This window comes from Phoca vitulina, unplaced genomic scaffold, assembly GCF_004348235.1.
Source record: "Phoca vitulina isolate PV1807 unplaced genomic scaffold, GSC_HSeal_1.0 scaffold59, whole genome shotgun sequence".
NCBI lineage: Eukaryota > Metazoa > Chordata > Mammalia > Carnivora > Phocidae > Phoca > Phoca vitulina.
The window spans coordinates 7,978,525-8,050,613 of record NW_022589762.1 but is presented as its reverse complement, the minus strand read 5'-3'; the positions used below and the strand labels follow the sequence as shown (position 1 = coordinate 8,050,613).

The 72,089-nt window shown below is 42.3% G+C and overlaps 1 protein-coding gene across 5 annotated transcripts; it reads right to left on the bottom strand.

Annotated features, from left to right (window-relative positions):
• Nucleotides 1-39,503: 39,503 nt before the first annotated feature.
• Nucleotides 39,504-56,547, bottom strand: PEX5 (peroxisomal biogenesis factor 5). 5 transcript variants are annotated; one of them, XM_032390917.1, is made up of 16 exons: nucleotides 56,473-56,547; nucleotides 55,669-55,831; nucleotides 55,306-55,341; nucleotides 54,908-55,040; nucleotides 54,559-54,690; nucleotides 49,016-49,121; nucleotides 48,415-48,505; nucleotides 47,906-48,016; nucleotides 47,567-47,659; nucleotides 47,085-47,204; nucleotides 42,970-43,113; nucleotides 42,693-42,763; nucleotides 42,112-42,324; nucleotides 41,610-41,775; nucleotides 41,115-41,272; nucleotides 39,504-40,938 (listed from the first exon to the last, which is right to left on the bottom strand). In XM_032390917.1, exons 2-16 carry the CDS (start codon nucleotides 55,813-55,815, stop codon nucleotides 40,737-40,739), a joined length of 1,923 nt encoding a protein of 640 aa, XP_032246808.1. In that variant the 5' UTR covers nucleotides 55,816-55,831; nucleotides 56,473-56,547; the 3' UTR covers nucleotides 39,504-40,736. The 5 variants fall into 5 exon arrangements, with proteins under 5 accessions (XP_032246808.1, XP_032246810.1, XP_032246809.1 ...); XM_032390919.1 differs by having other exon boundaries at nucleotides 47,085-47,180; XM_032390918.1 differs by having other exon boundaries at nucleotides 55,669-55,904; nucleotides 56,473-56,539.
• Between the last annotated feature and the right edge of the window lie 15,542 nt (nucleotides 56,548-72,089).

Genomic DNA, 72,089 nt, shown 5'->3' with positions numbered 1-72,089 from the left:
AGCAACACACACATAGAAAGAAATAAAATTGAGCAGAAGCAATATTTGAAAAATATTGGTTAAGAAATTTCCAGAACTCATGAAAGACACTAATCCTTAAAGTGAATAAACCCAACAAAACTCAAGCAAGCCATATAAAAAGGAATTTATTTATAGACACATCATGGATGTGATAGATATAACTAGTGTTCAGCAATATTTCAAGTTTTCTCTGGGGCACATGGAAATATCAATACTTCCTTGCTTGTTTGAAATTAAGCATGAGTTTGTGATCTGTTTTACTGAACAAAGTATGAGAACAAACGAGTGTAGCACTTTCAGAAAGAAATATATAAAAGCCACTATATGCATCTACCACAGTAAATCTTACAGCCTCATGTTAAAGTAGTGGCATAAGAGAGGGAGGCATTCAACAACTTAAGAAGTTGAATAATCATAAGCAGAGGCCCTGCCAAACTGAAGAGAATGTGTAGTGTAAGAATAATAAATGTTGTTTATTTAATCTTCTGAAATGTGGGTTATTTGTTACTACAATATAACCTAACTTTTCTTGTTAAAATGATGAGAAACAGCAGAAAACTGACAAAGAAAAAAATTTTAAGACAGAATTGGTACACATTACCTCCAACTGAGCAACATCTATACTAACATTTAAGTCCCTAAAACAACAAGAGATGCCAGTACAGAGTAGAGAAGCCTTAGATGATCCAAAAGAGAAACAAATTATCAATCTAAATTTCTATACTCAAGAACACTCTATTTAAGTGACATCACCAAAATGGCAAAGTAGGAGACACCAGACTCCATCCCCCCACCCCACAAAATGATCAATAATTAGATAGCTTTCCATGAACAAAGGCACTCTGGGAAAGCTTGGGAGTCCATTTGAGAAATTTTGACAACACAAAGACTGCACATTTTGCCAGCATCATCCTATCCCTCAAGCCAATATTGCTCAGTACAAAGAAGAAACTTCCTAGCTAGAAAGAATTTCCTTCCAGTCTTACCTCTGCCTACCCTGGTCCCCAGCCCCCAGCCCCAGAATCACTCCTGAGGACTCCAACAGCTCTTGCAGCCACCACAGATGCCCTACAGTTCTTGCCAAGGTCCACATAGTTGTCAAAGCTGTGGACCTCAGCAACCTGACCTGAAGAGACATCATGCTCCCCAGACGCAGTACTGCCACACACCCCTGCACTTGGCACCCTCCATCACTACACCCAAGTCACAGCATGCTACAGTGTGCCCTCACTCACAGGTGAAGATCTTCTACTTAAAAATCAGTCTATAAAATCTAGAAGAGGTCACTGCTCCTACAAATGCACAGACACCTATGCAGGGCTACAGGGATCAAGAAGAATCAAGGTGAAATGACTCCACCAAAGGAATACAGTAAACCTCCAGTACATGGTCCAAAAGAAATGGAGACATAGGAATTACCCTACAAAAAATTCAAAATAAGTGTTCTAAAGATGCTCAGAGAACTACAAGAAAACATATATAAACAATATAATAATATTAGGAAAACAATACACAAACAAAATGAGAATTTCAACAAAGAGATAGAAAACATAAAAAGGAATCAAATGGAGCTGAAGAATACAATTACTGATATGAAGAATTCAATAAAGAGCTTCAATAGCAGAAGCTATTGAAGAATCAGTGAGTGAAAAGACAAATCAATGGAAATTATCCAATCAGATGAGCAACAGAAAAAGAATAAAAGGAATGAAGAAAGCCTATCAGATTTATAGGACAGCATCAAAAGAAACTATGTACTAATCACCAGAACCACAGAAGAAGAGAGAAGAGAATGGGGTAGAAAGCTTATTTAAAGAAATAATGCCTGAGAAGTTTCCAAAGTAAGGAAGAGATTTAGACATCCAAGTTCATAAAGCTAATAGGTCACCGCAAAATTTCAACCCAAAATCATCTCATCCAAGACAAACTATAATAAAACTTCCTAAAATCAAATATAAGGAGAGAATTTTAAAAGCATCAACATAAAAAAAATTCAATACAAGGAAATCCACATAAGACAATCAGTAGATTTCTTAGCAGAGACCTTGCAAGCCAGGAGAGAATGATATGATATATTCAAAGTGCTAAAAATAAAAAACTTCCAATCAAGAATACTTTACCCAGCATGTTGTCCTTCAGAAATGATGGAAAAATAAAGACTTTTGCTAACAAATAGAAGCTAAGAAAATTCATCACCACTAGACCTGCATTACAAAAAATACACTGAAATTAGTTCTTCAAACTGATATATTTAATTAGTAACATGAGAACATATGAAAATACATAACACACTGGTAAAGTATATAGTCAGATTCAGAATACTCTAACACTATAATATGGCAATGTATTAACTACTTAACTCTAGCATAAAGGTTAAAGGATACAACTATTAAAAATAACTATAGCTAAGGGATGCCTGGGTGGCTCAGTCGGTTAAGTGTCTGACTCCTGATTTCAGCTCAAGTCATGATCTGAGGGTTGTGAGATCGAGCCCTACATCAGGCTCTGTGCTGGGTGTGCAGCCTGCTTAAGATTCTCTCTCTCTCTCTCTCTCCCTCACCCCCTTCCCAACTCATGATTGCGTGCACTCTGTGTGTGTGTGTGTATGTGAGTGTGTCTCTAAAAAAAAAAAAGAAAAAAGCAACAAAAAAAATTTTAGCTAAAACAATTTGCTAATGGGTACACAATATAAAATGATGTAAGTTGTAACATCAAAAACATAAAGGAGAAACTTAAAAGGGTAGAGTTTTTATATGAGATAGAAGTTAAATTGCTATTAGTGTAAAGTAGACTGCTTTACATGAAGGTGTTTTATGTAAGCCTCATGGTAACCACAAAGAGAAAACCTATAGTAGATTCACAAAAGATAAAGATAAGAGTCAAAGCATACCACCATGAAAAATCATCAAATTACAAAGGAGGGCAGCAAGAGGAAGAAAGGAACAAGAGAACTATACAACAGCCAGAAAGCAATTAATAAGATGGCATTAATTAAGCCCTACAGATCAATAATTTCTCTAAATGTAAATGGACTGCACTCTCCAATCAAAAGACATAGAGTAGCTGAAAAGATAAAAACAAAAAGACCAGATATATGCTGCCTGCAAGATACTCACCTCAGCTTTAAGTATGCACACAGAATGAAAGTGAAAGGATTTAAAAAGATAGTCCATGGAAATGGAAACCAAAAGAAAGCAGGGGTAGCCATACTTGTACAGACAAAATAGACTTTAGTCAAGAGCTGTAAAAGAGACAAATAAGGCCATTATATAATGACAAAGTGGTCAATTCATCAACAATTGTAAATATATGCTTCCAACATTGGAGTACTAAATATATGAAGCAAATACTAACAGATCCAGAGGGAGAAATAGACAACAATAAAATAATAAGTAGAGTTCTTCAATATACCATTCCAAAAACGGGTGGACTATCCATGCAGAAAATCTACAAGGAAACATGGGACTTGAATCATACTTTAAACCAAATGAACCAGAGACCGATACAGAAAATTCCATCCAACAGAAGCAGAACATATTCTTCCCAAGCACACATGGAAAATTCTCCAGAATAAATCACATGTTAGGCAACAAAACAGCTCAACAAATTTAAGAAGACTAAAATCATAACAATTATCTCTTTCAATCACAATTGTATGTAACTAAAAATCAACAAAAGAAAGCAAGCTGGAAAATTTACAATAATGTGGACATTAAACAACACAGTTTAAAATAACTAATGAGTCAAAGAAGAACTCAAAAGGAATTCAAAAAAATATCTTGAAACAAATAAAAATGGAAACACAACATATTAAAACCTATGGAATACTAAAGCAGTTCTAGGAAAGACGTTTATAGCAATAAATGCTTATGTTACAAAAAATAAAGATCTCAAATTGAAAACCTAACCTTATACCTCAAGTAACTAAGCCAAAGTTAGCAGCAGAAGGAAGGAAATAACAAAGATCAGAGCAAAAACAAATGAAATACAGATCAGATAAACAAGAGAAAAAATTAAGTAAAGTAAGACCTTTATCTTTACCTGAAAAGATAAAATTGACAAAACTTTAACTAAGAAAACAGAAGACATGAATAAATAAAATTATAAATGAAAGAGGAGACATTACAACTGAAACCACAGAAAACCCAAGGATCAAAAGAGATTCCTGTGAATAATCATACACCAGTAAATTCAATGACCTATAAAATGGATAAATGCCTAGGGACATACAACCTACCAAGAAGAAATCATGAAAAAACAGAAATTCTCAAAAGACTAATAATGAGCAAGGACACAGTAATCAATACCTCCCCAAAAGGAAAATACCAGAACCAGATGGTTTCACTTACTAATTCCACCAAAAATTAAAGAATTAAAGGCAATCCTCTGAAACTGTTCTAGAAAAAAATTAAAGAGGAAGGAACACCCCAAATTCATTTTATGATGCCTGCAATACTCTCATATGAAAGCCATGTAAGAAAAGAAAAACATCTGATATAGATGGAAAAATTCTCAACAAAATATGAGCAAGTCAAATTCAAAAGCATTTTATTTTTTTTAATTTTTATTTATTTTTTTAATTATGTTAATCACATTATGTTATGTTATGTTAATTATGTTATGTTAATTAATACATTACATCATTAGTTTTTGATGTAGTGTTCCATGATTCATTGTTTGCGTATAACACCCAGTACTCCATTCAGTATGTGCCCTCTTTAATACCCATCACCAGGCTAACCCATCACCCCAGCCCCCACCCCTCTAGAACCCTCAGTTTGTTTCTCAGAGTCCATAGTCTCTCATGGTTCATCTCCCCCTCCGATTTCCCCTCCTTCATTTTTCCCTTCCTACTATCTTCTTCTTTTTTTTTTTTTAACATATAATGTATTATTTGTTTCAGAGCTACAGGTCTGTGATTCAACAGTCTTACACAATTCACAGCGCTCACCGTAGCACATACCCTCCCCAATGTCTATCACCCAGCCACCCCATCCCTCCCGCCCCCCACCACTCCAGCAACCCTCAGTTTGTTTCCTGAGATTAAGAATTCCTCATATCAGTGAGGTCATATGATACATGTCTTTCTCTGATTGACTTATTTCGCTCAGCATAATACCCTCCAGTTCCAACCACGAGGAATTCTTAATCTCAGGAAACAAACTGAGGGTTGCTGGAGTGGTGGGGGGCGGGAGGGATGGGGTGGCTGGGTGATAGACATTGGGGAGGGTATGTGCTACGGTGAGCGCTGTGAATTGTGTAAGACTGTTGAATCACAGACCTGTAGCTCTGAAACAAATAATACATTATATGTTAAAAAAAAAAAAAGAGGACAGTAGGAAGGGAAAAATGAAGGGGGGGAAATCGGAGGGGGAGATGAACCATGAGAGACTATGGACTCTGAGAAACAAACTGAGGGTTCTAGAGGGGAGAGGGGTGGGGGGATGGGTTAGCCTGGTGATGGGTATTGAAGAGGGCACGTACTGCATGGAGCACTGGGTATTATACGCAAACAATGAATCATGGAACACTACATCAAAAACTAATGATGTAATATATGGTGATTAATATAATAAAATTTAAAAAAAAAGAAAAACAATCATGAAGTGATTTACATTTAAATGCAAGGAATTTCAGAACAACATGTCTCATGAAAGCCAAAACATTGAAAACAACTAAATAACCAAAGCGGGTGATTAGGTGACTATATTGCATTTTGGTCATATAATGAAATAATTGGAAGCAACTAAAATTTTCCATAATACCCCTATAATAGTCCATATTTTTGTCATACTACCATAAAACATTTTAGTGTGTAAAATAAGAATAACAAGATGTCCAAAATATATTGTTAATTTTTAAAAAGAGTTTACAAAATAATAAATACTGAATTGTCCAGTCTCTGAGGGTCTATGTTTCTGTGTATAATGGCATAAACTGTGTTTCAAAGGATAATCTTTTGCCAATGGCCATCATGCATTTCACAGTGGAGACTCCTGAAATGTGTGCCCAATTCAGAAATCATGAAATGCTTTGAAAGGCCAGGACTATTGTTTTACAAAGAGCAAGGCCAATATTGTATGAAATAGAATAAATTTTTAGTAGGATAACACTGAATGGTGTTGGTTCTGGGAACATAAAAAGAATGCTTGCTTTGGTGAAATGTTCTTGCAACCTAAGTTACTACTGAAGAAATTCCCTATAGTTTTCCTAGTGAGCAGAGGGGGCCTTATATGAGAACACTCATTGTCTCTCACCTTCATGGGACCAAAACCTCTATCTGCACCTCAGTCATCAAGACTCTTCACTAGCATCTGGCCAACACTCATGGAGCAGAAACTTGGAGGGATGGGGTTTCCTGAGGAGAATCATGGAAGGACAGAGACTGAGCTCTAGGCGGAAGACAATGAGCGCTGACAGCACTCAAAGCTGTAAGCAACCTCAGCCTGGACTGGCACCCAAATCTGAAAGAGCTGCCTCCTCTAGGCTTAAGGCAAGGGTTTTTGCAGCCTATCCCGGATGCCTGCAGTCCTCTGAGTCCAAGGCTCAGTGGAAACCAACTTTCAGAGAGGGATAGAAGAATGCAGGAGAGAGAAAATGTACCCTCCAGAATTCAGAACGGACCAGTCCAGGATCCCGGTAAGTCAGGAAATGATTCACAAGGACTTAATATAACTATGCTGGGCATCAGTTAATCTCTATTAACAAAGGGCCTTCCTGTCATGGCTGCAGGTGCCTCTGCTCTACAACAGACACTTGGTAGGAATAGGCGAGGCCCGGAGGCAAAGCCTCTCCCAGAACCCAGTGCGGGGCAAACACCACAGTCAAGCAGAGAGAAGGCCGTGGGACTGAAGGAGAGGAGCCAGAGAGGAGAGGCAGGTGTGACATTATCTACGATCTGGTAACATACGGGACATGGCACTCCCAACACTGTGGGCACCGTGTGCTTCACAGAGCAACCGACTCAGTCACTTCTCAGCAGCCCTGTTCCTCCCGCACAGACAGCCCTCACACGCTCCTCATACCCCCCTCATACTCACTCTACACGCACACACACAAGCACATAGCCTACGGTCACATAAACATACAAAACATGGAAACCCTGAGGGGTGGTCCTCTGCAAAGTGGACAGTTGCAGTGTGCAAGGAGCAGCCCAGGGACATAGCTGAGGTCTATCGCTGGTCCTTCCCACACACAGGGAGCCACCGGGACTAACCAAACACTCCCTGAAAACAAGGAAGACTTTGAATCGGACTGTCACTGACCCATCTCAGTCTGGGTTCAATATCATTGCTCTGCAAAATCTGCCACTATGACCAGTTGACACCCCAGAGGAGAAGACCCAGTATTCACAGTCAGTGTGGTTCCTTTTTGGTCAAAAACACATGGTTTACACTGAGGCTTTGGCTCCCTGTCTCCAGAAAACTTTCCCTTCACCCCTTACTGTTGATCCCAGGAAACTCACTTTGAGCAGCCACCATGGTGCTGAGGAGGAAACAGAGTCCCTGAAGAGAGAGATTCAAAGTCATCCTGACTCCCATGTCTTCAAGGTCACAGTCCCAGCTGCAAAATAACCCTGCAAGGAGGTATCAGGACATCAGCAAAGGTCTACAGTAATGGGAGGGGAGAATATAAACACATCCTCTGACATCCTCCCTACTGAGAGCCAATAGAGACACATTTTACCATCTAAGATGCGATCGGAGACTTCATCTGCCACTTTCTGAAGCTCAAACACCAATTAGATTCTGAATCTCAAAAATCTCCTTATATGAACAACATGGCCTTTTGACATCATGTTTCCTTAGGTCTCTGAGAACCAGGACCCCATCATGGGGGCTAAAGTAGAAAAGTTACATCAAAAAGCATGAGTGGCTTTCTCTCCCCTAAGGGTCCTGGCAGCTGGTGGCAGACTGAGAACTTTGAGGGTCAGGGTGCTGCGATCAGTCACCATTTGGCCCGGGAGAGGAAATTTTTGGTGCAATCGAGCATTGTTCTTCCCTGTGACTTAGCTCATGGCTGCAACAGAGAACCACAAGGAGGTTTGAAGTACAAGAATAATTATCAGATAAGCCAGCAGAAAATGAGGACCAGCAGCATAGGAATTCACAGATGAATGTGGAGGGGTGAGGTAGGAATCAAGTGGAGCAGGTGTGATTATTGGTCTTTCTTCCCTTCTCAGAACGATCTGGAGACTGGGGACCTGGAGCACAGAGGGGTTCAAAATAACAAGGAGCTTTGATAGAATCTAACTTTTCCCCTTCAGGGATCTTTGTTAGCCTTTAAAACCACTCTATCCTGCCCACACATGTCAGCTGGGGCTAAATTCTCCTTTACCGGGATGAGAAGGGGCTATAATCTACAGTTTATTTACAGACCTAAATTTCTAGAGAGCCGGGCTGGTGCCCAGGGCTCAGAGCCCATGGCCTCTCTGTCCCCTGCAACCCCTTCCTCATTCCAAACCAGTCCTTGAGCATCCCTCACTTCCCATCTGCTCTAGCTAAATGACTGATTCACTTGCACCAGTTTTCTTCCTGCATTCCCAGCCCCAACCCCCACCCCCACCCCACCACCACCACCACAACTCTTTTAGAATCTCTCTAAATTCCTAGTTTGGTGTAGCGTGAAGTTGAACCCTGAATCCATCTTATCCTTGCTATCCCTAATACACAGATTCACTCTTTTCGTTTTTAATGGTTTTACTGTTAGTCACACCAGAAAAAGAAACAAGGGGAGACAGAACCAACAAGCACTCAGAAGGTATGAGTGCTCACTGAGGTAAAATTTGTGAGTTACTGGGCATCATGCATAACACACCATCAGCATTTATTAACATCCTCTCTACATCATCACATATAAACACTGTGCCACAGGCTCGAAATAAAATAATGAGCAGGTCAGGCACCATCCTGCGCTCATGGGGTTCACAGTCTAGCTGGTGGTCGAAGATGTTAAACAGACTAAGCACGTATGAAACTGTTTCACAATAGATATGAAAAATCTATAATGAAAAAATCCTGTGAGTAATGAGAGGTTACAACATGGAGGCTGTGGGGGAAGCCGACTCTCGCCAGGGGAAGTTTCTCTTTGGAAGCGATATTTCAGCTGATACAAATGAAGGAGCTGGAGTTTGCCGGGAAAGTAAAGTCCCTCAACTCAAGCCTCATGACCCCTCCCTAGACCCTGCCATTGCTGGTAACCACTCCCTTCCAGATTCAAAATGTTTGCATACCGAAATTCTGTTCTTCTAGTTCTTGGTCTTAGTTCAACCACACGTCCTTCACCTCAACCCCTCTCCTCCTTTGAATCTCTTGCTCTACTTGAGATAAAATGAACTAAGAGTTGGAGAAAGAATTAAAAATTAGATCACCAAGAGGTGTATTTGAATTGACTGGGGCATAAAGATGTAGAGCCAGGCCCCAGGGGGCTCAGAGTTTGAAAGAACTAACCTGATATTGTTGAATTTGTGGGGAACGGTGAACCAGAGCAAGAGGGACAGTGACACTACCATTTTCTTCAAATGTGTAAAATGCCACAAGTAGAGAGGCTACTTAACTGGCCCTGCTATGTTCACGTTTTTATTGTGAAACATGACTTCCCATAGAGCAATGCTTCGGTGCAGTCACAGGCGTGAAGAATCAGGAAGCTCCAGCCAGTAGGAGCCTAAAGTTTGGGAGAAAAACATGAAACTCTCAGGTTGAGGCAGAAACTACTAGAGAGGACAAAGACAGCTGTAAAATCTATACAGTCTCTCTAGAATAAAAAAACAGATAACCAATGGGAATCTGTCTGATGGAAGAAGAATTGCAAACTAGTCTCTACAACGTGCAGGTTCACAGCAGAATGAACTCAGTCAAGCTGACCTACTGATATTACTTATTGTCAATAGATACCACTATTAAGAGAATCCATGCCTTCATCCACCTGGCAGGCATCAAAGCAAAAGAAAAGGAAGCTTCCGATCAAGCAGGGTTTCAAATTCACTGCTTCTCTTCCCTTCGGCATTATTTGATGTTAGTTCAAAATCACACAGAATCCTTGCACCCCAGCCAACATGTTGACAACTCCACCCTCTTGCTCCAGCTCACACTCCATTGATAATTTTGTCCTCCCTGTCACCCACAGAATATGAGTGGCACCCTAATACTGTACCGACTCTGTTCAAAGAGTCCTCTTAACATCAGACCCAAGGTTCATCAGCTCAGTACCCCCGACACAAGTAGCTCCGAACCTCGGGCCCATTGCTCGTTCTCTCATGTGTCAGTATCTGGCGGTGAACGCAGGGGTCAGCCTACATCCTCTGGGATTGAACAGTTACTTCCTGTGCCACCAGTTCTAGCTGGATCCCTCCTCAACACTCCACTGCTCCCCACAGCTGCCTCCCAATCCTTACTAATTGGCGTTAACTGCTATTAATCCAGAAGCCTCTGAAGCCACTGAGCCAGGCCTGCAGGGGCTCGTGGTCAAGCCTGGATCAAAGGCAGAAAGACCCATGGGCAGTCAGGCAGCAGTCCTAGCCTTTCCTCTCCTGCTGGCCCACTGAGTTAGGGTGAGCCCTAACACCTTCACTGCCACTGAGCATAGAAACTCCCAATTACTCACTTCCATGTTCAACCATTTTTCCTTGGCAGCCATTTTCTCTACACTCAATCAGGAGAGGAATATAGTAAGGCTACGACATCAGGTTTAGTGGTAAATGTGAAACTTCTCAGGACTTTGTAAATATTCCTGTTCAGGGTCAGTTCACATCTTAGATGGGATATGGATGGTCCACATGGCCCTCAGAACATTCTGCTCCTTACCTACTTCTGTCGAGTAGATGGCACTGGGTTAGGCACATTTCCCATTTGGTTCTTGAAGGGACTGAGTTCTAGAACAGGAGCAGAGAGGCCTTGAGCTGAGAGGAAACGATTCAGGTCTTGGGGACAAGAGGGATGAATAAGCACTGGTGCTGCTAACACTTGTAGCGAAGGGAGAAGATAATGTATTAAATCATTGTCTGATTACTTCTCTCAGTGAAATAGAAGACAAAACTACTAGAAGGAAGGAAGTGGTTTGTAAAAGGTTTAGAGAGAGAAGCAAGTTTTCAATTGCACCTGATGAGAACTGCATTATTATTATTATTCAAATTGCATTATTTCATTTATCTGTTAGAACACTGAGCTTCCAGAGTTCGAAACCCAGAAACCCACCTGTTGACAAAACAAATACAAAATTTATTGAAAAAGGCCTGAAGCAGTTCACTGAGCTATTGAACCAAAGGAAGAACCTCTGGGTATGGAAGCTGGGACCAGCCACTGCCCGGAGTCTCGGCATTGACCTCTCAGCTGTCCTGTTCTTGCCTGGTTCCATTCTTTTCTACTGCAGACCAACTCTATCCCGTTCTTACCCCAAGAGGCAAAGGGGTCTCTCCTTCTAGCTGCAGTTTGACAAACCCAAAAGAGGACACTGGATGGCCTGGCTTAGTCTTATGCCCATCCTGGACCAGGAGCTATGTTCAGAAGGATGAGCTACTCTCTCTGGCTCAGCGTGCATCAGGTGCTCAGGGTTTGGTGTGTTTCCAAAAGTTAAGAGGAGTAAGAAAAGACAAAGGGATGGATGGGGGCATGCTGTGCACGATAAAATGCCAAAGTTCCTCTTTTGGGTTCTTGGACTCAATTCTAACAGGGGGTTGTGGAGGGGAGGGCTTCCCACATAACACCAAGCAATTCTCCAACACAAGCAGGGTGTCTAAGAATTCAACTCAATTCTGACACTATCTACCCAGAGAGAGCATCAGATTCCACAGGTTAAGTAAGGGTTCAGTCCTACAAGACTGTCCCCGCCACACACACACACACACACACACACACACACACCACTCAGGTGCCGGTCCCAAGCCTAGGATGTTACCTGTGCTCCTGACAGACCAGCTACAGATGGGAGGTTTACAGGACCTCCTCCCCAGGTTTGTTTAATTAGCTAGAGCACCTCACAGAACTCAGAGAAACATTTTACTTACTAGACCAGTTTATTACAAAAGGATACAACTCAGGAACAGCCAGTGGAAGAGAGGCATGGGGCAAGCTATGGGGGAGGGAGGCAGAGCTTCCAGGCCTTCTCCAGATAGGCCAGTCTCCATGTGTTCACCAGCCCAGAAGCTCTCTGAACCCCCAGTCCTTTTGAGTTTGTAAAACTAATAAAGGGAAAACTTACTAAAATGCACTTGGGAGATTCAGCAGGGGGAGCTTTCATGCCCTACCACTAGTAGTCAACTGTAGACCCAACAGGAAGAACAGACCTTACACTTGGATATTACTTTACTATCCCAACAGGAAGAAGGAAAGTTTCCTCCTCCCCCAGCAACAGCCCAGCCAATGAGAGACAGTCACATTCAGCCAATGAAAAGCCACTATACTTAGAACCCCCAGTTTACTTCAGTGGACCTTTTGTTAATAACACCCTCCCAACGTCCCACTTTCCTCTGTAAAAGAGCATTCCTCTTCTTTGTTTGGCAAACTTGCCTATGGTTTTGCCTTAGATTCCTTGTCCCAGATTACAATTCACTGTTATTCCTGAATAAACCATCTTTTGCTAGTAAGATAACTGGAAGTTTTGTTTCTTTAAGGTTAACAGGTTCTATAGAGACTTCATTACATAGTCATGATTGATTATATCATTGGCCATTGGTGATTGATTCAGCCTCCAGCTCCTCTCCTCCCCAGATGTCAGGGGATGGAACTGAAAGTTCCAACCTTCTAAACATAATGGTTGTCTCCACTGGAAACCAGCTCCCATCCTTAGGTGCTCTTCCAAACTCACCTCCTTAACATAACAAAAGATGCCTTTATCACTTTATATCACTTATCCCAAGGGTTGTGGGAGCTGTGAGCCTGAAACTGTAGATGAAAAACAAATATAGATGAAAACTATATATTTGGTCATCTGAATGATGAAATATGTATTTCTTATAAATCAGAAACCTAATGGAATAAATCAGTTACCTAATGGAAATGTTGAATGAATCCTGGTAAAGACCATGTCGTTAAGAAAGATTAGTCAGCCATGGAACATAAATGGAACATTGAGCAAATACAACTGATGAAGAAATGAAAATTTTTTTACTTGACTCATTTCTTAAAATCAATTCAGAAGGAAAGTTTTCCCAGCCCCCATGGCCGATCCCAGGACTTCTCACTACTAAATAATGGACAGTTCAAGGTCACTTTAAGTCACAAAACACAGGCTCAGAGCAGTAATTAGACCGTATCCAGGCATAACTCCCCTTAGACTCAATCCAGAGGATCTTGCACTTTATAGGACACTGCTCTGGCTGTACCCTAGCCAGCCCCTTTCTGCAGGGAGGAGTGTCCAGGGGCTAAGTGAATATCCCCACCAAGACAGAGTCCATGCCATCCCCTACTAGACCACCTCTGGGTTCTCAGAACCAGGAATACCCTGCATCAACCTCTTCCCAACACATCCTCCCAAGAGTGGACAAAGAGTAAGCAACCCTGGCCCTGAGAAGGCCTGGTGTTTGCAGTGGAAGTAGGGGAGCAATTTAGACCAGGGCTCCTCAAAATATGGTCCATCCATAGGCTTTATCAGTATCACCTGGGAGTTGGTTAGAAATGAAAATTCACAGGCCACACCCAGAACTACTAAATCAGAATCTGGTTGTCACAAACTTTCCAGGTTATTCTTATGCACATCAAGATTTGAGAAGCCCCAGGTTATATGGAGCAAGACATACAGGCTGGACTGAACATACCTGCTCACAAGCCAGGCCCCTTGCTGTGTGGACAGGTGGGAATTAGAAGAGCAGGAGGACAGGCCTCAGGCTGGCTCTCCGCACAAGGCCATGTTCTAAACCTAGCTTTCCAGCCTCAGATTTCTCTGAGGGTTTAGGAAACCCCAGTACGTTTTGGGCAAAAGATGCCTGCCCTGGACTGAGGAAAAATATCTAGCTTCAGCACTGAGGCACAAATGGTGTCCAAATCCTCCTTCAAAAAATCCTCCTCTCTTGACACTATGATCTCTTTCATATCCATAATCTGCTTAATGGGGCCAAATGCCATGGAACCATGTCTAATATATTACCTTTGCAAAGTCTGTATTACCTGTCTGACTTCAGAATTTCAGATCTATTATATTTTGATGTCTTGGTGGCAATTTCAGTTTTAACATTCTACTCCAGAAGCATAAGAGAGCTGTCAAAAACAAAGAGTGGCTATGCCTATGCAGGGTTTATTGAAGCCAGAGGATGCCCTTACTGGCCAATATGATGGTCTGGTCTCCTGAATGCATCTGACACTGTCTTGTTGGAATGGAAGTGCCACCCATCTTTGTTGAAAAGATGGGTTTGTCAGCTTGCAGAGCTTGAGGCCATTAAAACTTCCAACTAAATATCTACCTTCCCCTGTTCATTAACCAGGTTTTTCAATTTTCTCATACCAACCCCTCTCCCACCCCAGGGTTACAGTCAGAAGATGCTTTGGTCATATTCAGGTAACATCTGACTGTCAGGCCAATCTGACAGTTGCATTTCCCAGTGTAAATTAATAAAAATGGTATTCTGACTTAAATTTAAATTTTTTTCTGAAAACTCACAGTCAGTAGACATATAACAGTTAGCTCTCTTAATGGTAATAATGTATCAATAATTATCAGCAAGGAAAAGGAAGAAAAGAACAAGGATAAGGAGGAAGGTGGAAAAGAAAATTCCACATATTCATTTTCGTCTAATTAATGTTATCATAAAAATCTTTTCACATAAATTTGTCCACATCCCAGGTTATTTACCTGTAATAATACCCAGAAAGGGAATTATTATTATTATTATTATATTTGTAGAAAAGCAATTTATTATTAGTTAAATGACAAAAATATTGTTTCTTACCATATTGCCATTGAAGTACCTGGAAATCCTTCCATTCTCCTCTAAATCACCCAACCTTCTTGAAGGAGGAGAAAGAAAAAGATAAATTTATCTCCTTCATCCCACTCCACGTCTAAGTCACTATCTCTTCTAAGAGTGGCTGGAATGGGGAGTATTTCAGGCACAGGAAATGTATTGATGACTCCCCCCCCCCCCCAAGCCCCAAGGCTCACTGCCCGCCCTCCCTACACCTAGACATGAAATCTTTACATAGCCTTCGTTGGGTTCTAGGCTTCTGAGTTGCAAATACTTAAATGATTAATTTTTACAAAGAAATGTTCAAATCAAACTGTAATCCACCCCCTGTATCAGTGTACTTGTCCAACATGTGAGACCAGCTTCTGCGCAGGTGCCCAGATTCCTGGTTGCAAGTGTTCTGGTTACAGGATCGCCACAAGATGGCAGAGCTGGGAATGACAAGTTCCTGGAAGCAGACGGAGCCAAGTCAAATGTCATCACTTGCTTTTCAAAAAGATCACAATATCTATTTCATATTCAAATGTCCTAGAATGGTCTACCGACTGAGATTTCAAAGTTCCATTGTTTGAACTCTGAAAGAAATTAACGAAGATAGAAACATAGACACTAAAGAAATGCATTAGTTATTTGGTATGATTGATGATGGTGGTAATGGTGATAGATGATGATAGATAGATGATTGATAGATAAATAGATACATACCTACATACATACATACATACATAGACAGTTGATAGATAGCCAGATGGATACAATATCTAGACATAAGGGACTTTTTAATTATGCTACCCTTTTCTTTTATTGCATCTCATTTTATGTGAACTATCCCTTTCAGCTAGTCACCAAATGATCTTCAGGTGAGAAAGAGACAGTTATTACAGCCAATAGAGAAAGAAGGAGTGAATGTTCAACTCTAGCCCTCCAAAATAAGATTTTTAGGTCCCAAAAAGAAAATAAATAGTTTTGAAAGACTATGGTTTTCTAAACTTCAAATGTTTCCCCTTTGTATATTAAGATTTTGTTTGGTAGGACTCAGAACACAGTTATTATAAACCACAGCTAAAGAAGACATAAAATATAATTTAAGAGAACTGCCCCAGACAGAAAGGGAAAAGAGAAAGTCCTTTGCTAGGGGGTGGCTGCAAAGGGGAAGGGTCAAAGGAGAGGCATGTGAAACAGAAAAGAGAAGGGGGCAGATGTTGTCTGAAAGCACCAGTGACCCCCTCACCTCCTTAGACCTAAGATCAAGAGGAAAGGTGGGGGCAAGAATGAAAGCCCAAATAGGTTGAGGGGAAAGCCAAAATCAGATGGGGCTTGTACCCAATTTAGCCATTGCTGCCTTCTCTGGTTCCCATTGATCAGAGATGTTCCCAGATGTTCCCCCAGAGAGTAGCCCTAGGGTAGGTAGAGAGTGAGAAGGGCAGTAAGTAAATGTAAGAGACAGCCTCCCACTTCAAAATTCAACCTTAGTAGCACACACTACCACCCCATTCTTCACGCCCCCTCAAGCTCAGGGTTCCCATAATGCACCCCTGCAGTCCACACAAACCCACTGGAAGGAAGCATTCTGTGACATCCCCATCATCCCCATCCCTGGAGTAACCCCCCCCCCCCCACAGCTCAGAGACAGCTTCGCGCCCTGCCCCATCCTACACAGGAAGTTCTCAGTGGGACAAACACTGTTAATCAGTCCACAGCCTTGTCACATTCTCCGCTTGAAGGACCCATCTCATCCAGGTCAGCCAATATAGGTTCTTTGTCCCTGCCGTGCCCCTTCTTTGTCCTTGAGGCTTAGGTAAATTAAAAGGAAGAAAATACAATTGAACACATGCACTTCTTCTCCTAAATATTCTGTTACTTATTAATTTCCCAAGCATCACTTACTTATCATCTGTTTCTGCCACTCCTAGTCCCATGGCTACACGTGAGCCCTGTCTCCTCCCATGTCTGTCATCTTAACATTGTAATGATAATAACTGATTATAAATCTCAGAAACGGGATTTGATCTCAGGTGCCACAGCTAGGATGAGGATCTGGTCACTCACAGTCGATGCTATCCTCCGTCTGGGGCCCAGATTTACCATTCCTTCCCCAGTTTGAGACTCTACATCCTCACCAGAAACCATTCACCCAGACACCAGGAACACAGGATATGCTTGCTGGAGTCCAGCCATCCCTTCCCACAGGATGACATAGGCATGCATTTAGTGTAACCAGTTTCACAGGGTCTCACTTCCCTCAGCACTGAGATCTCATAGAAAAGGCACTGTTCTAGGCTCCAGACCGTGTTCTAGGGAATGATGGGCTGGAAAGGAGGAGCTCAACTCAGGGCTGGCATGCCATCTCCACATAGCACCCTGTACTCCAGAGCTTAAGGTACAGGGTCAACAGGAGCCTACTTGCCGTCCGATAAAGATAAGATCTTTGACACATGAGGCAATATCATTGTCCAATCTCATCAAAGATGAAAAGGAGGAAAATTTGAGAGGCTACTGATCCAGCTGGGTCCCACAATGAACTTGGCAGAGTACAACGCAGTTGTCAAGGGAACAGACTCCAGAGCCAGACTGGCAGATCTTGACTCACTGCTCTGCCACATATTCTATGTGTGACCTGTGTTAAAAAGAAAACCACAGGGGGGGTGCCTGGGTGCGTCAGTCAGTTAAGCCTCTGCCTTCTGCTCAAGTCAAGATCCCAGAGTCCTGGGATCAAGCCCTGCATCAGGCTCCCTGCTTAGCCAGGAGTCTGCTTCACCCTCTCCCTCTGCCCCTCCCCCCATCTCTTGCTCTCTCTATCGCTCTCACTCTGCTCTCTCTCTCAAATAAATAAAATCTTAAAAAACAAAACAAAACAAAAAAACAAAACAAAAAACAAACCACAGGCCCAAAATGGCATCCCTTAGGCCAAGTCCCCAAACTGGGGCTTAATAGCTAATCTAATTGCAGTCTCAACCTCCCTCAGAAATGTAGTCTTAACCGGTCAGTCAGGAATTTTCTGATCAGGCCAATGAGTCTGCCACAGGGGCCCTCTCCAGGCCAGAAAGGAAGATGAGGAAATCGCATAAAGCCCCCTGCTCCTCCCCGTAAGGGAAAGCTACCTTGCCTGGAACAACTCTTTTCTTTTGCTAGTAACTTTCTTACCCCAACCCTCCTTCCCAAAAAAAACCTTCCATTTTTACAACTCCTCCGAGCTCCTCTCTGCTTGCTAAGTGGGATGCTGCCCGATTCATGAATCATCTAACAAAGCCAATTCAATATTCAAATTTGCTAGGTTTCTTAACACCTTGAATGGATTTCTTAAACTCTCTGCCTCGGTTGCCCAATTTATGAAATGAGGGTGACCACTGTGCCTGGAGAATAGAGTTTTGGTGAGGATGAAATGAGTCAGCATTAGTAAATGATATTTTAAGTGCTAGCTTGTAGTACATGGGAGTAGTGGAGAAGTAGTATTAGGGCATCTTTCTCCCCCCATCCCAGGAATCACAGGACTTTAGAATGTGCAATTAAATTCTTTTGCCCCTAGCCTGTCAAAAATCCATCATGGAACCACACTGGTGGCTCGATGATGTACTGAGAATTGGTGCCATTCAGATTCGTGCACTTTCTGCAGTTGACCCCCCCTCTCTTTTGTGCTCCCGTCCTACTGATCATGAAATTACCTTAGCATCTACAACTCTTTCTTCTTTTTTTAAGATTTTATTTATTTATTTGAGAGAAAGAGAGAGAGCAAGCACGAGTTGGGGGGGCAGAGGGAGAGGGAGAAGCAGACTCCGCACTGAGCAAGGAGCCCAATGCAGGACTCAAACCCAGGATCACAAGATCATGACCTGAGCCAAAAGCAGACTGACTGAGCCACCAAGGCGCCCAGCATCTACAATCCCTTTATTAACTCATTTATTTACCTGCCCACTTTACCTCATAAGTTCCAATGTTCTGGGTAAAATTTCTGGTGTCTAATGTACCTCTATATCCTCAATGCCTGGCTATTAAAAAATCCAAATTATATCTATCAAATGAATGAATAAATAAAATGGCACTCAGGCAGATGTTTTACACAAACCATCTCAACTAAAAAGAACTGTTTTGAGACTATCATTCAACTCGATGTCATGAGAGCTTCACATCACAATGCAAATTATATCACTTGAGAGAATGATAATCCAGTAGCACTGAGTGTTAGTCTATTAATATAGTTCATACAATACCATTAAATGATATAAGTGAGTGGTCAAAACAACGCAATGTTTCTGCAATGAATACAGTCAATTCCAAATTCCAGAAACCAATGCAGCCCCATTCCCAGAGCAGTGATGAGACCACCAGTTTCAAAATATAGATGCTACAGGTTTCTCTGTGTACCCCAAGATGCAGAAGACAAACCACAACATATCGACAGGTGAAGGCCATGAAGCCTCTTACTCTAGTCTTAATCAGATAGGGCTAAGTTGGCAGGATGTTACATATTTATCATTTGACACATTTCCAATTAAAACCACACATGACTGTAACAGGAAGAAAATTTTGTTATAAAAAATATTAATTCAGCATCTTCTATATTGAATACAAAATATAGAGGTAAAGAGCAGAAAGAATTTTGTTTTTTTACTTAGGATACCTGTTTGATTGGCCTTATAGATTGTAAAATAATGCAGTATGTTACAACAGTATTGTACCATACTGTTATTATTCCCAATTTGCCCGTGAGAAAGTGGCTTAAGAGGTTAAGTAATCTCTTTTCTGGAAAGTTAATAATTTTTTTTTTTAAAGATTTTATTTATTTGACAGAGAGAGACACAGCGAGAGAGGGATCACAAGCAGGGGGAGTGGGAGAGGGAGAAGCAGGCTCCCCGCGGAGCAGGGAGCCCGATGTGGGGCTCGATCCCAGGACCCTGGGATCATGACCTGAGCCGAAGGCAGACGCTTAATGACTGAGCCACCCAGGCGCCCCTGGAAAGTTAATAATTAAACATTCTTGCATAAGGGACAGTTTGTCAAGAGCTATCAGAAATAGAGTGACCAAGATGCAAAGTAGTCCCACTAAGATATAAAATATTCCTTATGAAAAAAATAAAATATTCCTTATGAATTAAAAAAAGATTTATGCAACTTTAAAAAGAAATTATTAATTGACTTCTTTTACTCAAGCATTGGAGATCCGCCTCACCAACCTGTGTTCTCTATATGGATGGTGCCAGGGATAGGAAAGGCTCCTTTAGCAAAGCCCATTTGGTTTCAAGGGACCAGAGGCATGAGTGGGCTCAGGTTCAGCCCATGCTTATTCAGCCTGTTGCAGTCTATGGGTGGCAACATCTAGCATAGAGCTTAGCACTGAGTAGGCCTCATTCATTTCTCCACAAATCCAGTGCGTGATGCCCAGGAACCAGATCAGATCAAACCTATTAAATCGAAGACAAGGAGACACTAAGTGGAGAACAAGGACCTTTTCTCCACTGCCATTAGGGTAATAAAAAATCCCCTGGTCCAGACACCACCTTTGGAAGGAGAAACAGAGGAAATTCTTCCCTGAAAAAAAGAAACTCCAATCAAGAGTTTCGATCTAGAATTGCACTGAATCTGAGCGAACTTAAAGAACACATTTTAAATGGGAGAGTATGAATTAACTTTATGGAAATTTTTAATCCACACAAACACCCCTTGCCAGTGAGCAAGATGAAATCAGTTATAAAAATAGAAAACACTATGTTTGTGCATATTTGAGTTCTAGAGGACATTCTCAAGTGCACTAAAAATAGATAATTCCCAAATCTTCCCAAATTTTTTTGCATTTCTTTTTTTTTCATCATGATAAGTGTACTCTTTAATCCCCATCTCCTAATTCCCCTGTTCCCCCCCACACACATCTCCTCTCTGGTAACCAGCAGTGTGTTCTCTGTAGTTAAGAGTCTGTTTCTTGGTTTCTCTCTCTCTCTCTCTCTCTCTCTCTTCTTTTTCCCTTTGCTCACTTGTTTTGTTCCTGAAAATCCACATTTCCAGTGAGATCATATGGTATTTACCTGGAGTTCTCTGACTGACACATTACACTTAGCAATACACTCTCCAGTTCTATCTATATTGTTGCAAATAGCAAGATTTCATTGTTTTTATGGCTGAGTAATATTCCATTGTGTATATATACCACACCTTCTTTATCCATTCATCTATCCATGGACACTTGAGCCGCTTCCATAATTTGACTGTTGTAAATAATGCTATCAACATAGGGATGCATGTATCCCTTTCAATTAGTATTTTTGTATTTTTTGGGTAAATACCCAGTACTGTGATACCTGGATCATAGGCTAGCTCTATTTTTAATTTTTTGAGGAACCTCCATCCTGTTTTCCACAGTGGCTGCACCAGTCTGCATTCCCACCAACAGTGCACCAGGGTTCCTTTTTCTCCACATCCTCACCAACACTTGTTGTTTCTTGTGTTTTTTATTTTAGCCATTCTGATAGGTAGGAGGTGATATCTCATTGTAGTTTTTGTTTTGTTCAGTTTTTTTTTTAAGTAAGTTCTATACCCAACTTGGGGCTTGAACTCACAACCCCAACACCAAGAGTCACATGATATACCCACCCACTGAGCCAGCCAGGTGCCCCTCTCACTGTAGTTTTGATTCGCATTTCCCTGAGGATGAGTGATGTTGAGCATCTTTTCACATGTCTGCTGGCCATCTGTACGTCTTCTTTGGAGAAATTTCTCTTCATGTCTTCTGCCCCTTTTTAATTGGATTATTTGTTTTTGGGTTATTGAGTTGTATCAGTTCTTTATATATTTTGGATACTAATCCTTTATGTGATATATCATTTACAAATATCCTCCCATTCAGTGGTTGTCTTTCAGTTTTGTTGATTGTTTCCTTTGCTGTGCAGAAACTTTTTATTTTGATGTAATCCCAACAGTTTGTTTTTGCTTTTATTTCCCTTGACTCAGAAAACATATGTTGCTATGGTATGGCTGATGTCAGAGAGATTATTGCCTGTGCTCTCTTCAAGGATTTTTATGGTTTCTGGACTCACATTTAGGTCTTTCCTGAATTTATAAATGCTCTGAGCTATCATCTTGTGAAGCATTTTCTTCCAGTCAGAATTCACTGTTGTGTCTACTTAATCTGTACAAATGTGCCTACTGTCTCCAAATTGGAAACTTTTTGAGAGCAGGGACTGTGTCTTATTCTTCAAAGTCCCTTTAGGGCCAAGTAGAGGCCCATAGTAAGAGCTTAATAAATATTGGGAAATGGGGTGGCACCTGGGTACTCAGTTAAGCATCTGTCTTCGGCTCAGGTCATGATCCCAGGGTCCTGGGATGGAGCCCCACATCCAGCTCCCTGCTCAGAGGGAAGTCTCCTTCTCCATCTCCCTCTGTCGCTCCCCATGCTTGTGAGCTGTCTCTCTCTTCCTAACTCAAATAAATAAATAATAAAATCTTAAAAAAAAAAAAAAGAAATGGATGCATGAACAAAGGATGAAAAAAAAACCCTACAGTTCATAACTACCGGGGTTCATGGGAGCTAGGAAACAGAGAAGATACAAATCTGACTAATCACATTCATCACAGACTAAAGTGGAGGTAAGGAGTCAGAGATCCCACCAATCAGAGGAATCAGATATAAAATATCTTCAACACCCGCTCTGGGGAAGTTCAAATGGTATTCAGTTTCTACACAAAGCTGTACCTCACAAGCTTCTCCAAGAAAAAAACTGGCAGCATTGCTATCAAAAGTTTGATTGAAGGGTGTGCCCTAGGCAGTAACATACCCATCAAATATTCCCTTTCCTAGGTGCTAATGACTAATTCTGGCCAATGAAATGCAGGTAGGTATCACATGTGTCCCTTCCCAGTGGAGGCAGTGAGAAGCCCAAGTATGACTCTCCAGTCTCTCACATTCTTGCCCCAGAAGCTGCATGTTCCAGATGGGACATCAACAAGATGGCAGAGCCTTCAGTCAGCCTAGGTCCCTGAGGTAGTAAGGAGAGCAGAGCCCTCCACTGACCACAGTAGATTTGTAGCACAGTGATAAATAAATCTGTGTGTGTGTGTGAACTACTGAGCTTTTTGTGTTAACTTGTTCCAGCGGTATAATGTAGTCTATTCTAACTGATGTCAAGGAGAAAGAAGACTTGGAAAGAAGATGGAATCTGCCACATGGAGAAGATGCTTCTTCATAGTTTCCTGGGTCCAGGCTTCGTCCTGGGTATTCATTCCAAGCTGCTCTCTCAGATATCAGCGTGCTTCCTCTGTTGGACTCTGTTTGTTCCCAGTTACCTTTTCTGATTTACCGACAACTAGATCGAAAACCGTTTTAAGATCAACTGGGCCTGGCAACATCTCCTTTCTCCTTTTACTTCAGTCTGTGCTAATAGCCACACCCCCATTTCCCTGCTTTCTTCTTTCAGCATCTTGACATTAATCCTTAACCATCTCTCCTTTCCTCTAGGTTAGTCAATTTATCACCTTTGACTTTATTTTTATCCTTCCACATTCCCATACTAATGAAAAGGCAGTGTGTCCTTTAAACCTCTTCCATTGCCTCTTGGTTTCCTGAGCGAACCTGATTCCTGGATTTAGTGCTCCATGCTCAGGCTTTAATTACCTTCGTGGCCTTTGGGTAAGAAATAACTTCCCTGAATTGCTTCTTTTCCTCAACCCAAGAAAATGGCACATTCAAAACATATGTCCTTGTGAGCACAAGGTTGGGGCCCCTAACCCTTGGAAGGGCCCATACAGTGTGAGATCATGAAGTTAAGCTTTATTAGCTTTGTGATTAATCCACCTCTGGTCAGAGCTTAGGGAATTAACAGTCCAGAGCAATTTGAGTTCTTATGGGTAGTGATTCTTAAGCCGCTTAAATCCAAGGTTAGTGCTAGCACAGTTTGCTCTCCAACCCAGAAGACAGCTCAAAGTCAAATAAAAGAAGAGCAGAATCTGGGCATCTGAGCCATCTAGGACTGACACTCAGACCTCAAAGCTAGATGCTCCCACATGGGTGCTCTGCTGCACGTGGAGCTTTGGTGCAACTTAAAGTCCTGCCTGCAGACCTGCTTGACAACACTGAAGATGCAGCAAAATTTCTTCTTCCTTTTAACATCTAAAAGGCCTGTAAACAGGCTCTCTTTTCTTTATCTTTGAATCTTTCCCCCTCTGGGCGTGCCAACTGAGTCCCCTGCAGGCTACAGACATCTTCTGGGCTCCTGCAGGTCCAAAGGTTGGGGTAAAGCCTATATTCCCTATTTTACCTCCCAGGTGCTGCTACCAGAGTGAATAAATTTTCAACTCATTTATTTATGTGCCACTTAATCTCCTAGACTAGATTTGGAGGGGAGTGGCTCTGTATCTCCAATATCTATAACTTACTAGATGCTCAACTAATGTTTATTGAATGAATAACCCTGTGCTGGGCACTTAGGAGAAATGATCTGGTGTAAAAAGAATGATTTTTGAGACTATTTACTTAGGTAATTGATATTTTAGCTTCAGGGGCATAAGATTTTAGCAGTTAACAAATTCCAGTTTTTAAGAACAGAAGCAGCTTATCACCCATGAATGTATAATTAGCAGCAAATGCTGCCAATCTCTCTGTCTCCAAAGATACACAGGACAAACCACAACATACTAGCAGGTGGAAACTTATTACATCTTAATCAGACACAACGGAAGAAACAGGGTATTTACATATGTAGTTATCATTTGGCTGCTTTTCAAGTAAAACCACACAGGAATATAACAGGAAGAAAAGAATATTACTACAAAGGTTCTGTGATACTGTTTATATGATATAAGGTAGAGATGAGATACAGAAAGAATTCTTTTGCTTATGAAAACAGCTTAATTAGTCTTTCACATCTTGAAAGGAGAGTCCTCTTGAGCCGATCTTAAAGGATACTGTAAAGACCAAGACAACTAAATTGTTCTGCACAATAAAGTAAATTGCCAGTTGGAGTAACAACAGAGAGAAGAGGAGCCAGAGGTCAGAATGCAGGAGTAGGAGATGTGTGTGCCTCACAGATTTCTATGAGGATTCTCCCAGGAGGTTCACCAGCTCAAGAAGTTTGATCCTCCCTGACCTGAAACTTACAGCTGCTGACCTGAAGTGAAAAGTAATTAGTCATTCAAAAATGAATGGTCATCCACAAACCCATTCCTACATATTACCCCATCAGCTCCAGTAACGTGACAGGATGTCGCCTGAACAGTAAGAAGGGAAGAAAAGGAATCAAAGGAAAGTATGGAAGAAAACCAAGGAATAGGGACTTATATGCACCCATCTGAGTAAGACTCTGTAGAGAAAGGGACAACAGTATAGAATAGTTAATAGAAAAGTTAATAGATGATCTGTTCCATCCTCTGGATGTCACAGATGCTGATGATCAACTGTAAGAAGTTTGGGTCCTTTTTGAAAATGAAGTTTGCATAGCTTTCCAAATGTTAGAGGCACGGTGGCTTTTCCATGTTGGCTTTTCCAAGATGGATAAACAGTAATATAGCAACAAGAAACCAGCTTACCCGCTCAAAGCACTCAATAGAAACTACCAAAGAATACAACATCATGTCACCCAAATTGTTAGCAAAATGGTACTTGGTGGGGAGGGAGGAGTGTCAAGGAGATTCTGTACAAACAAGTATGGTGCTAACAACAAATTCTCAGAGAAAAAGGAATTGCATGGGTGAGGAAATGATCAAGATATTGGCACACAGAAGAGAGTAGTTTCTAGAATCCAACTAGAAATCCAGAGCCATTTATTATATCAATTTATTAGAATGATTCCTGCAGCATTTTCCCCATTAGAAATAGTAGAGGAGAAAGCCCATCAAAATGCTCACATCAAACAACATACATTTTTTAAAGAAAGTTGTATTCCTCAAAGGAGAAAGAAGGAAGATCCCTGAATGCTATGGTTAAGCTCATGGGCAGTCCTTTGGCGCCCCCTGCTGTTGGTCCAGTGTTGGCAATACCAAATGGTTTGGATTCCTTCTTAGACTGGAACATCTGCGTATGATGTTTTCTTCTTCTGTTGGGTCATTTATTCAAACAAAGAGACTGAGATTATTTGGTTCTTTTTTTTTTTTTTAAGATTTTATTTATTTATTTATTTGAGAGAAAGAGAGAGAGACAGAGAAACAGCATGAGAGGGGAGAGGGTCAGAGGGAGAAACAGGCTCCCCGCTGAGCCGGGAGCCCGATGTGGGACTCGATCCCAGGACTCCGGGATCATGACCTGAGCCAAAGGCAGTTGCTTAACCAGCTGAGCCACCCAGGCGCCCTATTTGGTTCTTTTTTAGACAAACAAAAAAAGTGGTGCCTTGAACTAGCTGTTTAAACTGAGAAGAAGCAAAAGGCAAAGAATGAGGACTCCAGGATGAGTTTACCTCCCGTTGAATCTTGGGTATGACTTGGGCTTTCTTCTAACGTGATCCAAACAACTTAGGGTAACTTGAGCTGAGAACCAGAAGAATGTCAGAGAATTTCAGATATGTAGTAATGGTAGTAATAGTTTTTGCTGCATAGTAGTAGCTGCCAGGTGTTGTTAGTGGAGTCAGCACAGGAATTTCTTTAACTGATAAAGCCTGTGTAGTCCAGCTTAAAGGAAAAGTGGTTTAAACGCTGTCCTCTGGGGAGCAGCTGGGTGGCTCAGTTGGTTAAGCGTCTGATTCTTGATTTCCTTCAGGTCATGGCTTCAGGGTCATGAGATCAAGTCCCGCAACAGGCTCCACACTCAGTGGGGAGTCTGTTGGAGATTCTTTCACCCTTTCTGTCTCTGACTCTCCCTCCACTCTAATAAATAAATAAACCTTTAAACTCTGTCCTCTTGGAAATTTTGGCAATTATTTGAAAATTCTATCGATTTAGATAGATATTAACCCAACTGGAGACAAACAAGTTTTTTCTTTATGACGTTTGAGATTAAGCAATTCAGCAGGGATCAAGGGATAAGAGTTCCCAGGCTACCAGAAAACTTTGGCAAGAGTAGAGCTTAGAGGAGAACAAAAAGGGCCCCAGTGGCAGCCCTTCATCAAAACAAGGGACCAACTGCCTAAGGGGATAGAATAAATGTGTGGTTTGCTGGAAATCCTTGAACAAGCTGTTTTAGATGTTTTATTCTGAGATTGTGGATGGGGTTTTCCCCCGATTCAGTTATTTTTCTTTTCCTTTCTTTGAAATACAAGACTATCTTGAATATCTAGAGTGATTGAACTTCAGTAATTGTCATCTTTGGTTTGAACAAGTGAAGGTTTGCTTTCCCAAATGAATGCCCAAGAAAACTGAAAGATGGTGAGTAAAGAACCCAAGATGATTTCAGGACCCCAAGGGAACCCCAGCCTTTTGATTCAGAAGCAGTGTCTGCTGTATATTTTTGGAGAAAAGAAATAGGTAAATTGAATAAAACCAGCCAGAAGAAACTTTGGAGATGCCAGGGCTAAATTCCTTTCAAATATATTATCACAAATTGAAAGATATTTTATTGAAAACCTTCTTGTTGGGAGCCTAAGATCTTAAAACCCAAAAATAGAAGTTATGATGGCAAAAATAAATATGAGAATTAAATTTTAATACCAGTTCCCTTGGATTAAAGTAACTGATGTGTGAATTTCAGATATACAAGATTTCTATATACATTCCTCCAATTTTTCCCACAGTATAAAATAAAACAGCAAATGTGGCATTATAGTTTATGTTAAGACTTTGGAATTTTCTTTCTAAAAGGCTAGATTAAATGAAACCTACTAAATTACGTATACTTCCCTTAGAGATAAAGTAAGTTGTTACCTTTGCCATTATTTAACAGCTTGTAAATGTATATATATGTGCAAATGGGTGTTTAAATAATTTTATGTAACTAATATTTAAATTTAATAATTGAAATAATTATTATCTTTATAAAAGGCTTTACTTAAATCTTAGTCGTTAATACAAATTATGTAGACTGCAAAGTTACCTTACATCCACAATGTGAGTAAAATTTTAAGCTGTCACATTTCTCTGATAAATTCAGATTATCGACGGTAATTATATTGTTCATTGAAGCTAGCTTCAATATAATTCCTAAAATCCCAAAATGACTTTAGAACTTTAGAATAATACAATACGGTAATAATTAGTTAAGAGTCTGTATTTATTTGAAGATTTCAAAAGTCATTAAATTCAATACCTATTCACGTTTTTTAAATGTAACATTCACAATTTTTTAAAAATCTCTTAGCAAATGAGGAAGCTTCCGTAAACTGACAAGTTGTTTTTACCAAAAAAATTACAGCAAAATCATTCTTACTTGTGAAAAATAGGAAGCATTGAATGTACAAGCAAGAAAAAAACACTTTTATAAAGATTTTGTTTTTTTTAAGATTTTATATATTTATTTGAGTGAGAGAGAGAGCACGCACAAGCAGTGGAGGGGGGGCAGTGGAGGAGGGGCAGAGGGAGAGGGAGAAGCAGACTCTCCGCTGAGCAGGGAGCTGGGAGGACTCAGGGTTCGGTCCCAGGACCCTAGGATCATGACCTGAGCTGAAGGCAGATACTTAAATGACTGAGCCACCCAGGTGCCCCTTTAAGGTTTTATTTTTAAGTAATCTCTAACCCAATGTGGGGCTTGAACTTACAACCACAAAATCAGGAGTCACATGTTCTACTGACTGAACCTGCCAGGTGCCCCAAGAATGAACTCTTTTATTCAGTATTCTACTGGAGGCTCTAGGTAGTACAGTATGATAAGAAAGTAATTACAAGATTGAAGAGGAAGAAATAAAAAGGTCATTGATTTTATATGATATGATTGTCTATGATCTAAAAGAATATGCTGTCAGATTAATTAAATCTACTGAATTCATAAAAGAATTTGACAACTGGATATAAATTCATTATACAAAAAAAAATCAACTGCATTCTCATACACCAGAAATAAAAAATTTTAACACATAATTTAATAAAGACAATATATATAGCCATAATAATCAAAAGTACCTAGAAACAAATCTAACAATTCTAAAACCTTACATTAAAACAATAACAAAGATCTAGGGGCGCCTGGGTGGCTCAGTCGTTAAGGGTCTGCCTTCGGCTCAGGTCATGATCCCAGGGTGCTAGGACTGAGCCCCGCGTTGGGCTCTCTGCTCGCGGGAGGCCTGCTTCTCCCTCTCCCCCCCCCCCCCCGCTTGTGTTCCTTCTCTTGCTGTGTCTCTCTCTGTCAAATAAATAAATAAAATCTTTAAAAATTTCAAATAAGGCAAAACATTTCAAAAAAAAACAATAACAAAGATCTAAGTAAAACTGAAAGTTTTCGTTCTATAAGTTTCACAAAAGAATCATTGTAAAGATGTCAGCTCTCCCAAAACTGATCTACAAATTAAATGCAATCCCAATTAAAACCTCAATAGGCTTTTTTGTGGAACTTTATAAACTCTTCACATATATATTATATAATAAATATACATATAACATATAATATGTAATATATAAATAAATATAATAAATATATATAAAATACATATATGAGCAAAGTCTCAAGAATTTGTGTTTGAAAACTTAAAATGAATAAACTGAGAGAAGAGACTTTCTCTGAAAGAAACAAAGACTATGACAAAGTTAGATAATGAAGGCAAGCAGTCTTGGCATAGGGATAAATAAAAAGATAAATGAAACTGAATAAAAAGGCAGAAATAGATCTACATGTATATGGGCTCTGGAGAGATGACTAGAGGAAACACTGTAAATCACTAGAAAAAAGAAGTTGTTCAATGTATGGTTCTGGAGTGCTGGAATAATTAATTATCCAAATGGGAAAAAATTAATTGGGTCTTTACCTCACACAATATGTGAAAAAATCAATTTGATATGGGTTAAAATTTCAAATGTAAAAATCAAAGCATTAACATTTACAGAATAATATATAGGATATTTCTAGTCCTTGAGGTAGGCAAGGACTTTTTTTATTTACACACAGAAAGCACTACTCATTTTTCTAAAAGAGTGAGAAATTCAAATACATTAAAGTTAAGAACTTCTGTTAATCAAAAAATACCAGAAAGTTAGTGAAAAGACAAGCCACAGACTGTGAGAAGTTTTTTGTAATACATAAGAATTAGTCTCCAGAATATATAAAGATCTTCTTTAAAATCAGAAATAAAAAGATAACCCAATGGGAAAATGCAATGAACATAAATTGGGCAATTCACAGAAGGGGAAATATGAATGGCCAATAAACATGGAAGGATGCTCAATCTCTTTATTAGTCAGAGAAATGTAAACTAAAATCACAATGCAATACCATTTTGAAATCACTGTAATGTAAAAATTAGTGTCTAACAATACCATGTTAGAGAACAAGTTGGAATCCAACAGTAAGTGTGGGAATGATATAGATCAACAGGAATTCTTACACACACTGACAGGTGTATATGATGGAATGGAAATTGGCACACTCACTTTTGAAACAATTCAGCATTACCTTATGAATTAAACACTCACAATTCTACTCCTTGGCATATACCCAAAAATTGCTTGCACATGTGCACGAGGAGACAGCTACAAGAATACTTAAGCAATGATTTGTTCATTATAGCCAAAAGTAGAAACAATCGAAGTATTAATCAACAAAAGAATGAACAAATAACTTGTGGTATACTTGTAAACTGCAGCTGTATACTGAAATATGAATGAGTCTGAAATACAATGTTAAATGAATAAAAGCAGATCCCAGGAAACTACAACAGAATGATACCATTTTTAGAAAACTTGAAAATAAACAGACTATTGTTTAAGGGAAGCATGCATGTGTGATAAAAAGTATTTTTGTAAAAAGGATAGTGGTTACTTCTGAAGAAAAGTCGAGGAGAGAAAACAGGAGAAGCACAGAGTTTCAGTATTACTGATAACATTCTGGTTGTGATGTTGAAGGGAATGAATTTTATTATTGTGCTTTGTAAATTACATGTTAAATGTGTTCTTTGTATCGATGTTATATAATAAATGATTTTAAACAATGAACAAGAAAGGTTCAGTTACAACTTAGTAACTGATGGGATGTGGGAGTGAGGAGGAGTTGGGAACTAAGGTTTCCAGTCTGGGGAACTGAAAGGGGGTGATGGTTTTCATAATAATAACTAATTGTATTAGTCAGGAAAAGCTAAATGTTGAAAAAAAAAAAATCACATTAGACCCTTTATGAGAAGGACTCAGGCCAGGACTTTCATTCACTCCCCAGTATACCAACCAAGGTCATAACAGCATTTAAGTCCCCTAAAAATCTTGGTATTCTCCTTTCCCTAGTATACGATTACTCTGGTATATGGCCATAGGTTCCTTTAGAGAGGATTTGGGGAATATGTATTCAATATACTGGTGGTGGCATTGCAAGGTTCCTTTTTAAAGGGAACTATCCTCTCTCAATTAATAACTGACACAGACCTGGAACCTGGGTAAGGGATCATGGTTTTCCACTGTAGGGGCAGACCTGAGTGCTCTGCAATATTTTCATTGACTACCCACCTCTTACTCTTCGGAACACCATATGCTATTAACCCTCACCATAGTTTCCTAGGGGTTAGAGTCCCCAGATTCCCACCCAACCTTACCATCTACTATGGTAATTATGCCCACCTTCCTCTCATGCTTCAGTGCTTCCCTACAGCCTCAGCTGTTCTAGAATCCTATCGTTCTACTGACACTAGGGAACCGAGTCTTATACAGGACTCAGTATAGCTTTTCAATCAAGTCTTGAGCCCAGGGACATTTTCTATTATTCATTTATTTTATTGAATTTATTCTTCTTTTGGAAGTCATCTAAATTCTGTACATTAGATTTCCTAGATCTGTCCTCCTAATCCCGTCTTTCCCTCATTTTTATTTTTATGGGTTTTTTATTATTTTTTTTTATTATTATTTTTTTTATTGTTATGTTAATCCCCATACATTACATCATTAGTTTTAGATATAGTGTTCCATGATTCATTGTTTGTGCATAACACCCAGTGCTCCATGCAGAACGTGCCCTCCTCAATACCCATCACCAGGCTAACCCATCCTCCCAACCCCCTTATTTTTTATTTTTATTTCTATATAGGTATCTATAATTTTTGTATTTTTCAGAACATTAATTTAGTCCTCAGCTGTAATCATCCTCTGTTTCTGTTTCCCTATTGCATTTTTACTTAGAAAATCATGTCTATTGGTTCTAGGAAGTCCTTTTGTGCTCTTTTGGCATTTTCTTGAGAATTCCCGTGTGTGTGTGTGTGTGTGTGTGTGTGTGTGTGTGTGTGTGTGTGTGTTGTTTGCTGAGGTTCTCTTCTGATTCTCTTATCATCTGGCCATGGGCTATGGTTGAGTTCCACCCCAATACTTCCGTCGGCCCTACCCTGTGTAAATGAAAGCAGGACCGTCACAGGTGCAGTAGCCCAGGCACCAGAAAGCAGTGCATCCAAATCCGGTGGCCTCTGCCATGCCACTCGTGGTCAAGGCTATCACTGCTCAGTCATAGTCACTGCGGTTCCCTGCCGCCGTCACTGTCTCTATGGTGCTGCTCTCTTCTGACACAAAGCATCAGGGGCCCCTCACTAATGACTCATAAGCTCTGTTGCCAAGCTGCAGCTTGCAAAGAGCTTTTTCCCACACCGCACGGCTGCCGACACCGAGCCCTGCCACTGAAGAGCCTCTGTGCAGGACACACCCCATCGCCTGCAGAGGTCCCTCTCTAGGAGCTGTGTTCTCCCTTCCGTAACAAAAGCAGCTGAGGGGAGCCTGGGTGGCTCAGCTGTTAAGCCTCTGCCTTTGGCTCAGGTCATGATCCCAGGGTCCTGGGATCAAGCCCCACATCGGGCTCCCTGCTCCACGGGGAGCTTGCTTCTCCCTCTCCTACTCCCCCTGCTTGTGTTCCCTCTCTCGCTGTGTCTCTCTGTCAAATAAATAAAATCTTTAAAAAAAAAAAAAAAAGCAGCTGAACGAGGTCTCCGGCTCACTCACTCCATGGCTTTGTTCTGAAAGAGAGTGTACCCTTCAGAGTCGCTCCTTAAGGGGTGCCTGGGTGGCTTAGTTGGTTGAGCATCCGACTCTTGATTTCATGATCTCAGGGTCATGAGATCAAGCTCCGCATCGGGCTCTGCGTTGGGCTCTGCTCGGCGTGGAGCCTACTTGGGATTCTCTCTCTCTCTCCCTCTCCCTCTGCCCCTCCCACCCCCACTCGCAATAAAGAAATAGATAGGTAGATAGATGATTGATAGATAGATAGATAGATGATAGATAGATAGATAGATAGATAGATAGATAGATAGATAGATAGATAGTACATTTGTTTCCATGATGAGGGGTTGCAAACGAATGAAATGAGAAACACACACAAACACAAAGCTATTGCAGTAATCCAAGAGATACGATATGCCCCTAAACAAAAATAATAGCAAAAATAAAGAGACCAGAGGAAACTTGTGAGCTATATTGAGGAGGGAGACCCTATGGGACTGGGTGGGTGACTGAAGAAGTATTACAGGACAATAAGGAGTCATCCAGATCCATTCATTTTTTTCTCCCATGATGTTGCCAAGAGTATACAATACGAGGAGCAATTTTTAGATGGAAATTCCTGTTCTGAACATGTTGAGCTTAAGGTAGCTGGGGGACATCCAAATGGAGGAGATAGAACATAAGTGTGCAATGTATGTAAGGCCCAGGATGAGATCTAGGTTAAATTATCATCAACATTTAAATGGTAGTCACAGCCAAAGGGGTAGATGAAGCCAACAAAGAATCCTGTAAAGCAAGGAAAGCAGGTAAAGAACATTTAGGGAGCAGACAGACACAGAGATACATAAAGGAGACCGAAAAGAAGTAGACTCTTAGAAGAGAAAAAAAACTAAGAGAAACAGGGGAGAGGATTTAAAAGAGTCATCATCAATGCAGGCCAGTGAGTACAGTCATATAGATTGTGCACTGCACAACACTGGCTAGCGTCATTCACATGGACCACATTAATGGCGCCCCCAAGAGATGCAGTCTCCTGTCTGCACAACCAGGTGTGGCAGAGCTGCCTTAGGATCAAATGCCACAGTTAGGTCAAGTAAGATCAGAAATGTCCATTGGCTTTGACAATGAATGGAAGTCATTGGTGACCTGAGCAAAGCAGTTTCAGTGGTGTGGTGACGGCAGCTAAGGGTACAGAGAGAGACCAACTCCCTGAAGAAGTTTGGCTGTGAGGAAGGAGGAAGACACTAGTGGGGGTGGGTTCGTGGCTAAGAAAGGGTTATTTTGTTTGGTTAATCCATCAGTGGATCAGTTAGGTTTTTATTTGGTTTAGGATGGGAAATAGTTGAGCATGATTACTTAATGAAGAGAAAGGGCCAGTAGGAAGGGAGAAATTAAAGATAACAGCTAGATAAGCAATTCTGCCAAGACCGAAAGGTGAAAACCAGAATAAGGGATAATCCTTGAAGAGGAAGATGGTAGTTGTTCCCCTGAAATGCAGCAGGGAAGAAGGAAGGACCCAACGGACCCAAATGGAGATAAACTTGTAGGGGGCAGGTGAGAACATTTATACAGTGTTTTCCTGATGACCTTGCAGGATCTCTGCTGAAAGAAAAGAGAGGGAGTTGCCAAGTAGAAAGCTGCCAAGTAAGGCCTCTGAGTACAAAGAGGGAATTTAATAGCTCCTGCGCAGAAAGAACAACCTAAAACTCAGTTCAAGGTATTAAAGAAAGTGTCTAGGAGCACCCGGCTGGCTCCGTCAGTAGATTGTGCAACTCTTGATCTTGGGATTGTGAGTTCAAGCCCCACATTGGGTGTAGAGATCACTTAGAAATAAAAAAGTCTAAAAAGAAAAGTGTCTAAAGGACACTCATTAGGAAGAGAGACTGTAGTCAAGAAAGCGGAGAGTACACCTCACCCAAGGAGATATACAGGTGGCAAATAAGCATACGAAAAGGTGTTACACATCATCTGTCATTGGGGAAATGCCAATTAAAACAATGAGATACCACCACACACCTACTACAATGGCCAAAATTCGAGACACTAACAACACCAAATGCCAGTGAGGATGTGGAGAAATAGGAACTCTCACTCACTGCTGGTGGGAATGCAAAACGGTCCGGCCACTATGGAAGTCAGTTTGGAAGTTCCTTACATAAAGGAACACACTCAGGGTGCCCGGGTGGCTCAGTCGGTTCAACGTCTGCCTTCGGCTCAGATCATGTTCCCAGGGTCCTGGGACTGAGCCCTGCATCAGGCTCCCTGCTCAGTGGGGAGCTTGCTTCTCCCTCTCCCTTTGCCCCTCTCCCTGCTTGTGCTCACTTGCTCTCTCTTTCTGTCAAATAAATAAATAAAATCTTTAAAGAAAAAAAAAAACATACTCTTACCATATGATTCAGCAATCATGCTACTTGGTATTTACCCAAAGGACATGAAAACTTTTGTCCAAACAAAACCCTGCACATGAATGTTTATAGCAGCTTTATTCGTAATTGCCAAAACTTGGGAGCAACCAAGATGCCCTTCAGTAGTGAACGGATAAACAAACTGAGATACATCCAGACAATGGAATATTATTCAGCGCTTAAAAAAAAAGAAATGACCTTGGGGCGCCTGGGTGGCTCAGTCGTTGAGCGTCTGCCTTCAGCTCAGGTCATGATCCCGGGGTCCTGGGATCGAGCCCCACATCGGGCTCCCTGCTCGGCGGGAGGCCTGCTTCTCCCTCTCCCACTCCCCCTGCTTGTGTTCCCTCTCTTGCTGTCTTTCTCTCTGTCAAATAAAAGAAATTTAAAAATAAAAAAATAAAAATAAAAATAAATTTTAAAAATGACCTTATCAAGCCATGAAAAGAGATGGAGGAACCTTAAATGCATATTGCTAAGTGAAAGAAGCCAATCTGAAAAGGCTGCATATGGTATGATTCCAACTCTATGACATTCTGGAAAAGGCAAAATTATGGAGACAATGAAAAGGTCAGACTTGGGGGTGGAGGAGACATAAATGAGCAGAGCACAGAGGATTTTTAGGGCAGTGAAAATACTCTGTGTGATACAACAATGATGGATATAGTCATTATGCATTTATCTAAACCCATAGCCTGCATAACACCAAGAGTGAACGCCTAAGGTAAACTATGGACTTTGGATGATTATGGTGTGTCAACATAGGTTCATCCTTGGTAAAAAAAAAAAAAAAAGAAAAAGAAAAAAAAGTCGACTCTGGTGGGTGATGTTGTGAATGGGGAGGCCATGCCTGTGGGGGAGCAGAAGGCATGTGGGAAATCTCTGCACCTTTCTATCAATTTCGTTGTAAACCTAAAACTGCTCTAAAATTTTTTAAATTTAATTTAAAAATTAAAAGTAATTTTTTTAATTAAAAAAAAAAGACAAAATACAGAGGAGCCTCAAGGAGGACCCGTGCAAGCTCCAGTTAGAGAAGAGGGTGCCTGGTGTGCTTCCCTGCTTGTCTGCTTTGTTGATAGGATTATGGAGTCAGCGACAAGGTTCTGAGGCCATTAACTCAATTTCCCTCACTCACCAAGAAGGCTTTTTTTTTTTTTTTATCATCTGAAAACGTTTTTTTTATTATGTTATGTTAATCACCATACATTACATCATTAGTTTTTGATGTAGTGTTCCATGGTTCATTGTTTGCGTATAACACCCAGTGCTCCATGCAGAACGTGCCCTCCTTAACACCCATCACCAGGCTAACCCATCCTCCCACCCGCCGCCAAGAAGGCTTTTAATCATTCAGCTCCCATCAGTTTACCTATGGGGGGAGAATGCCCTGGTCTTACTGAAATGAACACACAGACCATCTGCCAGTTACACTTCCTCCTGGAAAAAGAAACACTTGGGTTAAAAGTTAAATTGTTTCTTTAAAGTTGCAGACCTCCAAGTCATTTTTTGTTTTTGTGTTTTAGCAAGGTCGCCCTTAACAGATTTGTATCCTACAGAGCAAACAGCCTGGTAATCAATCAGCGCCTCTGGTAGCCCTCCACACCCTTTATTTACATTCTCCCTTTAAGCCAACCTGCCCAGTCCCAGAGCTTTAAATGCCATCTCTATAAACAAGACTCTCAAATTTAGGCATCTATCCCTGACTTCTACCCCTGAGACTTATATATCCACCTTATCTACTTGATATCTATTTTTTGAGATCTCAACCTCCAATCTAATGTGTTCAGTATAGAGCTTTCCCAAACCTGCTCTGCCCACTGTTTCCCCTTCTCAGTTAAGGGCATCACTGTTCTTGCAATTGCTCAGGCCAAAAACCTAGGAGTCATCCTTCATCTCTTTCCCTCACCCTCTACATCCAATCCAGCGGCAAGTCTTACAGTTGTACCTACAAAATATATACTCAGTTTGTGCAACTTCCTCCATCTACATGCTATCCATCCATCCCTCCCCTGCACTCCATCTCCACCCTAGACTAAGCCACCAACCTCTCTCAGTGGGCTTCCTGCCCAACTGGTCTGCCTGCTTCAGCTCCAACCCACCCCAGCCTCCTACCCCATCATCCATTCTTTACCCTGCAGCTGGAATGGTCTTTTAACACGTGATCACATCACATCACTTTTCTGTTTAAACTCTGCAGTGATTTCCTGGGGAACTTAGAATAAAATTCAGACTCTTCACCATAATCGAAAAGAGCATTCCTGCCAGGCTCCTGACCACCCCTCTACCCACTGCCCTACTACTGCTCCTCTCCTCTACACTGCAGCCTTCTTCCTGTTAGGGTGCACAGACAGCTCTTTTACCCTCAGATCACAGGCTTCATATCTGCCCCCGGGACCCGGGCCGGGCTTCCACCTGAACCTCCGTGGCGCTGGCTCCTCCCAGACACTGAGCTCACCTCATGAGAAAGGCCTTTCCTGACCGCACAGTGTTGCCTCGCAAGCCCTCCCCTTTACTCTCTAGTGCAATGTGCCGTTTTGATTTCTTCATAATACGTAAACTAACTGGCATTTCCTTTTTTTTTTTTTTAAGATTTTATTTATTTACTTGACAGAGAGAGAAAGACAGTGAGAGAGGGAACACAAGCAGGGGGGAGTGGGAGAGGGTGAAGCAGGCTTCCCGAGGAGCAGGGAGCCTGATGCGGGGCTCGATCCCAGGACCCTGGGATCATGACCTGAGCCGAAGGCAGACGCTTAACGACTGAGCCACCCAGGCGCCCCAGCATTTTCTTTTTAATTTGTATATTCTGTCTCTCAGTCAACTCATATGTAAGCCATGAGAACAGGGACCTTGTCTGCCTTGAGAATGGTATCCCTGGTGCCCCAACAGCACCTGGCACATGATAGGGGCTCAATAACCATCAGCTGGATTTGATTTGGGTTCAAGAGCTGCCTAGCCCTGGCCATGCAAGAAAAGCATCCTCTTGGACAACTTCATGCCACCAAAGGCAGGCAAAGCAGGTAAACCTGGAGACTTCAGTGAAACCAGAAGTTAGCTCGACTCTCGAGCCATTGTAGAAATTGCTGCCTCAGCCTGCCTCGCCCACAGCCAGGCCTGTGGCTTTGCCTGCCTGCCCTTCAGAACCTAGGACACAGCTGTCCCAAGATCACCCAGGTGGCAACAACGGATGCCCCTCTCTTCGCCCCCATGGTGTTTTGTTGGGTTTTTCTATGAAAGTATTACCCATGCACTAAGAAAAATTGAAAATTACAGAGAAATATGACAAAGCAGGAGAAAAAAATCACTCATGATCACACTTTTAGCATAATGGGGTTATTTCCCTAGTCTCTTTTCATTGCATGTTTTTCTTGAGACAACCTGTAAATAGTTTGCCAACCTTTTCTTCCTCATTGTTAGCATTTATTGTCATTAAAAATTGTCCTATAAATGGAATAGCTAAATATTTCACTATCTGGATAATTTACTAATTCCCTGTTAGACATTTTTTTTAATTCAATTCTAACATGGCCATGGACATTTATCTCCAAATATAAGTACTTGTTTATATTTTAAAATTTTTCCCCAGGATAGGGGCACCTGGTGGCTCAGTGGGCTAAGCATCCGACTCTTGGTTTCGGCTCAGGTCATGATCTCAGGGTTATGAGATCAAGCCCCATGTTGGGCTCCATGCTGAGCGTGGAGCCTGCTTAAGATTCTCTCTCTCCCTCTCCCTCCGCCCCTCCCTCCTGCTTGCACTCTCTAAAAAAAAAAAAAAAAAAAAAAATTCCCCAGGATCAATACCCATCTTTATATGACTCGATACGGTTCCTAATAAAACCAGGGAGAGCCAGATGAAAACTTTTAGAAAGCATAAGCATTGGAAAAACTACCATAATCCTCCCATGTAATTCAGAATGAAAACAATACCAATTATATCACACACCATTATTTCCCTTTATAGTATTATCACAAGTATGAAAAATACATGATTTTGACCAGTGGTCTCTCCTGCTAAACTTTAAGTTCCATGAACACAGGGACCTTGTCCATCTTATTCACAGTACCAGGCATATATTAGGTGCTCAATATTACTGGATGGATGGATGGGTAATCAATATACCAAATGTGAGAAATGAAGAGAGAAGAGGAAAACCGTTAAATACCAATCCTCCAAACACCAACCCACCTCCTACACCCCAACTTCACACCTGACAGAACTCACACCCATGCCAGTTCCATTTATTCTTCATACAAATTTTATTCATACAGTTTTATTTTTAAATCATTTACACATATTCATACAAAGAAAAATAAATTTCAGGATGGAACCTTGGGACCATGGTAGTTTAAAAAAAATCTCTCTGATCATTAGCTACTGAAGACAAGGCAAGAGGCTTAGCAGTCATTTCTGGGGGTTGGTGTATCTCCCCATGCACGGGACAGTTAAGAATCCAAGCTGCTCCCTCAATCTTCACTTTGTGGAGGTAATATGGGGGAAGGGGATTTTTCAATGCTTTCCCCTAGAAACATTTCAAGAAGTACAACAAAAGGCTTATGGTAACACTGAACTGCCTCTTTGCTAGGAATTTGGCAAGACTGTCATTTCTGAACCAACTTTCTAGAAGAGTTAACTCAATTCCTACTCGCAGGCCTTTCTAAGAGGAGGGCTGGCTGCACTCACCACACCCCCAGCCCACCTGCTCTGTCCTCCCACCAAAGGCCCCAAAACAGAGCCCTTAATCTGACCCTATCTGGTCCCTTCTAGGTTCATTCCACAAATATGCTATCCCCCTACCCCACACACAAGCACTCTGTACAACTGACCCCAGCAACTCCTAAGGACCCCTCAATAATGACGCCAGCAGTAGCGCATGCAGCATTGTACCCAAAGACTCTGAACTACAGCCAGGATGGGTCCAGGAGCAAGAGAACTATGAGGACCCCTATCAAAACTCAGCTCTGCTGAGCCAAAGCAACATTTCAACCCAACAGGCCAACTCCTAACATCCCATCCCAGATACAGTCATCACAGAGGTGCACGTTAGAAGAACCTGCCACACACAACGCCCAAGAGAGCTGTACTATCATCAGTTCCCAGTAAGTGGGAGAAGGACAGACATTACAAATGTGGTAGACCCTATCAGAAATGGCAGCTGATGACAACAGTTACCCTCTATCTTTGGGTCTTACCCAAAAAGCAGCACCAAGAAAGGGCATGATGAGCAGAGAGATCTGTAGCTGGCTGCACAACCCTTGAATTACCAAGGGACTCAGAGACAACACAGCTCATTTTCCTACAGTGATGTAGGAAGAACACAGACTACCCACCCCTATGTTGAGGCAGCTCCTGAGAGGCCATGCTGCTTGTGGTCATCAGCCCACCCCCTTAGTAGGCCCATTTGGGGAGAGGGAGTCACATCCAGAGCAGGGACCCCTCCAAGCAGACACTCACAAGGCAGCCCATCCCACTGTCACTGGGGCAGGCCAAACATAGCTAGGAGGGTGGGCAGATCCCGGGCATCGGCTGCCCCATAGGCATCACTCTGGCCTAACATGGACAATGCCAAACGCAGGGTGCTCCAAATATTCTCCGACATGGCGCCCCCTTCACCCCGAGGGCCCCGGCTTTTCCTCTGCATGTTCAGGGCCTCCAAAAAGTGCTCCACAGCCTCCCTGTTGGGAAGAAGAATGAGAGCTGGTGAGCAGAACATTACTGGAAGGAGGCAGGTCAGCTGGCATGGGGAGATAGCTGGGGCCGGTTAGTCAAAGAGATGATCAGAGAATGAGGAGCTAGGGTCAAAGGCAGGGAGAAAGAGTTCATTCATTAATTACTCAATAGACGCTCTCACCGGTGAGCTCCGAGATTGATGCAGCTGATGCCCAAGTTATAGCGGGACCGTATATAGCCAGGCTGTAGCTCGAGGGCCCGACGGTACGCAGCTACTGCTTCTTCACTCTGGTTTCCGTTGGCCAGGGTGGCCCCTAGCTTATTCCACAGCAAATAGTCCTGGAACAGAGATGAAGAAGGGTTAGAGACAAGAGCCAGGCTCCAATCCAATTCCACCCATTCCTCCCCGGGTCACCACTCTGTTCAGCTAATACATGTTACTATCCCTTCCTTTCTCCTCAGCTGTTCATTGCGTGACACAGTGTAACTGCTCTCGTCTCATGCAGACTCCCCGCCGTCCAGTCCAGGTGACCCTGTACTCCCAGCCTTCTTTGCCCAATTCTCCCAAGGCAATCAGTATATGGAACGGAAGCTCCCAGGACCCCGAAGGTCCCAACAAATGATCCTTCAATAAGATGCAATCACGTCCTATTTCTGTTCCTCCCCTGAGGCTCACATTGGGACGAATGCTGAGGGCAGCTGTGAAACAGTCCACCGCCTTGTCATACTCCCCGCTCAGGTTGAAAAGGACTCCCAAGCCACACTGCACATCCGGGTCAATGGATGTGGGGTCCAGGCGTACAGCAGCCAGGAAGAGCTCTTTCACTTCAAGAAATAGGGAGCTGCATAAATAGGAAAGAAAAAAAATGCAAAAATAGGTGGATGGATGTGTCTATATTCCTACCCTTCCAAAACAAATCCTTAATTAGTCACTCATATCCCCAAGATTCATCAATCTATCAGTCATCCTCCTACTCTCAAATTTCACTTTAGAAACTGTTTTTTCTATTTCATCCCAGCACTGCACCATAGAATGCAGACCTCCTTCACATGCATCCTGGGTTTCCCATCCCACTCTGAGGTCCTTGAGTCTCAATCCATCCAAGCTTCCAAAATCAAGGCCCTCCGCCTACTGGAACTCAGGTTACCATCTATCATCCCAGGAATCCTTCACTCACTCGGACAACAGAGACCCCAGGATGCGCTTGCTGGGGCCCTGTCCTGGCCCCCCAGCCCCTTCTTCACCGCGCGTGACCAGATGGGCATAGGCCGGTGTGTAGCGCAGCCAGTCTCGCAGGGTTTCACAGGCCTGTCGCTGCAGGGACTCGTTGGTGAAGCTCACAGCCAGCGCCATCAGTGCCGTCCGGTTATCAGGCTTTAGCTCCAGACACCTGTTTGGACAGAGGTGGGCAGAGCTGGTATGGAATACAGAGTCACAATGGCCTCACCTGCCAAATCCCTCAGATTAAAGATACAGAGGAATCCTCTACATGGAAGTTATTGAAAAAAATTACAGATATGAGAAGGGGAATGTTTTAGCAGCCAAGGAATCAGTGAGGGTCCCACATATAAAATTAAAAGCTGATGAGGAATGGAACCAGGTATCTCCAATTCACTCCAAACCTTAAGAGTTTCACCACAAGAAAACACTCTTGCTAGTGATCAGAAAGAAGACAAGGATCTGGGTTTGGAATCCTATCATTCTAAAGGCTATTTAGAGAGCCCGGGAACCACCTCACCCCACCTTTCATGTACTCACTTCCGCAGTGCACTGATGGCTAATAGTTCTTGTTCATTCTCTGCTTGGGTGGTACCCAGATACTGCCAAGCCTAGAGAGAAGGTGTCAGATTCCATTACTCCTGCATTCACCTTTCCAACCTCCCTTCCTCTGGCTTCTTCCACTCACCATCTCACTCTTACTCCCCCACCCCAGGCCATCACCCAGGCCCTAATCTATCTGCACTACTCTGTGGGGCTTCCCTCAAAACTGATGGAAGCCGTCTCTAATACGAAGTCAGAGTAATGAGTCACTCACTTCCATGTGCTTAGGATCCTGCTGCACAGCTGCCTCAAAGAGCAGCACAGCATTTGGCAGGTCCCCCTCCTGAAGTCGCCGGAGCCCCTCCTCATAAGGCTGGGGGTGGTCACGCAGGGGGTTCTCCTCCTCAAACTGGTACCCCTAGAAGGAAAGGAAGCCAAGTGAAAACCTGTCTAAGAAAGAGCCATCACAGTCAAAGCAGCAGGAATGGGAGATGACAACCAAGACAGAGGTGGAGAAGTTGAAGACCTCCAAAAAGGTATCTGAATTAAACGCTGGCAAGTTTTCCATATTAGAAAGGAGATCATCTATGACTACAGTAAATCCATTCAGTATCATGCTCATGCTGCTATCTCCTGAAAAACTAAGCAAGTCTACAAACTCTGATCCATGCTGGGAATAAGCTAATTTTAGGAAGTCCTTAAAGGCCTGTATTTCCACATCCTTGATTCTCACCACTGGACAGAACACATTTCTTACAGGATCTGCTTAAGATAAGCAGATCTTATGAGATCTTATCTTATGAGATAAGCTCTCCTTAGCTATTCAAAGGGCACTTCTTATTTTTCTACAACAGTGTGAAAATGAATAATGGAAATGCCATTTGGAGTCAGAGGCCCTACCACTCAGATGCCACTCTTACCTAGCTCACAGAATCACTGTGTGCATTGACTGGATAACGTGTGTTGAAGCACTTTGAAAATCTTAGTTGTTCCCTAATTGCACTCTTAAAAGTTACTAATATTAATCTCTATCTGATAGTAAATGAAAGCTAGATCCCAAAATCCTGACGGCAGAATATGTTTCAGAAAAACACCATTCTCTTCTCGCTGAGGATTTCTCATTTAAGGAAAGAATTATGATGCTACGTGCAAAGCTTTGCCTACTGCTATTTCATGTTAGGCAAAGAGGTAATAAGGTAAAATGGGAGTCACTAGGACAAGCAAATAAAATGTTCTTTTTGGGGAGTAAATGGTTACCAACACAAACAATATACCAGAATGAAAACAAGATGCAAAATACCAGGCAGAGCCCTTCTAAATAGAGCTAAGGACACATAAGAATGAAACCACACATAATACAGACATGAGCGAGGCCCTTTTTCATTATTACTGTGGAACTGCTAAAAAACTGGAAACACTTAAATCTAACCAGCCAAGTTCTAAACCATGATAAGTCATCAGATATAAATTATCTGTGATGAACAGAAATTAGATAATTACAATGGAAGTCTAAAAAGCAAGACATATAATAGGAGATGGATTAAAAATAAATGTATTAAAAGTATATTCATGTTGAGAATAGGTAAGGTGCCTGGGATATTTCTGTACAATATGAAAACTTAGAAAATGACCCTAGACCAGGAATCAGCAAGCCTTTTCTGTAAAGGGCCAGATAATAAATAAATAAATATTTTGTCACAACTACTCACCTCCACCTTTGGAGAGAGAAAGGAATCACAGATAGGTAAGCAAATAAGTATGACTGTGTTCCAATAAAACTTTATTTATGGACACTGAAACTTGAATTTTATATAATTTGCACACGTCACAGTACTTTTCTTTTTTTTTCAACCATTTAAAAATGTTAAAACCACTATCAGTTCACAGGCCAGGCAAAAACAGGTGGCAGGCCAGATTTACCTGCGGGCCATAGTTTGCTGACCCCTACCCTAGACTATCAGTTTCCAGAAAATAAATCCCCCCGCATTCAATCTCAACTACTATCTATTATCAATCCATGTTTTAAGCCACCCTGTAGGAAAGAGAGATCACTGTCATCCGTAACACAATTTCCTAATGAAATTAATTCCTGCCTCTCAGAGCTACTGAGAGCATCAAATGAGAATATTCACCCAAGTCTTATTACCAAAAAGCAGAAAATACTCTTCATAAAATGGTTATTATCCTGAAAAGACAATGTAACACATCAAGGCCATCAGGTTGCAATCACAATGTTCTCTAAGTGCCCTCTCGTCTGTGCTGTCTAGCCTCCTTGCTGTTTTATCAATTGCTGATCAGAGAGGAATTTTTCACAATCAGAGTACCTGCAGAAATAGGAACAAGAATATGCTGGAGGAAGCTTCAACAGCCCACCAAAGAATGGGGCATGAGCTTATGATCGCTGTTGCAACCTAAAAAGTCTAATCTGAGCCGGTCATTAGGTCTGATCCACTGTCTGGTCTACTCCAAAATCTCACAGGATCACACAGCAAGAACAGGATCACTACTAAGAGTCTGCCCATCACAGAAACTTCTCCTTTATGCTAAAAGGATACACTATCTGCTTGAGCTACACATGTTGTCTTGAAAATTTAAGGACCATCCAGTAAAAAATAGCGTTTTCAGAGACCCATGAATTTATAGGACAATCAGGGTCAGATTCACATTTAAAAACAAAGAAAGCACTATTGACATATAATTCAGTAATAGTTAGCACAAAGCCAGATAAAATCTGTATTGTTCATTATTAGTGAGCAACAAAGTATAGCACATTTCTGTGGAACATTAATACAAATATTTCTAGTTCTAAATCTGCAATATCTCAAGGTATCAATGATATCAAATAGGGTTCAAAAATCTAAAAACATTAAGTTTTGAATTAAAAACTTTATTCAAGGGAGACGAACCATGAGAAACAAACTGAGGGTTCTAGAGGGGAGGGGGTGGGGGGATGGGTTAGCCTGCTGATGGGTATTAAAGAGGGCATGTATTGAATGGAGCACTGGGTGTTATACGCAAATTATGAATCATGGAACACTACATCAAAAACTAATGATGTAATGTATGGTGATTAACATAATAAAATAAAATTTTAAAAAAACAACTTTATTCAAAAAAATTTTATTCCACCTAGCAAGTCATTAACATGAGAGTAAAAAATGTTACTCATATAAAATCAGTGCTATGTCTATATTTATCAAAAGCACAGAAATTTTCATCTAAAATTTATAATTTGCCATTTGTAAGTTGATAGAACCTATGCAACTTACCAAATTGCTAATACAAATTAATAAATGTATTATCTCCAGGTATTTCCTTGAGTTCTTCCTCCTCAGAATTCTACAGAAGAAACTCTTATTATGGCAAAACACAGGGCAGGATCAAGTAAGCTGTTTTCTATTACATGTAATAGGATAACTCATAAAAAATCAGATTGCAATAGTAAACAAAATCCTATTTTTCCCAGTACTAAGTTTTTCATTGGCTTTCAAATGCTAGACTTTTTCAAAGTTTTCTTGAACTTTACTCTTCCTTATCTTTGCACACACAGCTCCCTGATGTCAAGATCTACCTCCAGCATCCTGCTTTACATCTCAGGCGCTGGTTTTAGCCCCAGAAACCTTTCCCAACCAGATCTGAGCTGAGAAGAGGTATCGCTACTCACCTCCTCAATTCCTGTTTTGCTTCTTTCAAAACCCAACAATTCTCTCCCTTCCACCTGATGCTTCAACTCAGCAGCTCAATTATTAACCACATCCCTAAATACCCTACAACTTCAAAGTAGATTTTTTTCTACAGTGATACCTCTGAAATAGCATATGCTTCAAAGTCTATGCTATATACAAAATTAGATCATCTTTGACCAATGACTACTGGGAAATTTTCCTAACACTTTAATATAATTCTTTGCAAACACCCTAAATTGGCACAAGTGGTCAGTACTTAGAGAAACAGATCCAAATTTAAAATAAATTTGTGAGTTAAAAAAAGTCAATAGATATTAAGATATGGAGACAGAGAGATAGTCTACCAATTACCACTCTCTAGGAGTTACCGATCTCCTCAAAAATGTTCTCAAATCAACCTCCAAAGCAGAGCTCCTTCATCTGTGTTCTGAATGCATCATGTGCAAATCTATGTCACAGGTATTATGTCACCATCTTATCGTTATTTGACAAGGACAGTCTATTATTATTAATCTGTATGTCCTAAGAATAAAGCATACCTTCAATTACTGAAGAAGAGTGGGACAAGAGAATGATTCAGAATTCCTTTCATAGAAAGGGGCTCAAAGAAGTCATTACTTGAAAGTAAGTACCCTTCAAATTCAGGATTAGAGGAGAAACAACAAAACAAGGAAACCCTGCCATCTGAGCATCGAGTTCTTACCTTATCGTAGGAAGCAGACGTGAGGTCATCATAGTCAGAAAGCCAGGGGTGAGCCTCAGCGTCCCGTTTCGCCATCTCCTCCAACTCTGCCTGCAACTTGTCCCAGAAATCGACATCAGACTGTAAGGAAGGGAAGGCAGGTAGAAAAAGGAGATCCATCATGACCGCCCCACCCCACCCTCAGCACCACTCAGATGGATCCCTTAAGGCAGTAAATCTTAAATTTCAAAGCGTCCAAGAGCCCCTGAAGAGCTTTTTTAAATGCAGATTCCTAGATCCTACCCCCAGATTCTGATTCTGCAGTGGAAGGTGATGTCCTGGGATTTGCATTTTTGGTAGTTACCCACCCTACCCTCAGCAGTTCTGACACAGAGGGTCCAGGAACACTAAGGCATACAATGTTCATCATCTGTGATGTTCCAACACCAACTCTCCAATGGACTGTGTTCCCTTGAGGTGTCTCCTGTGCTACCTGCTCTCACCTCTATAGCTGACTTGGCTCGTTCAAACTCCATATCAAGGGCAGCTGTGTTTCCTGGTCTTGTGAACTGGTCAACCCAGGCCTCTGATGTACCCTGTGACAAAGAAGGATGGTCATACCACCGCCAACTTTCTACTGACTGAACACCCACTAAACACCAGCAACCTGGACACTTCTGAGAACAGTCTCAGAATCTCTTTCCCACCCACTCAGGACCTGGATGCTACCAAGACAAGCTGGCAATAAAATCCCTTCCCCATCTGGGACCACTGAACACTGAACCCAAGGCCTGGGGCACCAGCCAGCTCTGAAGTGGGACTGGGAAGTGACAATGTCCTACCTGCTGCTGTATAAACTCTGCTGCCCACTGTTCTGCCTGAGCTCGGCCCGACCCTGCACCGGACTCCAGGGACACCTGCCCCTCGCCAATCTGCCGCACGAATTTCAGGAACTGGGGCACAGAGACACACATAGGCCACTTGGGAGAGGACTTCCAGGTGTGCACTCTCAACCATGCCCAAGAGAAGCCTGCACTTACCCCTCCCCCTGACCATCTCTAGCTGCAGACAAGATTTGCTAAAGACCCTGAAAAACGTCGAGAGCAAAAAGAAAGGGATTTCTGGCCTTAAAGATTTGAGAAGACACAGAAAAGCGAAAGGGTTAGTATGCAAGGAAATGAGGGAAAGAATGTTGGAAGGAAGAAGCAGGATCCTAAGTCTCTGTTCTCCAGACAGGAAGGAACGGACTTCGGATCTTATTTCCTTCTCTTTAAACTGGGGTAAGAGAAGCTAGACTCTTGATTTCCAAGACCAGCTCTGCTGGGCAAAGCAGCAGTGGGATGTGGCTCACCTCAGAGTTAGCCAATTTGGGGTCATCCACCTTGGCCACAAAGTCACTGGCTGTGTGCTGCAGATCCTCCTCAGGATGATACTCATCGTACCTGGAACAGGTAAGGACAAACTAGCTCCACCCACCAGTCTGCCACCACCTTCCCACACTATTCCCTACTCCCAGCCCATGGCAATCACAGTTGGGGGGGGGGGGTGGTGACACGACTCTACTCTCTCATTGAGGACCTACAAATTCCAATTTACATTAAAAAAGGACACTTGGGCAGAAGTGGCAAAGCACTAGCTACATTCTTTTATCCTTCCCATTCCCAAGCACCTGTTTGTAGAGAGAAGGCATACAGTAGCAGCCTCCAAAGTAAAGAGGGAGGGGGTGCATATGGTAAAGTTAGGAACTTCTGATTAGGACACTTAGGATTCTTGACTCAATTGTATCTGAGACAAATTTCTAGGGGTAATAATACAAGTGGGAACCTTAACATAGAAAATGAGGGGACTGCAAGTGGGTTTGAGAATGTAGATGGAGGAGGTGAGGGAGGCTGGGAAAACTATCTAGTACTCCTTTCACAGGGATCCATCCAGGAAGAAGTAGCTGGACTCACCAGCGATCCGTGGCTGCTGTTCCCTCAGGCTCTCCCAGCCACAGCTTCTCCTCTGACTGTTCCAAATATTCCTCAGCCCAGCGGGCAGGGGACACAGACAAAGGATCTGCAAGGAGCAGAGGTGGAGAAATCACACAGGGCTCAGTGAGGGATCAGGGAAAGGGAGAGTATGACACATACTCAACTGACCCTCGTACCCAAGCCAAAGCAGAGCAGATCCTACTGAATCCCTCAGAGACTCCTGGTCAAAAGAAAACACTACTGAATTCTCAATATGCAACCCACTTCCAAGGGGCCTGGGGTGGAAGTTTACAGAGCTGGAAACGAGAACAAATGAGGAAACTCAGGAAAGGAGTACAGACCAAACCCTTTTGCTTGAAGTGCCAGAGACTTCAAATACGAAATAGCAGGCACTTAGGGCCTCCAACTTCCGCAAAGGTACTGCAGACAACTGGTAAGGAGCTAAGGGAGAACAAAAGAGGCCCTGCTCCTTAACCAAACCTCTGGTCCGTTCTCCATTGACAAAGTTCACCCTCTCCCAGGAAAACAAGCCTCATATTTCATCTTAATATAACTACCTAGAGAATCTGAGAAGCAGAATGCTGGGCTAGAATTTAAAAATACATTGGTCCACTCCTCTCATTGGATGTCTGTTCCATTTTTTTAGCTGAGATGTAACATGCAAACATGAAAGTACATACAGTGTACCAAACATAAATGTGCTGCTTTATTAACTCCTACACATGAATACACTCAGATCACCACCACCCCGATCAAGACACAGAAGGTTTATAGCTCTCTCACAGGCTCCCTCAGACCGCCCCCCCCACCCCAGGAAGAAACACTAGTCTGACTTGTCATTTTTGATTCATTTTGAGGGCTATGTTTTTAAGTGTAATTCTAGAAATTGTCTCAGAAGCTCTAGTGACAAAGGGCGCCACTGCAACATAATAAACATACCAAGGCGACAGATGGAATGAGGGCGCTAAACCCTTTCTCAACCTCCAGGGCTTTGTCCTGTACTATTTTGGGGCCGGAAACAAACCCAAACTAAAACAAAACAAAAGCATTAAGACATTGTTCAAAGGTGCCCTAAAGAATGAGTAAACACAGAGAAGACAGGAGCCTGCGGTATGCTTTCCTTCTGCTCTGCATCCATACCTTTCCACATCAACACTGAAGTGGTCATCCTATCTTTGTCCCCAGTTTAAAGATCTGTCATTGCTTTTAACATGAGAAGGCAGATTCATCCCCTCAGTATTAAATATGTAACAGAACTGTCTATTCTATTTACCAAGACTTTGCCTGAACAATTTCAACAAAGTAAACACAACATCTGAGAAAGTAATGTCAAAATCTGAAAAAAAAAAAAAAAGGATCCCCAGACTCTCAAAATACACCTAATTATAAATAATAAAAATTACTAATATAATAAAAGATGTGGTTGATGATTTTTTTTGATCATACAATCCCTTAACTTCAAGGACTCTCAATATTTTTACCCAAATTCCCTCACTAGTTCTTATAGACAACATTTCTTTCCTTTGCCCCAACTAGACTGTTGGCTCAAGAGTGGAGACCTAGTAAGGAGATACTTAATACTTAAGTAGACATTACAATGCCTCCTGGTCCCTTTGCCCCATTCTGTTGAAAACTAGCCACCCCTCCTCCTTACTCTCCAGTCACTCCTTCCTCTCAACTAGAGGATTTTGCAGAAGCATACTCTGGCCACAAGTGCTCCTCAGATTATAGAGAATACTGTTTCTGTGAAATGCTCCTTTCAAGGACAAGAAACAATGGAAAAAAATGCAAAGCATCTGGACTTTAAAAGAGACACGAGGCAGATTAGACAAAAATCCCAGAGGTGAGAAAAATCATCCTCAAATATCTGTAATCTGGTATTTGGCCATATTAGCCACAAACCTCAGAATTTTCTGGCATTGGGAACCTGCTCCGACAAAGGAGTCAAAATGAAATGACCAAAAGAATTCTATTTGGCCTTCACGCTATTTTTTGAGAAATTCTTACAGAAAATCAGATCCACTTGGGTACCTGAGATTGAAACAATTAAGACCTACAGATGGGAAGGGGCTATCCCGGGTCACATAAATTAGTAGAGTGAGAACCAACAACCTAGATACCAAATATCCAATTCAGAATGTTGTCTTACTTAGTTTCTCATTGTGTGTTCCTTGGCACATCTAGCCCAAGCTCCAAAGTCAAAAACTCAGAATTTCCCACCCTTACCTAACATAAAGGTTTCTGAGTTTGCTAAATAGCCCAATGGTAAAGAATGTAGGTTCCAGATCAGCCTACCAGGCACTCAAATCCCAACAACACCACTTATTCACTGTGCAAGGTACTTAACCGATGTTTCCCTTTCCTTATCTATAGAATAGAGATAATAATAACTACCTCATAGGGATTCTTGCAAAGACCAAGTGAGATAATGCATACATAAAGCACAGAGTAACAAATGTTAGTTATTATTATCATTACTGTCTGCTCGCAGCAAACCCATACCGAAAGTAGAAAACATCGCGATGAGATGGTTACTCGTTTTCTTCCACGGCCTCTTCTGCTGCCATTGGGGGAGATCTATTGCCACTTATCATCTGCTACTGCTGCCTACCGCCTTTCCGAGGAAAGTGCAGGTTTCTCTCTTAAGATTACCAGAGGAACCTCACACACCATGTTAGCTGAGGCTGTCTAAATTCAAAACCCCTTAAAGATGTATTTCATCCCTACAGCACAAGATGTAGAATTATTTGGCCCAGGACACTCAGGGGCAGGGGTCGGGGGTGGACTGCAGACTCAAAAATGAGCTTCATGGGGCGATGGAGTAATTCTGTAACTCGATTGTGGTGGTAGTTACACAAATCTACACACATGATAAAGTGGTATAAAACCATAAACACACACACAAAGGCATGTAAAACTGCTGCAATTTAATAAACTCTGTGCATTGTACCAATGGCAATTGCCTGACTTTGATACTGTACATAAACTAACAGTTACGCAAAATATTACCACGGGGAAAACAGTAAAAGATACACAGAACTTTCCTCTACATTTTTTGGCAACTTCCAGTGAAACTATAATTATTTCCAAATAAAACATTAAAACAAGAAAAAAAATGAACTGTCAAGGCTCCTTTTAAACTTGAGTCTAGAATCAGAACAACAGGGATTTGAAGATAATAAAGATTTAAATATAACCTCCTTTCATCCTGAAGTCTACTTATCCATAAAGCAATAGGTAACCTGTATCATCAATATAATATCAGCCACAAACATTATGAGGATAATAAAAAATGATCAGAAAATTAATTTCCTTTAGCTTTCTCCCAGATCTCAATTCAATAAATACTGAAGGTCCATACAAAGCAATAACTACTGCAATTGGCATTTTTATGAAGGCAGACCCCAAATAGCTCAATTTCCCTTTCCAGCTCTCCATCTCCCTGCCTCCATGAAGCAGGCACAGTCCCAAAAGAATGTATAAAACAGAAGAAATCTCCCAAAGAGGACTTAACAAGTAAGAGAGGTCCAACACATTTTTCTAAAGTTGTTTTTCATTTACAGGTTAAGGAAGATTTCACTGATTGCAAGCAATTCTGGTAATTATAACAAAAATCTCTTCAATCTCAATGCTTATCGTAGCAATGACTTTTTTTTTTCTGAGTTCCCAAAAATGACAGATGCCCACACATTACAAAAGTCGTCTCTCTACGATAAGGAGATCGCATTTAAATCTAAGGTTTGTATGAAAAACTGAGTTTGTCTGGTGGAGGGTGTTTGTTACAACTCAGATTTTCACTTGAGGCAGTTCCCCGAAGAAGATTCTCAATGATAGCATAATGGCTCTAAGTATGGAGCCTAGAGTCAGAAAGACAGGAGTCCGAATGTCATCTCTGTTACTGAGTGACTTTGAACAAAGTATTTAACCTTTCCAAATCTCAGTTTCCTTATCTATAAAATGGGGAAGGAATACCTACAAGGTAAGTGTAACTGTGAAGACCAAATGAAGATTATAAAGTGCAAAGTACTATTAATGAAACCAAGAATATCTATTATTCTACCTTAAACTCCAACTTACGGGTGGGAAAGGTAGTCATGATAAAAGAGATCAACAGCTTTTATTAAAGATGAGTTTTAGTTGTTAGATTTGGGGTTTTTTTCCCTAGAGACGGAAAGCCCTATTTTTAGAGAATAAAAACAATGGCGGAAGAAAACAATTAGGTGCCATTAATGATCTCAGGAATGTTCAAGAACTATGATGATGGGGATGCCCTGAGAGTCTAGAATCTTTATAACTTTGTCCATTTGTATCTCTTGTTATTCTTAATTTCTTAAATTGGAAAAAAGCTAACAAGTGCTTCTCTTTGGAAGCAATGAGGAAGAGGAAAGCTGAAGAGAATGTCCTTCCCCCATTCCCCTAATCAGACAGGCTTGGGGGAGAAGAATCAATCCCAAAGGACAGGATGAGCATGGACACTCTCAAAGACGGAGAACTAGGCTGGGACCCTGAAGAGCTTCGGGTGCAGGCCTGAGCACCGTGGTTCAGCCCACAGGGTCTGGAATCATTCAAACCCAGAGTCAAATCCCAACTCCACCACTTACAAAACTGTATCACCTTGGGCAAATCACTTAATCTTAAATCTGTTTTCTTATCTATATGCTGGGAATAAAAACAGTAGCTACCTCAAGAATTCTCATGGGGATTAAACAGATAATACACTGAAAGCACTTAGTACAATGCCTAGAACATAGTAAGTACACATTGGCTATTATTATGAATATTTATTATTATCATCAGGATACGGTCTTTGCCCTCTAAGACCTCATACTTCAAGCCCTTGAACACAATTCCATTTTCCAAGGCCCCAACTCTGTTCAAGAGGACTTTTATTTTTTTAAGATTGTATTTATTTATTTGTCAGAGAGAGAGAGAGCACAAGCAGGGGGAGCGGCAGGCCCAGGGAAAAGCAGGCTCTCTGCTGGCAGGGAGCCTGATGTGGGACTCGATCCCAGGACCCTGGGATCACAACCTGAGCCAAAGGCAGACGCTTAACCGCCTGAGCCACCCAGGCGTCCCTGTTCAAGAGCACTTAATGCCAGAATCCCACTGGCTATGCTTAGTATTTCTTCCCGAGCAACACTGCCGTGCATCCAATCCGTGGATCCTCACCACCAAACTACAGCAGTAAAGTTCCAGATAACAAAAGAGTACCTAACTCCTCGTGTTCTCTCTCCTCATCCTCTCTTACATTCTCTCTTTAAGTAGAGATATAAATAGATACATAGATATAATCTCCAAAATCTCCTACCCAGTTCAAACCCAGTCCCCTCTTTCACATTAAGTTTCAATAACTCCCTATTATCACCTAAGGGAAGTCAGGTTCAGTGCCCTAGAGAAATGAGTCAAGAGTCCAGAAAAGTTATAGAAGCTGAAATCGCTCTATATCCTAAGATGAACTGGGGGAACAAAATAGAACTTTGCCCCATATGAACCACTTTAGGTTTACCCACGACAAGCCTCACCTGTAACTTCAGAGATGAATTCCTGGGACCAGTCTGTCTCATTATAATCCTGAGTTACATCTACAGCATCTCCAGCTGCAAGAAACTCCTGGGCCCAGTTCTCAGACAAGGCCAAATCTGCCACACCAGGAGCTTAAAAGAAAGAGAGAGAACTAAGAAAAAAAAGAAAAGAAATGCATATCATTCTATCATGCCTCAGGAACCCTGAGTGCACATGAAAACACTTTGTCCCTTTTGCCTCCTTCTGCATCTCAGTTCCCTAATGCCAGCAGCATCCAAATATGGAACCCCCTTGGTCCTATCTGCACAGAAAATGGTGATCTGCCCTCCCACCAGACTCTGGACCCACCTCTCTGGGGTGCCTGGCGGAAGTTTGACTGTTCAATCTCCTGCATCTCTGCCAGGAGGTCATCCATCTTGAAGGTCTGAGGGGCACGGGATACAAGTGGTGCATTCTGGTCCTGAAGAAATTCAGCCACCAACTGCCAGGAGAAAGATGATGAAATGAACTCAACAAGAGATAGGGCCCATGAACGGGAGACACTAACATCAAACACGAGGAAAGGGAAACACAGAAACTACAGATTTGGAAATACTCAATGAATAGATTTCTAAGAACAAGCAGGAGAAGAAATAAGGCAAATCTCATTTAGTCAGGAAGCTCCAAAGAGTGAAATACAGATGAGCCAAGTTTAAAGTAAAAACACAACAAAAGAAAAATGAGGCAGAAGAGACTGGCATGTTTACCTCATCTTCAGAGGCTACTCCCAAAGGCTTAGAGACCTAAGATAGAAAAGAAAGGGAAGCAAAATGGTACAGTAATGAAGTCCACAAACACAACTCAGTTAAACAGGAGTTCAAATTCCAGCTCTAGCATTTAGAGTGACCTTGGGCAAGTCACAAAATTTCTGAGCCCTTTTCTTCACCTACAAAATGACTGCCGTCACCTGTATAAAGATGTACAATGCTTAGTACAGTGTTAAGTAAACACTCATTAAGTGATAACTACTATTATCTGCAACACAACAGAAAATGCAGTTATCCCAAAGTGTTCAACTGGCCCCTCCATCCCATGCCACCACTTGAGTTTTCTACCTCAAGAACACTCACCGCCTCAGAGGCTGGGGTTCCTGGGGGCCAAGGGCCAGACCTCAACCCCTCCTGCCGAAGGGCCTTGTCCTGGGTGAAGTGCCCGGCCAGCTTCATGAGCGGGTTGGCACCCCCGCATTCGGCCTCCACCAGCTCCCGCATTGCCATGGTGACCGCCAGCTCACTGACGGGCAGAGAAGGTTTGGAACTGAGGTCCCGCTGCCAGATCCTTCCCCAACCCACAACTCAGCCGGTGTCTGGGGGGAGACGGGCAGACGTCTGTCCCAGGTTGTTAGCCACTCGCCACTCTCCACCCCTGTGCCTTTTGCTATGGCCCCCACCTCTGCCAGGAGTCCGAGAGGGGGCCGGTGCCCTCCTGCCGCCCCCCTCAAAGGCCACCGCTTTCAGCCTGGGCCTCTCCAGCGGCCTCCACGACTGCGGTCTCAGGCGGCGGCACAGGCCGGCAGCCGCCCCCCACAGAGGGGCCTGGACCCCAGGGCACTAAGGGGGACAATTCCGCAATTGGGCTGTACCGGGGCATTGGACGGGTAAGGAAGAGTGGGAACGCCGCCAAAACGTAAGCCCAGTCCCCCACACCCCCCGTCGTCCGGCCAGCTCCGCGGGGAGCCATTCCTTCCCCGTAAGTCACCTGAGCCCCTCCCCCCCATTCGGCGCGTCCCGGCCCACCCCTCCTGAGCTCCAGACCACCCATTTCCCCCGCCCCAGTCGCAGCTCCAGCTCCGCCCCCGGGACCCGCGAGGACCAGGCCAGGACGGGGGAAGACCGGGAACGCGTCCTCGCGCCCCCTCGGGACCCTGCGCTCACCGTCGCGCGCCGCACCGCACGACCCGCGGGGCACCTGGTGCGGGCTGAAGGGGGAGGGGAAGGGAGGGGGCGGGAAGCCAGGGGCGGGGCTCGAGCTTAAAGGGGCCGTGGCGGCCGCGCCGCAGTCGCTGCCCTGCGGAAAGCAGTTTGTAGGGGCGGGGCCTTAAGACGCCGTGAATCTTAAAGGGGAAGAGCGCCTTAAAGGGGAAGTCTCGGAGCAGCGACGCTGAGGGCGTTCAAAAGGATCACCGACGCTAGGACAGGTTTGATGGAAAGCTCAAAGGAGAATGGAGCTAGGAGGGGCTTCCTGAGCTTTGAGGGAAAGCCAAGGGAGCGTAATCCTGGATTCAGCCCATCCTGACTCTTCCTGGCGGCACATTGTGACCCAAGGGGATTCCCTGCCCTTTCTGGGCCTCAGTTTCCCCTTCTAAAAAGGGGCTGGCTAGTCTTCCTAAGCCCCAAAGCAGGTAAGAGAAAGTCCCTAACACGGGAGTTGCAGGGGTCAAATCCGAGGCGTTCCTCAGCCCTCTAAGTATGTCCACTTCCAAATTGCCCCTAGTGGGACATCGTCACAGTCTCCTTGGAGACAGAGGCCTGCCCCCAGTCCCTCTCCACTTCTGCGTAGTGGGGAAGATAGCACTGGATGATGACAAATTCCGGAGACTAAAATAGGGTCCAACGCATCCTGAGTCCTCAGGCTGGTAACACACAGGGAAGATGCACAGTGAATCACTCCTCTCCCCTCCTTCCTCCACCCGTGGTCAAGGTCACCATGGTGGCCGTATTCCCACTGCTCCAGACTGGGAAACACAGACATGATCCAAGAAATGACTTTTAATCACGGAATAAGCCTCGGGTCCCACCATCTGCCACAGCATTGGCTCTGATGTCAAACTTCAAGGTCACCAGGAAATAAACCCTTGTATCTCACCTAGCTCCAAGACCAAGGGAACCCTGGTGCCACAAAGAAGGGCAGAACGGGGCTCAGGGCTGCTGGTAATTGAGCAAGGATGGGTTAGTACCAAAAGGACCGAAGCACCATCCCAGCCCAGGGTGCAGGAGAGGAGACAGGTAGACAGCAGGTGGCGCCCTGGGCCAGGCTTGTTTCCCGGTTGTCCAGCAGATTTCAAGGGTGTAGGCCCCAGGGGACCAGAGAGGCTTGGCTCTGTAAACTCTTCCCTGGGAAAGTAAAGAAGCTGCTCTGACACCTCAGGGGAACAGAATGGCAGGGCAAACCTGGAGATTGTGCAGAATTTCTCCTTTTCCTTACCTTTTCACCATCTTTCAGAACCCCCGTCCCCCACCCCTTTTCCCTGGAGAATACAAATCCCAGTCCTTGCATGTTCACTGTTCTCAGGCTGCCACTGTAAAGAAAATAACTGGTACCTAATAAACTAAACCATGCCGAGGAGGAAGGGACGCTCTGTAAAGTGTAAAGGATCCCTGGTGAGGGGAATGTTTAACTGAAAGCATATGATATGGTAGAATTTTAGAAAATCAAGGCAACCGGAAGGGACTTCCCAGTACCACTCAAACCATACCACACACATAGCCACCTGCTGTGCTAGGATTTTAGTAACTGATTATCAATAACTCAGTGTGTGCCCGCCTCCTAGGAGATGATGATAATGATCATAACTGATGCTTATTTGATGCTTACTAAAACCCAGGCATTGCACTAAACACTTTATGGGCTATAGTGCTTTTATTCTTCATAATACCCCCTATGAAATAGATATTGCCAACCCCCCTTTGCAGATGAGACTTACCCAAAATCACACAGCTAGGAAATCAAAATTCAATCCAGACATAACTCCAAATACCTACCCATTATGAAACACTGCCTCCCAGTCTCAAAGAAGCCCTATTTATAAGTCCCAGAGAGCTTTGTCTCCCAGGCCATAGAATTCTGCCCAGGACCTGGCTTACAAGTCCAAGAGGGACTCGGGGGCTAAGAAAGGACTTATAAAGCCATTTGGGTGTTTCTGACGTTCTAGATTTAAAATACTAGGTTCAACTTTAAATTTTTATTCTATTCATAAAAGTAATAAGTTTTATAAAATGAAAATTTCATTTCATACTTTAATGTTTAATTCTACTTATTCTTTTTTTTAAAGATTTATTTATTTATTTGAGAGAGAGAGACAGAGAGAGGGAGAGCATAAGCAGAGAGAAGGGCAGAGGGAGAGGGAGAGGCAGACTCCCCGCTGAGCAGGGAGCCCGATGCGGGACTCGATCCCAGGACCCTGAGATCATGACCTGAGCCGAAGGCAGATGCTTAACTGACTGAACCACCCAGGTGCCCCAAATTCTTATTCTTTTAACTAATGATTAACTCAAGTTTAACAGATTAAAGTTCTCCAATTTTTAGATATAGACTATATTTACTGTATGCCAGGCATTGTTCTAAGCATTTTTCAAATATCAATTTATTTCATCCTCATAATAACTTCATAGAGATTTTATTTATTTGTCAACGAGAGAGAGAGAGAGCACAAGCAGGGGGAGCGGCAGACAGAGGGAGAAGCAGGCTCCCCACTGAGCAAGGAGCCCGATACAGGAATGGATCCCAGGACCCCAGGATCATGACTGAGCCGAAGGCCAACTCTTAACCAACTGAGCCACCCAGATGTCCCTCACAATAACTTCATAATAGCAACTATAATTCTGCGCATTTTGCAGAAGAGAAAACTGAGGCACAGAGTGGTTAAATGACTAGCCCAAGCTCATACTAATAAGTAGCGAAGCTGTGATTGGAACCTATGCCAGGGTCATCCAGCTTTATCTGTGAAGAGCCAAACAGTAAATATTATCTTTTCAGGTCACACAATCTCTGTCACAACCACTCAGCTCTGCTCTCGTAGCATGAAAGCAGCCAAAGATAATACACAAACGAACGAGCATGGTTCCAATAACATTTTTTATGGACACTGAAATTTGAATTCTATGTAATTTTCACACATCACAAAAGAATTATTTTGATCTTTTTTGACCATTTAAAAATGCCTTAGCTTGCAGACTGTACAGAAACAGGCAGCAGGCCATAGTTTGCTGACCCCTGACCTACATAATCTGGTTCCAGAGGCCATGCTCTTAAACATTATGCTAGACTTCCCCTTTTTAAAAATAAAAATTTACATTTCCTTAAATATTTTTAACTGTGTAGCATTTAATATACATACATTTTAAGCATTTTCAATGCCTGACAGGGCCAACAACCCTATCAGGCAAAACCTTTCTAAATTTATTCAACACTGTACATCTAATAAATCAAACTTGTAAATATTTATCCGATTCCCTTAATCCTCTTAAAATTTCAAGTCTTAAAATTTTACTTCCCAAATTGAAGGCTAATACATCGGATTCTCTTAAACATCAAATATTTTAATTCATAAAGTCACTTACTTATACCTCTGGAAAGTAAATTTACTGGCTCAGGTAGGTCAAGATTACTAGGCTAAATTTGGGACCATAGTAAAAGTCCTTAAAAGAGATTTGAGACCAAGGCACAAGACTTAGGAGCTACACAGTCCCAAGATAGTGCTGTCTGAATAACAAGCAAACACTCTCAGCCCAATTTTAGAGATGAGTTCTTTCTGCTGTAACATAGTCCCTAAGGCCATTTCCTTCAACTAATATGATACCTGACTCACAGGTTTCAATTTTACCTAGTTTTTATTGTCTCATTTAGATGCAACTAATTTCTTTACAACTTCACCGGAGCAAACAAATTATTGTAGAAGTGTTGGCTTCTATCGTTTTTTTGGGGGGGGGGGAGGAGTTGGAAATGGGGAACCACCTCATCTGGTTTGATTCTTTAGTTTTTTAATGATATAAGATGTAGTGTTACGGAACTGTCCATGCTCTGGAAATTGCAAATCAAGGTACAGTCAGTCTTTATACCTGTACATTTGGCAGAGCTTATTGGTTATGATTTACCTATCCTTCTTTCAGCCTCAGTACTATCACTGGCAGAGATAACTCGGCAGAGGAAGAAAGCTCTATGTGCAGTGAGACACAGCAAATCCCAAAGCTGGGCCTATCTAAATGTACCTGGACAAAAATCTCAGTTTGCTTTAAGTGTTCAGAATAGTGAGATCTACTCACTCATATGTGGAATTAAGAAACAAAACAGAGGATCATAGGGGAAGAGAGGGAGAAATAAAACAAGATGAAATCAGAGAGGGAGATAAACCATAAGAGACTCTTAATCATAGGAAACAAACTGAGGGAGGATGGGGTAACTGGGTGACGGACGTTAAGGAGGGCATGCGATGTAATGAGCACTGGATATGATAAAAGACTGATGAATCACTGAACTCTACATCTGAAACCAATAGTACATTATATGTTAGTTAATTGAATTTGATTTAAAAAAAAAAAGAATAGTGAGATCTAGATATACCTAGGTGTATCCAGCACTACCAACCTAGCTTTAGGTGCAAAGTACCTAACCCCATTTCCTGGACACACAGCAGGGAATTCCCCCAGACAGTAATAAGGACTCTAGTACATATTCCCTCTACCCCAATTTTACCACCTTTAGAAATCCAGAGAAGTTTCAGAATATGTCACCTTTGCCAAAATCTAATTGGGAAACTTTTTATCCTCTCTCCCTCAAAGAATGGAAGGAAAAAGAAAAGAAGAAGTCAAGGTTTTTGACTTGGGAGTCTTTCCCCAAATGAGTTTTGCTCCTTCGGGATTTTTCACCAAATATCCATAGCTTACATAGATAAGCAATGTGTTTGTTTTCAGGAAGACTTCTGCTCTCGGAAAAATAGAATAGACATACTTTTCCCTATTCCTCCTGCTAAATACAACTAAAAACCCTGGACATTGTATGTAAAATAAACATAAGGAGATTCCAAAAGGTGGAAAAAAGCAGACTAACTAGGGACCTCAATACCGAAGAAACAACATGGTAGTGAGTTTTATGGGTTTTCTTTTTGCCTCTTATATCCCAGACTGGGTGCTAGAAAGGTCAGCAACCTATTAACACCAACATGCACAGATAAAAAAAAAGCTCCAATAAAAGCCCTGCTCTCTCTAGCCAGAAGACCAGGAAAAGGTTAGCCTGCAAAGACAGAATCTTCTAGACAACCACTCTGCTCCAGCAAAACACTAAATAAAAAACTGTGGCTCTACTCACACTCACACCAGCAGAGGCCAAGAGGTGAAGTCCAGACCTCCACCCTCATGAGGCTATATCAAGATACCTACAAGATACCCCAATACCTACCATGGGGTGGTATCAAAGAAGGCCAGGTAGGGAGCCCATTTCCACAGGCCAGTAATGAGGCTCTCCTCCATCCCCTGCAGTGTCAGTGGACACCACGTAGGGAGTTGGAATTAATACCCCTACCCAGCCCATCAGTTAAGAGAGGCCTCAGCCTCTCACATGTCAGTGGAGGCCAAATGGAAAACCTGGGCTTCTACTTCCACATGGCAGTAATATGGTATACTTTCTTTCTCTGCAGGAGTGGCGTCCAAAAAAAGTCAGTTAAAAGAGAAGGCATCAATAAGATCAGATTCCATAACATAAAGCAAAATGTCCTGATTCCAATACAAAATCACTTATTATACCAAGAATCAAGAAGATCTCAAAGTGAATGAAAAATGTCATCTAGGGTACCTGGGTGGTGCAGTCGGTTGAGCATCTGACTCTTGGTTTCAACTCAGGTCATGATATCGGGGTGGTGAGCCCGAGTTGGGCTCTGTGCTCAGCATGGAGTCTGCTTAAGGGTCTCCCTCCCTCTCGCTCTCATGCTCTCTCTCTCTAAAATAAATAAATAAATCTTTTTTTAAAAATGTCAACCAATAGATGCCAATACCAAGATAGAAATATTGGAATTATTTTCAGGCAGCCATTATAAGTATGCTTCAACAAGCAATTGCAAACACACTTGAAACAAATGAAATATAGAGAGCCTCAGCAAAGAAATAAAAGCTATCACAAAGAACCAAATGGAAATTTTAGAACTGAAAAATACAACAACCCAAAAAAAAGCTCAGTGGATGAGCTCAACATGAGACTGGATAGGAAGGTGGGGTGGGGCAGGGGTGGGGTGCAGGATATCAGTGAACTGGAAGATAGGACAGTAGAAATTACCCAATCTGAACAACAGAGAAAAAGTACACTAAAAAAAAAAAGAAGAAGAAGAGGAAAGAAAGAAAGAACAGAGCCTCAGGGATCTGTAGAACTATAACAAAAGATCTTTGTGTCATCAATGTCCCAGAAGGAGAGGAAAGAAGGGAAGGGCTGAAAAAGAACTTAAAGAAATAATAGCCAAAATTTTCCCAAATTTGGCAGGAGATATAATCTTACAGATTCAAGAAGCTGAGCAAACCCCAAACGGAATTAACCCAAAGGAATATACACTAAGATGCATCATAATTAAACTTCTGAAAACTAATGACAAATTAAAAATCTTGAGAGCAGCCAGAGAAAAATGAAACCTCCCCATACAGGAAAAAGCAACAAATAATAGCAGATTTCTCATCAGAAACCAAGAAGGCCAGAAAGAAGCAGCACAATGTTTTTCAAGTGTTCAAAGAGAAGAGCTATCGACCCAAAATCCTGTATTACTGGGATATATTAACTCTAGTTTTCTACTGGTGCTATAACAAATCATCACACATTTGGTGACTTAAAACAACACAGATTTGTTATTTTACAATCTTGGAGGTCAGAAGTCTGAAATTGGTCTAGTCAGGCTAAAACTAAGGGGTCAGCAGAGCTATATTCCTTCTGGAGGCTCTAGGGAAAAATCTGTTTCCTTGTCTTTCCAGATTCTAGAGGCTACTCACGTTCTTTGGCTCATGGCCTCCTTCCCCAATCTTCAGCCAGCAAGGTTGGGCGAAGTTCTTGTCACCCTGCCATTCCTCTGTTTCTCTCACTTCTGCCTCCCTTTTGTAAAGGTCCTCATAAGGACCTTTGTGATTATATTGGGCTCACTCAGATAATCTTAAATTCAGCTGGCTAGCAATCTTAATTCATCTACAACCCATTTTTCCTAAAATAATCACAGGTTCTGTGGATGATGACATGGATATCTTTTGGGGGACATTATTCTGTACCATACCCAGTGAAAATATCCTTCAGGAATGAATGGAGGAAAATGAAGAGAATTTGTCACCAGCAGACTTACCCTAAATGAATGGCTAAAGGAAGTTCTTTGAGCAGAAAAGAAACAATAAAATTAAAAGAAAAAGTGCAACATCATGCAAAAAGAAATAATACAGTAAGCAAAAATATGGACAAATATAATATGCTTGAGTTTTCAAAAATATGTTTGATAGTTGAAGCAATGTTATATCACTGTTTGTTTTTTGGAATAAGCATTAGGTAAAGGCATGAAACTTGGGGTTTCAATCACCAGTCTTCCACTAGTTAGTTATATTCACCATCTATGAATTGCAGTAACTTTGGCCTGACACCTCATTTTCTCATTTACAGCTGGGGCAGGGATAGGATTCATTAGATCTCCAAAAGGCTTCCATCTCTAAAATCTGTGACTATCATGCAGTGAGTCTTATCAAATGTCCTGTATAAAAGCCAGAGAGTTAATTCACTAAGCCAGCAAGTATGTATTGAGCTCAAATCCTTATGCTAATTCCTTGATTCCTTATTATTGACACTGGTACTAGGCATTTACCATGATACTTACATTACCTTTAAATCCCCTCCCAGGGTTTAACCTTACCTACCCATCTTCCACCACCACACGCAAACACTTCCTGCCCTTAGGAGCATTCTATCCCACCCATCTTCCCAACCTGACTTCCACTGAGATCTCTTCTGCATTTATTGATTCTAAAAAGTATTACTTCAAGAAAATTAGAAGACAAGCCACAGGCTAGGAGAAAAATTTTGCAAAACACGTACCTAATTAAAAAAAAAAAAAAGTGGTAGCAAAATTTTACCAAGAGCTCTTTTTTTTTTTAAAGATTTTATTTACTTATTTGAGAGAGAGAGAGTGAGAAAGAGTGCACGAGAGGGGGTAGGGTCAGAGGGAGAAGCAGATTCCCCACTTAGCAGGGAATCCGATGTGGGACTCGATCCCCGGACTCCAGGATCATGACCTGAGCCAAAGGCAGTCGCTTAACCAACTGAGCCACCCAGGCACCCTTACCAAGAGCTCTTAAAACTCAATAAGAAGATAAACAGCCCCAATTAAAAAATGGGCAAAAGATCTGAACAGACATGCTACCAAAGATGTACAGATGGCAAATAAGTATATGAAAGATGTTCAACATCTTATGTCCTTAGGGAAATGCAAAATAAAATAACAATGAGATACCACTACACACCTACTGGAATAGCCAAAATCCAAAACTCTGACAACACCAAATGCCGGCAAGGATGTGGAGCAACAGGAACTCTCATTTGTTGCTGGTGGCAATGCAAAACAGTACAGCCATTTGGAAGACAGTTTGAAAGTTCCTTACAAAACTAAACATACTCTTACCATACAATCCAGCAGTAGTGATCCTTAGTATTTAACCAAATGAATTGAAAATTTTTGTCCACACAAAACCCTGTACTTGAATGTTTATAGTGGCTTTATGCATAATTGCCCACACTTGGAAGCAACCAAGATTCCTTCAGTCGGTGAATGGATAAACTGTGATGCATTCATAAAATGGAATATTATTCAGTCACAAGAAGAAATGTGCTAAAACTTAAAAAGAGAAAGAAATGAGGGGCACCTGGGTGGCTCAGTCAGTTAAGCATCTGACTCTTGATTTTGGCTCAGGTCATGATCTCAGGGTTGCGAGATGGAGCCCCACATTGGGCTCTGTGCTGAGCGTGGAGCCTGCTTGGGATTCTCTCTCTCCCTCTCCATCTGCCCCTCCCCCAGCTTGTGTGCATGCTCTCACTCTCTATCTCTCTCTTTCTCTCTCTCTCTCTCAAAAAAAAAAAAAAAAAGAGCTATCAAGCCATTAAAAAGAAATGGAAGAACCTTAAGTGAAAGAAGTGGACTGAAAAGTCTACATACTCTATGATTCCAACTATGTAATATTCTGGAGAAGACAAAACTATGGAGACAGTAAAAAGATCAAAAGATCAGTGCTTTCCAGCAGGGACAGGGAGGAGGGAGAGATGAATAGATGGAGCACAGAGTGAAACTATTCTGTATGATACTATAATGGCGAGTACATGACGTGCATTTGTCAAAACCCATAAAATGTACAACACAAAACGTGAACTCTAATGTAAACTATGGACTTCAGTTGATAATAATATATCAGTATTGATTCATCAACTGCACCAAACATAACCACACTAAAGCAAGATGTTAATAATAGAAGGGGGGGTATAAGAAGGTATACGTAAACTCTGTACTTCTTGCTCATTTTTCTGTAAAACCTGAAACTGTTTTTCTGTAAACTTAAAACTCCTCTAAAAAATAAAGTCTATTAATGTTTTTAAATTAGTAAATAGCAAAACAAATATATCAAAAATATGGTTCTTTGAAAAATTAAGAAAATAAATAAACTACTAGTAAACCTAGTCAAGAGGGGCAGGAGGGGAAATATAAATATGCAAAATAAGAAATGACAAAGAAGAAATAATCATAAAACAGGAAGCTTTTTTAAAAAATATGAGACTACTTCACATACCTCTTTTGTCACAGGTTGGACTTCTTTGCAAGCTGACTTGAATGTGGAAATTTACTTGCACAAGGTTTATTGGGGAGTGCCTCTAGGATCATATGCATGATGGAGCAAAGAAAGCAGGACTGAGCAAAGAAAGAAGCTGAGTTCCAGTGCAGTCATAGCAGCGTTCAGATAACTTGTCTTTTAGCTGCCAAGTCACCAGACCCTGAGGAGTGACCTAGAGAATACTATACACCATCCAGAAATGCCTGGTTGGGACTTGGGTGTGTCCCTTGGGAAAAGGGTGAGTGTATTCCCTATATGGGAAGAAGGATGAAATGGATATTTTGCCAAAAATACCGGAAGAATGGACTGTCATAGAGAGACTGCCAGCTAATTACAAAGCCTCATTCTTCCTCATGGGAGGAATGGGCACGCAGCCAAACTACATTTCCCAGCTTCCTCAGCTGTTAAGGTGGCCAAGTGACTAAACATTAGCTCACAGAACCTGAGCAGAATGATAAGCACTACTTCCAGGTCTGGCCTGAAATGCCCCCACGTGCCATCCTCTGACTCTTGCTCTTTCCAGCTTGGTGTAGCCGTCCATGCCCAGTGACCTTGGAAATCATGTGTTGAAAATGGCGGAGGCACCAGAAGGTATTAGCCTGAGTTTCTAATTCAAAACTGATTAGCCCAAGCAAGATATCCCAGAATCTAGGACAACACATATACAACCCAGACCCACATTTTCTCAGGTCCACAGTCCCTCATCTTAAACTCTTGGAGCCAGATGTGTCTCAGTGTTCAAAACTTTGGGGGTTTTAATAAGGCAAATACAGTATGTGACTCACATACCAGTATCAGGCTATGCCAATGACTATGAAATTAAACTCCATTGAAAGGATTTGTCAATCAACAGGTTGGTGTAGCTGCTTTAGTCTTCCAATCTTCAATCTTTCAATCTTCTGATTTTCAATTGTTCCATCATGGGCTCTACTGCACTTTGAGGAGCCACCTCTCAGCTGTGCCCTGGCCGGAAGCTCTCTGGTGATATCTCCGGTCTTCTCTGGGACACATGTCCTCCATCTTAGATTTCTTTAGATCTCATCACTCTTTCTGATTCAACAACTGATATGAGCTCCACACACCGCATCATTGTGAAGAACTATAATGTTTAGTGTGTGCGGAAGAGACTACTTCCAGTTATCTGGGTTTTAATATTTAATTTATTAAAATTGTAAGCATAAAGTCTCGTTTTGCTTAAATCTTTAAATTCAACTTACAAATCCTGAAATTCTATTTATAAATGTGCCAAATGGTACATTTTAATCACTTCCACTTGTTCTTCGATTGGTGTTTAACTCAGTATGAACAGATTCAAATTTCCTTAACAATTAGTCCCATCCACAAACTTACTAAAATTTCCCTGTTTTAGACCACATTCATATGCTTAATGTATTTGATTTTTTATTTTTTTTCCTCATTCACTTTAATGGCATGACAAGGTAGGGTTAAAATCCTTACATGCAAAATCTTTCTTATAACATAAGTGACTCTTATAAATCTCATTACTTAATTTACCTTGTTCAGATGTTAGATTTGTCTTAAATGTTCTAATACTGTCTATAAGCTTGATCACTATAACTTTCAAGTAAGTCATACCTCTAAAATCAACAGATTTTAAGTTGAAGATGCAAAGCTTAACTTAAATTCATACAGATTTTTAAACTTACCTTAAACTTAACATCAAAATATTATTATTTACTTCACTGTTTCTATACCAAATTTTATACCTTCTCAGAAGATCAGTTTGACTACGTCAGGAAGGCTGAGGTTATTAGGTCAAAAAATTAGTGCCAATAAAACAGTTATCAGATTAAAGAGCAGGACAGGAGCACCAGGGGCGAAGGGGCTACATGCTGTCAGAATAATTCTCACCAGTGAACTCACTGCACATTCTCCTGGTGGAGTCTCCTATGTGGACCACAGGGCTGGGCTTTCAGTTAGACCAGCTCACAATTCACAATTCAAATCAGGGCATCTTTCGCATGCTACCTTATCCCATCTTGGATAGATGAACCCCTACTGCACCCCACCTAGCTCTCAGCAAATTTCCCTTCACTTTTTAGGTCCTCCATTCCTTCTCTATTTTGCTTGTCTTACCCAATTCTCTAGCCTTGTCCCTGGCCTCTTTTCTAATCCTCTAATTAAGGGGCATCAAATTCACATAAATCTTTTCCCATTCATACCCGCCTGGCCTGACCTCTGAGACCCCATGCTTCTTTCCTATGTGCCTAGCCTGTCTTCCAAAGACCGTAAACTTTTCTTCCAATGAAATCTATCCCTTCCTCCGGCTTAATCAGCCTTCATTTTTCTTTCCATTTTCCACTTCTCCTGTTCCAGGAGTAAAACCAAATTCTGTTGTTGCTGTTGTTTTTCACTTGATCTTAGCCAAAAGGCCGAGAAATGATTGTTGTTGTTCTTAAGCAGTCCTTCCCGACTTCTTGAGCAAACATGATTCTTAGGGCCAGAAACCTCTAGACACAGACCTTTTTAATCACCTTCCTGAGCTTTTGGGTTTGCCATAAATTCAATTATTTATCTTAACAAGAAAACAGTATATCCCCTATATATAATAAAGGAACCCCACTTCTTTTGATCTCTTTATTGGGAAAAAAATATGCCACCCTTGGTAGGTGAAGCTGCAGTATGGGTCTACAAGATTCAAATTCATGGCCAAGGACTGTATAGTTAACCAAAGGAGTATAAAGGATACAATTCCAGAGCCACCTTGAGATGATTGGAGGTAACTCCAGGCCTCTCCACACCCCATCCCCTTGTTGCATAACACAGTCCCCAGTGACAGTAAGAGGCTGACCAGGCAAAGCCCACCTGGGCCTGCACAAAGTTCACACACAAACATGCTTGGGAGTGGCACTTGGCTCCTTTGACTTTTGAGGCCCAACCTGAAAACCTGGCTGAGAAACACAGCAGAACAAAAAGTTATTCCATCCACCAACACCTTACCTGGAAAGACTTCATAGCTAAAATTCTGCCCATTTTGAAGTGAGATCAAAAGACCATCTATTTGGTGAACTAATCTCTATTTTTGCTTTAACTGCAGCTCCAGGTCACCTTCACCCATCTAGCCCAAAGTCAGCCGCAGGTGTGGGCACCCGAAAGCCTGTGAGCTCTTGACTACTAAGACCCTAGCATCTCCTGTTGCTGAAGCCCCCACCTCTTAAAAAATAACCCTGTGCCCATTTAAAACAGCCTGGCAACTATAAAAATAGTCACTCTCCTATGGCCAGTAGCCACAATAAGCTTCTGTAAGCTGCCAAGGTGAGAGAAAACCCAGGTGTGCCTGACTCCAAAGTATGTGTTCAAAACCACAAGCTTTGGATGGCTTTGGATGAAAGGAACTTCAGGGATCCTGCCATTGCCAAGATTTTGTGTTTCTAAAGACCCCATTGCCACTGGAACTAGGGATGGCTCTGCCCATCTCCCGATAATTAATGATAATGATAGCTAATGTAATATGCTGATTCTGAGTTACTACAGAAAAAGTTACCTTATTTAAACCTCATTCAACCCTTTGAGTAAGCAATTCCCCCTTGTTAGGTGATGAACCAAAGCTTAGAGAAGTTAAAGACCAAGACTGGACCCTAAGTTGCTGGGATCTGAACACAGGAGCCTGACAGCAAAGCCCACCTCACCCCCTCCTCCTCACCACCACCCCTGGCAAGAGGTGCTCCTCTGGGCTTTAGGACTTTCTCAAAATGACAAGATGGCAGTTCAAGAGTAGGGTCCTGAGGTAGAAGTTCATTGGCCCAGTGGTCTGTGAGGGGACTGCTGAACTTTCAGGAGACAAGCTAATGTGAACCACCCAAGTCCACCTTGGGCCTGGTACCCTGGACCCTTGCCCAGTTGTTGGGTGGAAGTTGCACTACCCTCTCTTGACTGCCTTTTGTACTCTACCCTCTCTGTAGTGCTACGGAATGAAGGAAGACTACTCCCCTTCCAGTGGCCAGAGTAAAAATCAGAGGTCTTTTCAAAGGTTGCTTTGGCCAGTTAACAACCCCCCAGAGTCAGCCACACTGCAGCCCATGGAAAAAGGGCAGCATAATCCCACCCCACACACACTTGCGGAGAAAAGACCACATGTGATGGGGGAGATGGGAGAGGGCTGTAGAGTTGGGGTGAGAACTTCAAATTTTGGGTGAGGTCTTTGAGACTGGATATTTGGGACAGAGGTTCCCTTATACTTGTGGGTTAGAAGCCTCACCGGGCCCCATGGGGTTCCTACTCCTTTTCTGACAGAGCCAGCTCCACCACATCCCAGAGCCTCTACCCCCCCTCCTCCTACCCACTGTTGCTAAATTTAAACCCTCGTCTGTCCTTTTCCTGTAGGATGCGAGTATTTTAAGGGAGTGACAGCGTGGTGCCGCGGGAGAGGCGGTGACACCAGCGCGCCGCCCCCCACCCCACCCCGTCTGTCAGACGCACCGGCCCGCCGGGGACTCACCGTCCTCCTCCTCCTCCTCTATCCCCCTTCCCCCTGCTCTATCTCCCAGGAGGGAGCTCACTGGGAGCCCTCAGCAGGACCCCGGGAGAGGAGAGGATCCCCAGGAGGCGAGTCCAGGAAAACAGGACCCACAGTACCACAGAGGTCCCAGCAGTGCCACAGAGGGACATAACAGACACCAACTCATCCTTGGTCCATGCTTGCAGACACGGCCGTGAAACACCCCAGTGTCCGAGGGACTCACCGGATGGATCAACACACAGTCCAGAGGAGCCCTCAGGTGTCATGGGTCTAGGGGACCCGGGGACACACTTTTGGGAGTAGAGATTAAAATCTGAAGGGAACACGAGATCTTCCATAGCTCCTAGAAGACCCGGAGCAAATTCGTCATTCTTGACCTCCCCCAACAAAGCCCCAGGGGTGGGGGTTGGTAGGTGGGGAAATGGAGGCTTCCTTATTGTCGCTGATGGGTGCATCAGCCGGAAGGGTGCAGAGGGGAATCAGAGACTCCTGAGGTGGGCAGGGTGCTGTGCTGACACACCATCCGTGTGTCTGCGTCCACCTGCCCAGAAGGCATAGGTGAGTTTTCAGGTCTCTGGTCTGGGAACAGGAAGAAGGACACACTCTATTCTTCAACTGGTGGTGACAACATGGCTTTTCCCAAGGGCATAGTTTTTCATCATGCACCTTTCAGCAAGCTAATCAATTTACACTGCAGAGAATGGACCTAAGGGGAAAACAGCCTCCCAATGCCGAAGGAAAGATCTGAGTTAGGCCAAGGAAGATGTGTTTGCTGTTTCTAATTAACATGAGAATAGGTAAATTGGAAACCCTGTCCAAGGCCTGGCATCCTGAGGCTTTACCAGCTGCTGTGAGGGAGGTTAGAGAGCATCCTTCTAGGAGATCTTGAGCAACAAAAATAAAAACCCATTTGGACTCCTGCCTGGTGCCCTTTCTCTGCATGATTGTAGTTGGCATCCTGCCTCACTCCCAATCCCTATTTCTCGTGTGTATGTGTGTGTGTGTGTATGTGTGTGTGTGTGTGTGTGTGTGAAGTGGGGAGGTGGAGAGGAGAGAGAGAGGACAAAGAGATAGGGACAAAGAGATTGCGAGAGGGAGGGCGGGCCAGCAAGCAAGAGCAACAGTTTGGGGCAGGTGATGGCCCAAGGAGTTCATGGTCTTCTCTAGGCCTCCAGGCTCCTACTTCTACCCTCAGCCCACATGACACATCTATCTGCCCAATTGTTATAGAGGGAGATAGTGGTCACCAAGGGCTGAGATCTGGAGTGTCAGACACTGAGGGAGGGTGAAGAAGAGAGACAGGAAAGCTTACACCTAAAAGACCTAATTGGTGATCAGTGGTTCTAATTGTGGAGAGAGTCTCCAGGAAACAAATGCAGAATGACACATTTCAGAAGAAACCCCTATTTGGTCCCCGAGACATGATCCAGGAAGACCAAGAGTCAGGCCAAGGTTTGGGCAGATGGTAAGA

What these genes read in the sequence shown, in the direction of transcription:
- PEX5 (XM_032390917.1), bottom strand. Translation starts at nt 55,815, where the DNA reads ATGGCAATGCGGGAGCTGGTGGAGGCCGAATGCGGGGGTGCCAACCCG. An exon ending in CCGCCAGGCACCCCAGAGAG is followed by an intron (nt 54,691 to 54,907) that starts GTGGGTCCAGAG and finishes CTTTCTTTTAAG; the next exon opens with CTCCTGGTGTGGCAGATTTG. An exon ending in ATCAATCTCGGAGCTCACCG is followed by an intron (nt 40,939 to 41,114) that starts GTGAGAGCGTCT and finishes TCTTCCCAACAG; the next exon opens with GGAGGCTGTGGAGCACTTTT.